Below are 72,089 nucleotides of genomic sequence, written 5' to 3'. Positions count from 1 at the left end.
GAAGAAGACACTTTATGCTTCTTTTAACCCAAACTTGTGTTCTTATAGAATTTTTTAATCTGAAAACATTTTTATTTTCCCTTTATTTGAATTTGTCCCCTTCATTTTTAAAGGACATCTTCACTAGGCATAGAATGCTTAATTTACAGTCCTTTAAAGACTCAAAGGATCTGATATCAGACTTTTATTCCTTTTGAAAGTAGAATATTTTTTTTTCTTTTTTTTCTCTGAATGCATTAATGATGTTTTGTCTTTGATTTTTAGGAATTTTACTGTGAAGTGATCATACTTGGAGTTTCAAGACTCTATTGAGTCTGTGGCTTGAGGGAATTTGTGAGTTTTGGAATATTCTTGGCCTGTACCCTTTTGAGTACTATTGTTTCCATTCATTCTCTTTGTTATCTCTTTATGGGACTCCAATTATCCACATTTTAGATCTTTCAACTATGTCCCATATGTCCCTTATTCTCTTTTCTTTGCTATCCTTTTTAATTTCCGCCCTGCAATTCAGTCTAGATCAGGGTTTCTCAGTCTTGGCATTACAGAGATTTTGGACCAGACGATTTTATTCTGTGGGGACCTATCCTGTGCATTGTAGAATGTGAATCAACACCTCTGGCCTTTATCTAGATGGCAATAGTATCCTCCTAGTCATGGCAAAAATGTCTCCAGACATTGCTCAGTACGTGGGAGTTCAGCTCACTCCAGAGAACCAAGTGGTAGGAACCATTTAGCTTTTCATAGGCAAATTTCAGAGTTAACACTTCATTTATAATTCCAGGTTAAACTGCCTTCTCCTGAGAGTCAGGAGGATGCAGATGATCTCCAGCCACCAGCTTCTCTGGGGGCTCTGTAGAGGGAATGCTCTTCTGGAGAGACCAGACTTCCTGGGAAGAAGATGCTGTTAAGTGGGAGACATCGGAGGATGAGCCCTCAATGTCAGGTCATGGAACTCAACTCCAGGCTCAGCTCAGCCAGCCAGTGATGAGATTTTGATGCAATAACTTGACCTCCCTGGGTGGGCCTGCCTCATCTGCTAGAGAACCAGGGTACTGGTCTAAATATTTTGTGCTAACTGACCTTGCCGTTCTGTAATTCTTTCTTCTTCTGTGTTTATTCTGCATTCTCATCTATTAAATTCTGAATTTTTAATTGTTTTCTTCAGTGCTCCAATTTCTATTTGATTCATTTCTCCGGTGAGGGTACCTACCTTGTATTCTGGTTTTTTTGAACATATCTGTCACATGATTTTAATCTCCTTGTTTGATAACTCCAATATTTGTATCACCTGAAGGTTTTCTGTCATTTATTTCTTCTTTCTATCATGTCTGGTGATTTTTTATTGTATTCTGGAGTTGTGTGTAAAAAATTGGAAAGATGTGAATGATATTCTTTTTCTCCAGAGGATGTTTATGTTTTGCTCTGACAGTGAAAGAGAAGGGACAGATTAACTAGATGTAAACATGTATTACGATGATTGAAGATGGAGTGATGGTTGGTCTATTTACGGCTTTTCCACAGTCCTAGGACAGCACCCACAGTGTCTCAGCTAAAAGTTACATGAATTGATTAGAGTATTTCTAAAAGTTAGTAACTTTTAGGTTTTCTACGCCTTTTCGTTCAGCACTGTCTACATCCCAATTTAAACAATGTTAAAATGTGGAAAGAACAAAAAGTACATCTTAAAAATGAAGGAATGCCATATGAAAAGCACTTATAACAATTCCTGGTGAAGCATAAATGTGAATTATTCTTATCTTGAGAATAGCAGTAACATGATCTAACATATATTTTATTTATTTATTATTTATTTGTTTATTTATTATCTAACATACATTTTAGAGGGCTCTGAAACCCACTAATAAGAAAATGAACAATCTGATTAAAAATGATTTGAACAGAAATCTCATTCAAGAAAATACACAGATGGCAAATAAGCATATGAAAAGATGCTCAACATCATATGCCATTAGAGAGTTGCAAATTAAAATAGTAAGATATCGCTTCACACTTATAAGAATGGCAAAAATCCAAAACATTAATAACATCCAATACTGAAGTTGTGGAGCAATAGGAATTCTCATTCACTGCTGGTGGAAATGAAAAATGGTACAGCCACTTTGGAAGACAACTTGTCACTTTTTACAAAACCAGACATCCTCTTGACAATATGATCACCAATCACACTCCTCGGTATTTACCCAAATGAGTTGGAAAAAAAAAAAAAAAAACCTGCACGCAGATGTTTATAGGAGCTTTATTCATAGTTGCCAGAACTTGGAAGCAACCAAGATGCTCTTCAGTAGGTGAATGGTTAAATAAACTGTGGTACATCCAGATGATGGAATATTACTCAGTGCTAAAAAGAAATTAGCTACCACCCCTTGAAAAGACATGCAGGAAACTTACATGCATATTGCTAAGAAAAAAGCCAGCCTAGAAAGGCTTCATACTATATGATTCCAAATCTATTACATTCTGGAAAAGGAAAACTATGGAGAGTATAAAAATATCAGTGGTTGCCAGGAATTCAAGGAAGGCAGGGATGAATATGCAGAATAGAGAGGATTTTTAGGGCCGTGAAATTATTCTTTATGATGTTATAATTGTGGTTACATATTGTTATACATTTGTCAAAACCCATGGAAAATACAGTACCAAGAATGAACCCTAGTGCGAACTATAAACTTGGGGTGATTATATGTCAGTGTCGGTTCATCAATGGTAGCAAATGCACCTTTCTAGTTGGGGAACATTGATAGTGGGAGAGGCTGTGCATGTATGGGGCATGGAATATATGGGAACTTCCTATACTTCTTGCTCCATTTTCCTATGCACCTAAAATTGCTCTACAAAATAAAGTTATTAAGAGATGTTAAACAAAAAATGAAAACAACAACAATGAACAAACCTCTAGCTGTGACGTAGAGAATAGGTTTAAGGGGTAAGTTTAAGGAGATTAGTGAGGAGGCTTTACAATAATCCAAATAAGAAATCATTAAGTCCTGAACAAGTGATGGTTGTGGGGTGGTATAAAGCTATCAAATTCTTGATGTTTGAAGACACATTAAACAGGATTTCTGATAGACTGGATGAGTTACTAGAGAAAGTGGAATTATAGGTGAATCCAGGGTTTAGGTCTGAGCACTGAAGAATGGAATTGATATTTAATGAAATAAAGAAAGCAGGAGAAGAAGGCTCATTAGGGTGTTGGGTGGTTGGAAGAAGGAAGATCAAGATTTTGACTTAGGATATACTGTTTATTAAACATTAAATTGTAAACATGGAATAGACAATTACATACACGCGTCTAGAGTTCAGGGGACAAGTCTAAGGTAGAGATGTAAATTAAGAAATCATCGTGATCAGATGGTATTTCATGTTATGAGAATGGTTGAGTTTACCAGGAGTAAGTTTAGATAGAGGAGAGGTCGGAGGACATAGCCTTGGTGAACTTCAGTGCTAAAGATTTAGAAAATGGGGAGAAAGCAGAAAAGAAGACTGAGAAGGAATAACTCTTTAGTTTAGGAGGAGAATCAAGAGAAAATAGTGTCCTTTAAGCCAAAAGAAAAAAAGAAAGAAAAAGAGAAAGATGGAGAGATGGAGGGATCGGTGGTATTATATACTGTGGCTAAGTTACATTATGAAACACAGTCTTCTTAAATATTCTTTTTGAAATAATTATTGAATTTCATCACCTGGTGTGTAAGATTTTCATGTTATGGTCATTCATAAGTGGGGAGGAATCATATTCTCTCTTTGCTCAGTCATTCTTTGAAGATTAACTTTGAGAGGCTCTTGAAGTCAGCCGGTCAAAATTATCTAGGTGAGTAGTATAGGGGGTAAAGGTTAAAAAAGTTTTCCATGAGTTGAGAATTAGTAAAGCAAGGTTATGGATATAAGGTAATTTCACATACTATTCTTTATTTTTGTCCATGTTTGAAATATTCTATAACGAAAAGTTAGAAATAATACAGCTGTCTCCCACTCTGTTCCCTGACAGTGGGATTGACATTTGCCTACCCCACACTGACAGTTTCCACCCACGTTAAATCATGAATCCTTTTTTGTCCCCCAATGTATTTTCACAATTTGTTTGTTTGTTTTGTGATTATGGGTGTAGGGTCCTCAGATCCACACTTCCCTCTAGTTTCATAAATCATCCAGTGTGATGTCTGGAGGAAGGACTCAGTGGCCAGGGCTAGTGAAATCTAAAAAAAAAAAAAAAAATTTTTTTTTTGGAGATAATTGAAATCTTTATGATGTTAAGGCAAACCCTTCATGGATGTAGTAATCTCTCCATTTTTTTCAGGTATATTTTATGACTTTTAATGGGATGTTAAAATTTTCTCTTGTCAAAGGTTCAAAATAGCCAAATTTAAAATCAGTGAATCACTGAAGTAGTAATTAATAAAAATTTATTGTGCACATAGCAAAAAGACAGTTTGCAAACCAGAGCACTCAAAGGGGAACATGGAATGAAGCTCTAGGGTATATTGTTATAAAGCAGCTTATATAGTGAGAAAGCAGTGACTGTTTATTCTTCCCAGTGATTGGTTACAATATTACAATTTTCAGGGGTTACCTTGTGTCAACCTTGGGAAACGGTTCAAGTTTTGCTTATCATTTCCAAAAGCACAGGCAAGAAATGATACAGGTCAGGTTAACCTTGCAAAATAAGCTAACTGATGCTTTGGTTGTACTACTCAACTGGTTTTGTCTGATCAGGGAAGTTTTCAGGTTGATCTTTTGTTTCCGATTTCCACAATTCCTCCCTTTTGGTCATTCTTTCAGCAGGCTGAGAGTAAGACCAGCCATGATAGCCTTATTCTCCATTACCACCGATGATGTAGTCAGGCTGAAGAATCAACCATTTGCTGTTTCCATTAATTGAGTCATCAGGCTCAGGGGTCACCTAGTCACCAACTTCATCATTCGTGTGGTGAGTGTTGATTTCATCCGGTTGTCAGATCCTGATGGATACCATGTGGCATGTGAGCGGCTGCCGACAGGCATCTAAAACCTTCCAGGGTATAAATGCACTCGCGAGGTCAATATGAGGACTGTAAGAACAATAGACAAGGATTGAAAATTTGCCCTGGATTCCCAGGAGCCAGCATTTAACCGATCAAATCAATCAACTGAGTTATAATCAGATTCAGGTTTTACATTTCTCAGCCAATTGACGATTGTCAGCTATTGACATAGACACAACGTGTTGTATTAGCAAATGCATATCTTTGTGATCACTTCTGACTGAGTGAATCTGAGGATGTCGTATTTCGGGAGGCAGCCTTGTAGGGGGCTTTCGCCTCCGTTACGCCTCTATGTGTTGTGAGCCATCAGGTAAGTTACTAAGAGGCATTTCTATGGAAACAGAAGAAAAACAAAGATTAATAGTTTGAGCAAATTATAAATTGAGCTTTCTGAGTTTGGAGAGCAGCCAGTTGAGAAGATTTCTAGATGTTGGGTTCTGAGCATCTTCAGAGGGAGGAGGGTAAGCAGTGGCAACCAGACGATTTTCCTGGTTTGCAGTGTGAATGTCTCTGGTGATCTTTCTGAGTGGCCACATAGCAGTAGGAATGAAGACTGTCCACACATGAGCTGTTGTGGTGATTTCTCTGAAGTTTATATCAAATTGTCTAGCTTTAGCGGCGCCTGGGTGGCTCAGTCAGTTAGGCATGAGACTCTTGATTTCTGCTCAGGTCACAATCTCATGAGATCGAGCCCCACCACAGGCTCTGTGCTGAGTGTGGAGGCTGCTTAAGATTCTTTCTTAATCCTTCTGTCCCTCCCTGCTCAAGCTCTCTCTTTCTTTCTCTCTTTAAAAACAAAAACAAAAACAAAACAATTGTCTAGCTTTAGCTTGCATGGCTTCAGGAAAAGAGAAGTTTTAGTTTTATAGTGATTCCATCTCAGTAGAGTGAGAGAAAAATAGAAATGTCAGTTTGAAGAGTTGTAGCCAAATATTGGAGGAAGCTAGAAAAATTCAGGACTCTGTTCAGTTTATAGGTAGGAAAAAAAAAAACCTCAAAGGTAATCAACAGCAGTAGAATCTGAGATCCACAAGTGTATTACTGAAACATAATTTTCTCTCCACAATCATTTCCATTTCCATGACAGGCAACCACAGCATGGCTAATTTGTTTGCAAATTAAGCCTAGTATAAATAAACTTGGCCTGATTATTTATAGAAGTGCAGTAAGAATAGTGGCTGACCATATAGGTTCTTTTGAATCTGCTTTGCTGGAACTTTTCATAAGGAACCTCAGATTGGACTTTGGAAGTCTTTAAAGACTTGTCCAACCCAAGCTAAGGACTTGTCTAATTGTATCTTGTTACAAGGAGAACAGATTCTTAGTGGATTTATGTAAACACATGTATTGTTAACCTTTGTTGTAAAGACACACTTTCCTAATTCACTGTTAAGTTATAGACAGCTTAAAAGAAAGAGGCGTCCCTTAAATCTAGCAAGCAAAATATTAAAGAACCAGCAATGTTTTAAAAATGAAGTCATAAAAATTATCATCTTCGTTAGTTCATTTAATCTCCTGCAATTAATTCTTGTTGATTTGATTTTTTGTTACCAATTTTCTGAATTTGCCAATTTTCCATCAAAGTTTTAGAAATTCTTACCCAGTTCAGTGTGATGATATTAAAGTTATCAGAAATCTGCATTCCAGAGTGCTCTTTTCCATGAATCTCCTTGAAGGTGAGGCATTTTTTCAGGAACATTTTCGCACAAACATTAGACTAAAATAAGAACTCTATAAATGACAAAAGACTTAAAAATTAGCAATGGTTAAATATCAGATGAGAGTTCATTATAATGCAGTTGACAAGGAAATTTGGTTACTTCTATTATACACAATACTTTAAGACAACTGAAGGAATCATGACTGACATTGTATCAGGGCACATCGTATTCCCAGGAACTTCATATATTTCTGGAGCACTTATATTAATAACTTAGATATAAATATTTCCTAAAGAAAGTTTAGCATCACTTCTTATTTAACAGTGTTTCCCATGAAATTTAACATATACAAAATGCTACATAGGTGTACAAAAAAGACACTTAGCTTTGGTAATAGAGAAGACTCAGTTTTCTTAAGTAATCAAAGACCTGATAAAGAGAAAACAGAATCTTTGTTTTCTTGGCAGATTACATTAAAGGTAAAGAAAATCCTTTGTATTCCTATTAAATGCAGTCCAATAGTCTAAGAAAACCTTTTCCTTTTAACAGAGAGAAAACCAAATTCTAGTTTTGTACCAGTGTACTTTTGATATTAAAATTCTTCCTTTTTTCTTTTTAACTTAAATAAATCCATTCTAATCTTAGCTTGATCACACATAAAATTCCTTCTCAAGATTTCTTTTCCATAAACCTTCTATAACTTTCCATATCCATTTTCATTTTGTACTATCTTTCCCCTTTCTTATTTAGAAACAATCCTTTTACTTTAGGACAAAATTACTTTCTGTTTTCTCCCTTACCAAAAATGCATCTTCATTTCTCATCCCTTCTTTTTCCAAAAACATACATCCTACTTTTTATTTATAGTAATTTTCTTTCATCTTTGTCATTCTTCATAGTTTGTTTAAAAAAAAAGCCCTCTTTTTTTGGTTAACAATTTCAATTTTATTAGTTCAAATGCTATTTTCTCGATTTCAAAGCTTACAAAGCTTCTCTAGACAAGACATGATGTAAGGCACTTGTTACAGAATAATTACAGCTTTACTCTGAGAGGATAACATAATTGCCTATGCACTGCATTAAATGAATATAAACTCCTTCTACATAATATTGTTAAAATAAACCATGTGCCTTTTGGAAATTACATTTCGAGATTCACTGGTGTCTATAGATTTGTCCTGACATTGCTCTGCTAGCCTGGGAATGACGGAACAGTCAGGGGCCACAGGATCCCCACATTACTGCTAAAGTGGGTTGCTCTAAGTTGAGGAAAGAGTAAAGATTTGAAAGATGGGACACCTTCTGAATTGATGGTAAAGCTATAAATATCTGCCCACCATCAGAATTTCCCAGGCTTGCAAGTAGAAAGAAATAAGAAATAAGGCAATAAGAAGTGGAGTAAGGTCTTTTATTTTATTTTTTTTTCTTTTTAAAGATTTTATTTATTTATTTGAGAGAGAGAGCATGAGAGGGGGGAGGGTCAGAAGGAGAAGCAGACTCCCTGCCGAGCAGGGAGCCCAATGTGGGACTTGATCCCAGGACTCCAGGATCATGACCTGAGCCAAAGGCAGTCACTTAACCAACTGAGCCACCCAGGCACCTGAAGTGGAGGAAGGTCTTTTAAACAAAGATTGCTGGCTGGTTGCAAACCTGAAAAGCCGAGGTAACAAAGTGTGAGCCTATCAGAAAGTGATCACAGCCTGGATTTGAGGAGTTACAACAGCCGGTGAACAGGACAGCAAGGGTGGTTGTTCTTGAATTATCCTCTTCACCTGCCCCACAGACCCTGTTGTTGCTCACTTTACTGTGGTATAAGCACAGTGGCTTTCAAATATGTTGGATCATTCCACAGCAAGAAGTAGAGTGTATATTATGGCCAGAACATACTTATGCCTAGTAAACAATATAAGTAACTGAAATCAAAGTTGAATAAACGGACACATTTCCTATTTTCAGTATATGCTGTGTTTGCATTCTATTTTGTACTTTAGGAAATAATTATCTTTATTGGTATATAGATAATAAATCCACCTATAAATTATAGATAAAGTTGAAGATATATATTATCCATTTATCTACATACATAGATATACATAGATATAGATACTATGCATATTTTCTATTTAAATAAATGTTCATCAGAAGCCCCCTATAGTTTGAAAAACTAGCCCCCACAGTTTGAAAAACAAGAAGTTACAGTAAATCCTTCCAGAGGAGGAGAAAGCTCTCATGGGAGCTCCTCTGCTTCTCACCTTTTAAAAGGACCCCTGCTGCTTCAGTACCTGCATTCTCTGCCTGCATTCTCTGGGTACTGACTCACAGCTTCTGCTGAGTTAATTGACACTTACTACTCCAAGTGTTCTGACATTTTCTCTTTGCTTCATTTTGCATTCTCAGCTCTTCTTCCCACTTTTTAACCTATTTGTAATCTTTGCTTTCCAGCAAAAACTAGGAAACAGGCAATTGTGAGCTATCATATATTAGCACCCTGTAGTAGACTAGCAAACTTATAAATACATCTCAAAAGTTTTGGAAGTATATTCTTCCGCATTGTAATTTTGTTTCAGTATGGTAGAAAACACATTCATTAAGAGGCCTAGATATTTTATGTCTCTCTGTAAAAATTAAAAAGCCAAAAGTAGATAAATTTATGTTTAGCATTTAATGTTTATCTTATTTGGAAATGCTTTAGATATTCAATGAATCTCCATTATTTAGTTTAGCTTAATACACATTTATCTTATTTTTATTTACTTAAATTACTTGTTTTTAACAATTATGCTTAGGTTGAACATTAAATAGTTGATCATCATTTAAAATCACTTTATTTGTTGACAAATTTTGAAGACATGCCTGCTTTTATTAAACTAACAAATTTAAATTAGTTTTTATTTGTCAGATTATCCCAGATTGTGAACTTGAAAAACATTTGGGTTAATGTGTATATTTCTGAGAATATAATTGACTTATATAAATACTTAATTTCTAAGCCAATAAATAGAGCTCTTTATAAATTAATTTTGGCAATCCCATCCAAAGCTAGAAAAATAGCACATTCCTATAACATACATACACAGACATACATAGCAGATAGACAAACACAAACAGAGATCTTACAGCTTTTGTTTTTAAAATGTTAGCCATGTCTCAGGTACAAAACTCAAAAGAACAGCTGGATCCAAATTGTATTTTTGGCACATGGACTAAGTTAATGTTACCCACTCAGATGAACAAAGTTTTTGCTAAAGACTTTTTATTTACATGCTGTAAAGATCCCTGTAGATCTGTTTTTGGAAGTCATTTTGTGTTTTAGAAGCTTCTGCATACCAAAGAATGGATCCCATTGTCTCTGAGAGGTTTTGGATCCTCTCTTTTAAGGGTGCCTCTTAAGGCTGGCTTATCTGAAATGGTTTCTGGAAAATGAGACCAAAGTGTGGGGTGGACCATGGTGGGGCTTGGTGTAAGCAAGTTAGGTAGTGAGTGTCCATGCTGTGCTGGCTCCCCCAGATGACCCTGTGTTTATGCTGGGGCAAGGGAGGGAAATGCTGCATGCCAAGTGTCTTTGTCTCCAGAAGTTTATACTGTCCCTTCTAGTAGATGCTGTTAGATTAGCAAATGAATCTCTTTCACACATAGACTAGGTGCTTTTCAAACTGATGTTTTCTCACTGGGTCTTAGGGTGAGTGAGACCAGCCCTTTGGGTCCCTTGAATGTTAGCCCTGTTGGTTTACTAAGTTAGACATTTTGGGGGCTTGTCTCTCCTCTGAAGATCCCAAGAGTTGGGGTGCCTGGTGTGGGCACCGACCCCTCACTTCTGCAAGAGAAGTGTGGATTGGTGAGATACCTCTTTGTCCTATGTTACTGAGCCCCAGGGGTGGGGGTTCTGGTGATAGGTGTGGTCTCTGCCTCTCCTACCTGTCTATGTGGGATCTTTTTATCCTTTGTTATGGAGAACAGGTCATCTAGTTTTTAGAGCTTTTTCAAAGGGAAATGATCCATATAATCCCTGAGCTGTAGATTTGGTGTGCCCTTAGTAGGAGGCGAATTCACGATCTTCCTACACCACCATCTTTTCAAAGTCCTCATCATATTATTCTTGGTGTAAACCTACATCATCATTGTGCAGTTGTTTAAATAATACCAGGTTTGTTTATCTAATATTTGCATTAAGATTTTGGCAATTATATTTATAAGTGAAGCAGATGTGGGGTTGTGTTTTGTTTTGTTTTACTTTTTTTTTTTTTGGAGAAGTCTTAAGTTTCAGAAAAAATTGAGCAGAAGATACAGAGTTCCTCTGTACCCCCACCCCCTTTTACCACCTTGAATTTGTGTGATACATTTATTTCAACTGAAATATTCCTTTAATAATAATAATAATGTATATATTTTAAAGTCTGTTTATAGTTTTTTAAAATCTTTTTTTACATTCTGTATTTACTTTTTTTTTTTCTCACCTCATTTACCTAGCCTTTGTATAGGAGGGGTAGGGAGAGACTGAAAAGAGCAGACCACTTCAGACTGTTAGGTGCCAGATTTAATAAGCAAGGGAACTCCCATACAAGGCTTGTCTTGGGCAACCACAAGACAAGTAGATCTCCATACCTGCCAGAATTTAAGAGTTTAAGAATTTAGGTAGTAGCCTTACTTGGGTTCAGTCATGTACACTGTCCAAATGGTCTCAGCAACGGCTTACTCTCCCAAGGCTACACCCTTGGAACAGCTCCTACTGTGGAGACGGTGGGCAGAACTCGCATTCCAGGGACAAAGGGAGCGTGTGAAGACCCTCTGATCACCTGGGTCCAGCTCACTTGGGTCAACCAGCAGTGACGTCCTCTTGGTGACCTCCTCCAACAATCGCGGCGGTTGCTAGTGATCACCAAAGCAATGCATGTGTTCTCCTACATTCTCAGCCTCATTATCTTTTGGGATGAGGACATGTGACTAGTGGTTGGTCCAAACCCAAGAAAGATAAGCAGAGTGTGACTTCCAGATCAAGGAAGCTAAGAGCCAGTGTTTCTCATTCTTCTTCTTCCTCTGCCACAGCTTCCATGGGCCCCTGATCACTGCTTGAGAAGAGTTGCCCTGTGGATTTCACTGACCAACAATTGTGAGGTAAGCAAGAAATAAACATTTATTATGTTATGTCAATGAGATTTAGGATTTGTTTTGTCAGCTATCCCTAATTATCCTGAAAAAGCAATGCTTCTCTCTCTCTCCCTCCCTTTCTCTCTTACTCTCTCTCTCTCAATCTCTCTTTCTCTCCTTGATCGGTCTTCCTGGAGGTTTATCTACGTTAAGAGTCTTTTCAAAAGAAAAATCAGCTTTTGGGTTAGTATAGCACAGTTGATAAAAGCACAGATTATAAATCAGTCTCTGTTCCTTATTAGCTTTGTGATCTTGGGAAAGTTATATAATCTCTCTGTGCACTGCTTTACTCATCAGTAAAATGAGAATGAATAATTTTACCTTCTCTAAGTGTTGCTGTGAGGATTGAGTGAGTCAATATATGTAAAGCACTTAGAACAGCCCTTTGCATACAGTATGTGCTGTTATTGTTATCTGTAATTTCTTCTCTACTTTATTAATTTCTGTCCTTATGTTGATTACATCTTCCTTCTTTGAATTTATTCCCTTTATTCCCTAGTGTTCTGGGGAATACTTAGCTCATTTATTTATAACCTTTATTGCCTTCTGATAAATATTTTTTAGTATATATATATATGCCTCCTATAGTACTGCTTTTGTTGGTTCCTAGAAATTTTGACAGGGCATGCGTTTATGCTCACTCAGCTGCAAATTTATTATTTTCACATATGAATTTCTCTTTAACTCGAGTGCAGTGTAGTTGTATGGTGTTTTGGTTTACAGATATTTGGGCGTTCCATAAACTTTACATTTGGTTTTGATATTTTATTTTACTTGAATAGTAGTTGGGAAATGCTGTAAGATATTGCTTCTTTGCAATTTACTGAGGCCTCTATTGGTACTCGCTACTTGATTGAATTGTATGAATGTTTCATGTGTGCTTGGAAAAGAAAAAGCGTGTTCACTGGGTGTAAAGTGCTTATGTATCTTTTGGTTCATAGTTATTAATTATCATGCATATGAATTTTTAATTTGTTTCCTTAATCTATCTGTTTCTGATATGCAGGCTTTAAAATCTCAAACTACAACTAGTGATTTAGCTATTTCTCCTCATTGTTCATAGGTCGCTGTCAGGGATTATGCATATATTTTTATGTGCTAATATCCTTATGATTATCATATGTTTTGGATCTTTTGTTCCTTTTATCAGCCCACATACAAGGTAAACTTTTATCTATAATTCTTTTTTTTTTTTGCTTTAAATCCTATTTAGTCTGAAATTAATGTTGCTACGCCATGTTTCTTTTGGCCACATTTGCCTGGTATGTTATTTTTCACTTTTTCATTTTAAGTGTGTTCAGTGTGGCACACCAGGCTGCGAATTGATGAGAAGAGAACACATACTTACCTGCCGTAAATGTGTGATTTATAAATTTATAAACTATTTATTTATTTAATAAGAGCATCAGAGCTTAATGAAATGAAGGTGGTAAAGCAACCAAGGACAGAAACTTATCTTTGTGTGACTGCTTCATTGCTTTGTTTCTTTTTTTTGTTTGTTTTTTATTGTTATGTTAATCACCATACATTACATCATTAGTTTTTGATGTAGTGTTCCATGATTCATTGTTTGTGTATAATACCCAGATCCTTACCAATGCAGGGCTGAGGATAGTGTTGTTGAATAATATCTTTACTTACAGATTTCCAGGGTTTTGAAGGTTCCTGCCTTATTCAGCCTGTTTCTTGGAAATAAGTGTGGCTAGAGCTCTTCCTCAGTATTAGTTAGGGTGAATCTATCCTCATATGTGGTTAGAAATAAAAACACAAAAGAATGCAACAGCGATTCGTTATTGTCACTCGCATGTAGGAAACATGGCTGTTCTGCATGCTTCTACTCCAAAAACGATTCAGGGGTCTGGCTGGGACAAGAGCTGTAACACATAGGCTCCTGGGTTGATCATCAGGGAAAGGAGAATTAAAGCATCATATTTTTAAGGACCAGGCTTGAGAGTGACTTATAGCCCTTCTGGCCCATCAACGGTCCAGAACTCAGTCATATGTCCCCAAATTAGCTGTCAGGCAGACTAGGATATGCCTTCTTTCTGTCTGCCCAAGAAGAGGAAATAGGGGGAACAGTTAGCATTGTCCCTATCAAATTATCCAGTTGAAATCTTTTTGTCTTTTGATGGATATATTTAACCTAGTTAAATTCGTTACACATTTTAGTTATTTCTGAATCTCATTTCGTGTTTTCTATTTATAACACTTTCTTACTGTTTTTATCTTCCCTTTTTACTAACTGCCATAGATAAATTTTTTTCTGGTTGTCTGAAGGTCTTACGCTCTACTTGAATTTTGTCAGTTATCCTGAACTTATTGAGGCTTATAGTTATTATTTTTCCCCAACCAACCTCTTAAGTTTGTCAGTTTTTGTCTTCTCTTAAAGTTTCCTCATACAATCTCTGGTCTTTCTTCTGGGTCCTTCTGCATCATCACATCTAGTTATCACTTAGAAACGCACTCTGGGGCGCCTGGGTGGCTCAGTCGTTGGGCGTCTGCCTTCAGCTGGGGTCGTGGTCCCAAGGGTCCTGGGATCGAGCCTCGCGTCGGGCTCCCTGCTCCGCGGGGAAGCCTGCTTCTCCCTCTCTCCCTCTCCCCCTGCTTGTGTTCCCTCTCTCGCTGTGGCTCTCTCTGTCAAATGGATGAATGGAATCTTTGAAAAAAAAAAAGAAATGCACTCTGGATACACTCTGGGGGAGGGTATGTTATTGATTATTGTTTATGTATACAGCAACATTTTTATTAAGTTATTTCTCACATGTTACTGCTCTCTGTCTTAGACTGCTGGAGTATTTACTCTAAGACTTCTTTCAGAGAGGCTCTAGCTCTCTGAAATTTAGTGGTAAAATTTCTGAGGCATTCATTATTAAGAATATTTCTGTTCTTAATATGGGTGGCTCAGTCAGTTAAGCATCTGACTTTGGCTCAAGTCACGATCCCAGGGTCCTGGGATCCAGCCCCACATCGGGCTCCTTGCTCAACAGGGAGTCTGCTTCTCCCTCTCCCTCTGCTGCTCCCCCTGCTTGTGCTCCCTCCCTCTCTCTTTCTCTCTGTCAAATAAATGAATAAAATCTTTGAGAAAAAGAAGATCTCTATTTCAGTCTCCTATGTAAGTGATCATTTAGCTGGTTACAGTATCCTATACTTGCAATTCTTTTCCTTCTTTACTTTGTTGTTATTACTCCATTATTTTTCATCTCAGGTATACATGACCCTTGCCATTTTCTTTCAGGTGATCTTCCTTTTTCATGGAGATCTTTCCTTCTCATTTGGATATACTTTAATTTGTCAACTAGTTACAGCTTTTACTTTTCTAATCTCTACGAACCTATTTAATCTGATTCTTACATATTTCTTTAATTTTGTGATATTCCAAATTATTTATTTATATATTTCCTCCCCTTTATTTTTTTTCTCTGATTTTATAATACTTGTTATGGGACTATGAACACATCTTTTCCTATCCCTTATCTTGATTAACTTTTTAAATTATTCTTTTTCACTTAATGCTATATTTCTGCCTTCTGTGAAAGTCTTAGGCATGATATTTCAGCGCAGTTTTTCACTTTTAATGAGATCTAGTCTATTATTTAGCCTATCTATTCAGCTTTTTATTTCAACAATTCTATCTTTATACTACTTATTTCCAATTAATTCTTTTCTATAATTGCTTATTTCTCCTTGGCATTTCCAATACCCTGACTACTCTCTTTGAACATTTAGTGTGAATACATAGTGAATACGTAAAGCTCTTGTTTCTCTCATGTGCGTTTATTCTACTTCAACTAGAAAAATTGCTCAGTATGTGGCTTTTAGGTTTCTTTTTTTTTTATGGTTGTGATTCACATCTCTGTTTCCCCCCTGTTGTTTCATATTTCATTGGTAATATCTGTTACTGTGGTTGGTGTGACCTGGGGGGGATGTGGTCAAATCACAGGCCCTACTTCCAGGTGTACTGAGGAAGTGGGAATGGTAGGGATAGTGTTTATGAGCAGAGAGCCTTTGGAGTTAGCATCTTGGCTCAGTTACTCTCCATTTTACCACACTAGTCCCAGCCCTTGCTCTGAAGAAAATTTCTTGTTTCTTTTTAATACTGTTTTATCCACTTCAAGAGTCGACTCTCTAGGCTGCCAAAGCAGGGGATGTTTTGCTGTGATGAAGGACAGGAAAAAAACAAAAAAAGAAAGAAAGATGCAGATATTGAGTCAAATTCAAAACATATTGACTGAAAACAAGTGATTTTTTTTTTTTTTTTTTTTTTTTTAGTTCCTGAATCTGCAGGTCAGCAATCTAGTCTGGACAGCTCTTCTGGTCTAAACTGAAAGTGTTCGCTTGTCTGGGCTGGTCTTTCAGAAGGTAACTGTTGCAGCTGTGGGTGCCTGGCAGCTGGCTGGAGAGACTCAACTTGGTTTCACATAACTCCTGTCACCCTAGCAGGCTAGCCTAGGCATGTTCTCATCGGAAAGGAAGAGGTACAAGAGCTAAGGCCGTCCCTATATGCAAACACTCTTGAAACCTCTCTGTATGTCACATTCGTTAATATCCTTTTGCTGACGGCAAGTCACATGGTCATGTGTACCAACAGAGAGTAAGGGCACTGCAGAGTTATGTAGCAAAAGATGTGGATATAAAGAAAGGTGAGAATATGGACTGTGTTTGTTTGCATAAAATTATTATAAACTGAGGTGAAAGCCTTTGATGAGAATAGATGGATATGATGGGCCTTGGGATATATACGCTAAGCATTTTCTTTTTTTTTTTCCCCTCTCTTTAAATTTTTTATTGTTATGTTAATCACCATACATTACATCATTAGTTCTTGATGTAGTGTTCCATGATTCATTGTTTGTGCACAACACCCAGTGCTCCATGCAGAACGTGCCCTCCTTAATACCCATCACCAGGCTAACCCATTCCCCACCCCCCTCCCCTCTAGAACCCTCAGTTTGTTTTTCAGAGACCATCCTCTCTCATGGTTCATCTCCCCCTCCGATTTCCCCCCCCTTCATTCTTCCCCTCCTGCTATCTTCTTTTTTTTTTCTTAACATATATTGCATTATTTGTTTCAGAGGTACAGATCTGTGATTCAACAGTCTTGCACAATTCACAGCACTCACCATAGCACATACCCTCTCCAATGTCCGTCACCCAGCCACCCCATCCCTCCCACCCCCCACCACTCCAGCAACCCTCAGTTTGTTTCCTGAGATTAAGAATGCCTCATATCAGTGAGGTCATATGATACATGTCTTTCTCTGATTGACTTATTTCACTCAGCATAACACTCTCCAGTTCCATCCACGTCGTTGCAAATGGCAAGATCTCATTCCTTTTGATGGCTGCATAATATTCCATTGTGTATATGCTAAGCATTTTCTAGTATAAAAGTGCTATTATCCTTTACCTTTACCATACTTCCCAAACATTCTCACCTCTAGGAACTCCTGTATTTGTAAGCATTCAGGCATTGTTCAACCCTACTTGAATCACAAAAGTTTTTATGCACTTTAGAATTCTCTAGTTCTGGATTGGAAATACTCAGTATTTCTAAATTTTGTCTACAATTCTGGGAATTTAAAATGCTTAACTGTATTTCAATGAAATTTTACTAACAAACACTATAATCTAATACTTGCTATGTTCCAAATTGAGAAATTCTTCAATGTTGCAGATTTTATGAAATATATTCATGTCTTTTTCTATTGAATAGTCCAAATTTAAGTTTTATAAAGGAAGTTTACTTAGCTTGGGTGTTGCCTTTTATAGTAGATAAGCTCTGATGCTGTGATAGATCCTGACTTGTGATCTTACTCAAGATGGAGAAAAACAAATGATGCACGGAGGAATTCCTTTGTCTAGAGGAAAGAGGAGTGTTACTGAGTTATGAAAAAGGAATTATTGTGCTCTCTTTATCTAATTAAGCCAGATTAATTTACTATCAGATTAGCATATACCGGATAGGCAATAATATTGATATTAAAAATGTTGAAGATAGTGAGTCCTCCATCACTGGTGATATTCAAGCAAAAACTTTAATTCTTGTCCAGGATCTTGGAGAAGGGATATAAGAATTAGGCTAGAGTAGAAGATTTTAATTTTTTCCCCCAATTCTGAGTCTACAGTTAATTAAAGTTAGTTTCTTCTCTTTGGATATGACATGATTATGTCCTATTAATGTCCCAGATGCCATACAGTTAAGCTCTGTAGTGGCTCACCTGTGTGTTCATGCAACACTGTAATCCCAGCAGAATTAAGGCACGTGTACTTGTTCGGAGCCAAAAACCAAATTCAAAGATCATGTGTTCTCACTTCAGTGACCTGCATATGGCTTTGAAAAATAAGCACTTTTGTCTCGGTAAATAAAACTTCTCAATAGAGTAGAAAATTTGCCTTCCATTCCACTAAGTTTAATGTGGCATATTGGCACTATTTCTAGAGTGCAATGAATATCATTTACATGGAAGGGGAGAATTGGGCAAGCTTCTTAAAAAATTAGCCTCATTCAGTTGCTTAGTTCAATAATTATTTACTGACAGCCTATCTGGCAGAGAGAGTGGTGGGAACAAGAAAAACAAAGATAAATAACATCTGCTCCTTGTCCTTGAGGATCTTAAAAAACTTATAGGACAGGTAAGTAAAGGATCAGATACTACAATATTGAACAAAGCTGTGTTTAATTATACATGGTGTGCAATGAGAGCGCATAAGGGGACACTTACTTAGCCCAGTGGTCGGGAAGGTTTCTTGGAGGAAATGAACATCTGAGCTGACTGAGGAATCGTGAGCAGGATTACAGACTGTAAGCTGTAGAGAAAACCGAGCCCAATTACCAGTTACCTGTTCTGTAAAAATCTATTTGATGTTATGTGAGAATTGGTCGCATACTGGCCCATAGAGTCTCACCATTTTAAAGAATGAATATCCTGTAGATCACATAATGCAATTAGGTTAGGAGCAATACCAAAGGAGAACTAGAAAACTTTCATGTGTTTGGAAATGAAGAAACCCACTTGCAAATTCCTCATGGTTCAAAGGAGAAATCAAAAAGGGAATTTAAATTCGTTAGAATTGGACAATAGTGAAAATTCTATGTCAAAATCTGTGGATGCACCTCAAACAGTATTTTGAGGAAAACATTTAGCTTTCAATTCTAATATTAGAAATGGGAAAATGCTGAATATAATGATTTAGTATCCTACTAAAGAAGTGAAAAAGTGAGTGAGGAATCAAAATAATGTGAAAGGAGGCAATGATAAAAATTAAAATAGAAAGTATCAAGAGACTTGAAAGGTACTTCCTTGATGCAGTAGGACGAAAAATGCCCATCCCCCACATATATGCTCATCCTAATTCCTGGAATCTGGGACTATTATGCTAAGGGGGAAAACAACAACAACAACAGCGAAACCATAAAACGTTTGCAGATGTGATTAAGAATCTCGAGGTCTTGAGAGCGGGAGACCATGCTGAATTACCCGGTTGTGCCCTAAACATAATCACAGGAGGGTCCTATAGGAAGACAAGAAAGTCAAAGGAAGAAGACAACGTGACAACAGCAGCAGACGGATGTGATGTAGCCACAAACCAAGGGTGATGGTCAATTTTATGTGTCAACTTGGCTTGGCCACAGAATGTGCATACATTGAGCCAAACGTTATTCTGGATGTACCTGTGATGTTGTTTCTGGATGAGATTAATGTTTGAATCTGTAGACTTAGTGAAGCCCATTTACCTACCTAATGTGGGTGGGCCACATCAAATCAGTTGAAGACCTGGCCAGAACAAAAAGGCTGAATAAGAGGGTATTTTTCTTGCCAACAACTTGAGCTGAGACATTGTCTTTTCTGGCCTTTGGACTTGAACTGAAACTGAAAGACGGTCAGCTTTCAGACTGGAACTTACACTCTTGTCTCTCCTGGTGCTTAGGTCTTCAAACTCAAACTCAGACTGAGACTCAGAATGGAACTATACCATGTATCTTCTGGTTGGCTCCTCAGCTTGCCAACCACAGATCTTGGAGTGCTATAGCTTCCATGACTGCATGATGACTACTAATGTATCAGGGATTGTCACAACATCCCTAGAAGCTAGAAGGGGCAAGGAGAAGATTTTCCTCTGGAGCCCCCAGAAGCAATGCAGCCTTGCTGACATCTTGATTTCAGCACAGTGAGAGGCATTTCATACTACTGATTTCCAGAACTGTAAAAGAATACATTTGTGTTCCTTGAAGCTACCAAATTTTGGTAATTTGTTACAGCAGCAATAGGAAACTAATACAACTAATAGAATAGACAAACTTCTGTCAAGATTGGTCAAAATTAAAAGGGAGAAGGAACAAATACACAACAATATGAATGACAAAATATAGGAAATAACTGAAATTCCAGAGACATTAAAATATAATAAGAGGACATTGTGAATGACTTTGTGAAAATAAATTTAAAATACTTGGTGGGGGTGCCTGGGTGGCTTAGTCGTTAAGCGTCTGCCTTCGCTCAGGTCATGATCTGGAATCAAGCCCCATGTCAGGCTCCTTGCTTCGTGGGAAGCCTGTTTTACCCTCTCCCACCCCCCCCCCGCTTCTGTTCCCTCTCTCGCTGTGTCTCTCTTTGTCAAATAAATAAATAAAATCTTTAAAATAAAATAAAATACTTGATGAAATGAAAAAAAAATCCCTGGAAAAATATTATTACTAAAACTGATTCATGGGGCACTTGGATGGTTCAGTCAGTTAAGCAACTGACTCTTGATTTTGGCTCAGGTCATGATCTTGTGGTTTTGATATTGAGCCTTGCATTGGGCTCCACACTGAGCGTGGAGCCTGCTTGAGATTCTCTCCCTCCCTCTCCCTCTGCCCCTCCCCTTGCTCAAGCACACACACTCTCTCTCTCTAAAAAAAAAAAAGGCAACAAGAATAAAACCGATTCATAAAGAAATCAAACACTTAAATAGTGACATAACCATTAAAGTAATTGAACAAATAATGAAGATTTTCCAACAAAGATCTACTGGATGTTCAAGAAAAATATTTAATTTATACAAACTATTCCTGAGCATAGAAAAGAAAACAAGAGAAAAGAAAAGAAAAACAAAAAGAAATGAATAATAGTCAATGCATTTAGTGATATTATCATAACTTTGATACCAAAACCTTCCAAAGGCACTATGAAAAAGGAAAATTATAGGCCAGCTTAACTCTTGAACATAAATGCAAATTATAAATAAAATATTAGTAACTAAATCTAAAAATCCAATAAAAAGGAAATACATCATGATCAAAATGGGTTAGTTCCAAGGAATAAAAGTTGGATTAACATTAGAAAATCAACATAAAGCATACAGGAGGAAAATAATAAATCATAAAAGCAGTTCATTAGCTGTAGAAAAAGCATTAGATGTAATTCAATACTTATTCATTAAAGGCCTTTCGAGAAGTTGATATAGGGTATTCAAAAGAAACAAAGAAAATATCATATATAATGGTGAATAAAGAATTTCCTTTAAATTGGGAATAAGAAAGTTATAGCGATAATCACTCCTTCTATTCATCACTTTCCTGGAAACCCTGACCAATATAGGAAAACCAGAATTTATGAAGATTAAAAAAGAAGAAATAAACCTTTCATTATTCTCTGATAAGATTGGCTCTATAGAAAATGCAAAAGAATATATAGAGGAATTACTACAATTATAAGAGAACTTAGCAAGCTTGCTAGATAGATTGATTATGATTCCATACAAAAGTACTACATAGAAAGTAAATTTTTAAAAAATAATGTTTACAATAGTATCAAAAAAATACAAATAGGAATAAATTTAACAAAAGATATAAAACACATTTAAGGAGAAAATTATGAAACTTTGTTAACAATATTAAAGAAAACCTGAATAAATAAAGTGACATATTCCATCGATGGATTAGAAGACTCAATGTCATAAAGTTGAGAACTCTTTCCAAATCCTTCAATCAATTGAAAACAATTTTTCCCCTTCTTTTAATTTTTTAATTTTTATTTTTTAAAGATTTTATTTATTTGAGAGAGAGAAAGTGAGCAAATGAGAGAGAGAGAGCATGATCAGGGGGAGAGGGGGAAGCAGGCTCCCCAATGAGCAGGGAGCCCGATGTGGGGCTTGATCCCAGGACCCTGGGATCATGACCTGAGTGGAAGGAAGACACTTAACCAACTGAGCCACCTAGGTACCCCTCCCCCTTCTTTTTAAGTAGGCTCCATGCACAGTGCAGAGCCCAACATGGGGCCTGAACTCACAAGCCTGAGTTCAAGACCTAAGCTGAGACCAAGAATCTGATGCTCAACCGACTGAGCCATGAAGGTGCCCTGGGAACAATTCTAATCATTAATGTGTGGGATTTTTTTTTTTAAAGTATTTGTAGTACTCAAAGGGTCTATCCAACAAGAAGATCTAACAATTTTAAATATCTATGCCCCTAACATGGGAGCAGTCAATTATATAAGCTAGTTAATAACAAAATCAAAGAAACACATGGACAATACAGTAATAGTAGGGGACTTTAACATGTCCCTCACTCAAATGGACAGATCATCTAAGCAAAAGATCAACAAGGAAATAAAGGCTTTAAATGACACACTGGATCAGATGGACTTCACAGATATATTCAGAACATTCCATCCCAAAGCAACAGAATACACATTCTCCTCTAGTGCCCATGGAACATTCTCCAGAATAGATCACATCCTATGTCACAAATCAGGTCTCAACCAGTACCAAAAGACTGGGATCATTCCCTGCATATTTTCAGACCACAATGCTTTGAAACTAGAACTCAATTACAAGAGGAAAGTTGGAAAGAACTCAAATACATGGAGGCTAAAAAGCATCCTACTAAAGAATGAATGAGTCAACCAGGAAATAAAAGAAGAATTAAAAAAATTCATGGAAACAAATGAAAATAAAAACACAACTGTTCAAAATCTTTGGGATGCAGCAAAGGCGGTCCTAAGAGGAAAGTATATAGCAAGAGAAGCCTTTTTCAAGAAACAAGAAAAGTCTCAAATACACAACCTAACCCTACACCTAAAGGAGCTGGAGAAAGAACAGCAAATAAGGCCTAAACCCAGAGGAGAAGAGAAATAATAAAGATCAGAGCAGAAATCAATAAAATAGAAACCAAAAGAACAGTAGAACAGATCAACGAAACTAGGAGCTGGTTCTTTGAAAGAATTAACAAGATTGATAACCCCCTGGCCAGACTTATCAAAAAGAAAAGAGAAAGGACCCAAATAAATAAAATCATGAATGAAAGAGGAGAGATCACAACCAACACCAAAGAAATACAAACAATTATAAGAACATATTATGAGCAACTCTATGCCAGCAAATTAGATAATCTGGAAGAAATGGATGCATTCCTAGAGATGTATCAACTACCAAAACTGAACCAGGAAGAAATAGAAAACATGAACAGAGCCATAACCAATAAGGAAATTGAAGCAGTCATCAAAAATCTCCCAACAAACAAGAGCCCAGGGCCAGATGGTTTCCCAGGGGAATTCTGCCAAACATTTAAAGAAGAATTAATACCTATTCTCCTGAAGCTGTTTCAAAAAATAGAAATGGAAGGAAAACATCCAAACTCATTTTATGAGACCAACATTACCTTGATCCCAAAACCAGACAAAGACCCCATCAAAAAGGAGAACTACAGACCAATATCCCTGATGAACATGGATGCAAAAATTCTCACCAAAATACTAGCCAATAGGATCCAACAGTACATTAAAAGGATTATTTACCAAGACCAAGTGGGATTTATTCCTGGGCTGTAAGGTTGGTTCAACATCCACAAATCAATCAATGTGATACATTACATTAATAAAAGAAAGAACAAGAACTGTATGATCCTTCCAATAGATGCAGAAAGAGCATTTGACAAAGTACAGCATCCTTTCTTGATTAAAACTCTTCACAGCGTATGGATAGAGGGTACATACCTCAGTATCATAAAAGCCAGCTATGAAAAACCCACAGTGAATATCATACTCAATGGGGAAAAACTGAGAGCTTTTCCCCTAAGGTCAGGAACACGGCAAGGAGGTCCACTATCACCACTGCCGTTCAACATAGTACTAGAACTCCTAGCCTCAGCAGTCAGACAACAAAAAATAAAGGCATTCGAATCAGCAGAGAAGAAGTCAAACTCTCACTCTTTGCAGATGATATGATACTTTATGTGGAAAACCCAAAAGACTCCACCCCAAAACTGCTAGAACTCATACAGGAATTCAGTCAAGTGGCAGGATATAAAATCAATGCACAGAAATCAGTGGCATTCCTATACACTACCAACAAGACAGAAGAGAGACAAATTAAGGAGTCGATCCCATTTACAATTGCACCCAAAACCATAAGATACCTAGGAATAAATTTAACCAAAGAGGCAAAGGATCTGTACTCAGAAAACTATAAAATACTCATGAAAGAAATTGAGGAAGACACAAAGAAATGGAAAAACGTTCCATGCTCATGGACTGGAAGAACAAACATTGTGAACATATCTATGCTACCTAGAGCGAATCTACATATTCAATGCAATTGCTATCAAAATACCATCAGCTTTTTTCAAAGAAATGGAACAAATAATCCTCAAATTTGTATGGAACCAGAAGAGACCCCGAATAGCCAGAGGAATGTTGAAAAAGAAAAACAAAGCCAGTGGCATCACAATTCCGGACTTCAAAGCTATAATCATCAAGACAGTATGGTACTGGCACAACAACAGACACATAGACCAATGGAACAAAATAGAGAGCCCAGAAATGGACCCTCAACTCTATGGTCAACTAATCTTTGATAAAGCAGGAAAGAATGTCCAATGGAAAAAAGACAGTCTCTTCAACAAATGGTGTTGGGAAAATTGGACAGCCACATGCAGAAGAATGAAACTGGACCATTTCCTTATACCACACACAAAAATAGACTCAAAATGGTTGAAAGACCTCAATGTGAGACAGGAATCCATCAGAATCCTAAAAGAGAACACAGGCAGCAACCTCTTCGACCTCAGCCACGGCAACTTCTTCCTAGAGACACTGCCAAAGGCAAGGGAAGCAAGGGCAAAAATGAACTATTGGGACTTCATCAAGAAAAAAGCTTTTGCACAGCAAAGGAAATAAGTCAATCAGGAAAAGACAAGTATCATATGGTCTCACTGATATGAGGAATTTGAAAAACAAGACAGAGGATCATAGGGGAAGGGAGGGAAAAATGAAACAAGATGAAACCAAAGAGGGAGACAAAGCATAAGAGACTCTTAATCTCAGGAAACAAACTGAGAGTTGCTGGAATGTAGGGGGGTGGGAGGGATGGGGTGGCTGGGTGATGGACACTGGAGAGGGTAGGTACACTGGTGAGTGCTGTGAATTGTGTAAGACTGATGAATCACAGACCTGTACCCCTGAAACAGATAATACATTATATGTTAATAAAAATATTTTTTTAAGTATTTGTAGGGACACCTGGTTTTTTATTTACTACATTTGTCAATTTATTAAATAAATGAAGTCTTTAAAAAATAATAAATAAATAAATAAATAAATAAATAAATAAATAAATAAATAAATAGTGTGTATCTGAAACCCTGCCCCTTCCCCAAGAGTCAACTGCCTGATTAGCATGTTGAAGGGAATAAATGTAAGTTTTACACCCTGTGAGTGTGTGTGTGTGTGAGTGTGTATACATTTGTGCATGTGTGTGTGTCTAGTAATTTCTTTTGGTATCACCTATCCTTTGACATTCTAAAACTTGAGTTAATATTGAGAACAAGACAAATTTAAAAAAATTAAAACCCTAAATATGATTAGTTTATTCTAAAATTTGGGAAGCTCAAAGGGCAAAGAATAGTTAGAATACTCTTTTTTAAAGAATAAGAATTTGCCCTTTCAGACAAAAATAATTATAAAAGTATAAAATTGTAATAAAGGGCACCTGGGTGGCTCAGTTGGTTAAGCGACTGCCTTCGGCTCAGGTCATGATCCCAGAGTCCCGGGATTGAGTCCCACATCAGGCTCCCTGCTGAGCAGGAAGTCTGCTTCTCCCTCTGACCCTACCCCCTCTTGGGCTCTCTCTCTCTCTCTCTCTCTCAAATAAATAAATAAAATCTTTTAAAAAAATAAAATAAAATAAAATTGTAATAAATAATGCAGTGCAGTGATAGACAATTTGGCAAATGAAACAGAATCAAGAAGCCAGAAAGTGAAACATGTAATTGTCAACCTTATTTATAAAACAATCGGCCTTGTGGCTCCCCATAGAAATGATGGACAAGGTAATTTATACATTGATAATGCTCTAATAACCAATTAACCATAGGGAGATGATGGAATATTAATTTTTACCTCACATGGATAAGATTATATCCCATAAGATTAAAAATTTGAATAGGAAAGTCAAAATTTTATAACTTTTAGAAGGCAATAGAGGAGAATAGCTTTCTGACCTTACATTGGGAAGAATTTCTTAAAGAAGACATAAAAAGCAGGTCATAATTTGAAAGACAAATCAAATGAATGATATTTTAAAAGAGCATCTGTTTATCAAAATGCACCATAAAAATGATGAAAGACAAACCACAAAATGTAATAATTAGGGCTCAAAATATATAAAGAACTCCTCCTAATTAAAAAGATCGCCTTAGGAAAACGGGCGAAAGACTTGCCTATCACTTTCCAGAAGAAGCAACCTGAATGGTGAACAAACATAAAAGATGTTCCACTCATCAGGGTTTATGTCACTAATCAGATCCACTAGACTGGCAAAAATTAAAAAGTCTGGTGATATGAAGTGATGATAAGCATAGTAGAGCAGTAAGAACATTCATCCACTGCCAGAGGAAATGTATACTGGCATAAACATGTTGGAAAACTCTAATGGTATCTAATAAACCCAAGCATCCCATATCAAGGGGACCATCAAATTCATTCATAGGTATATCCCCCAGAGAAACATTTTCACGTGGACACCATTGGACACAGACAATAATTTGTAGCAGGAATGTCATCAATAGCAGAAATTCTGGAAGTATTCCAAATCTATCAGTAATAGAGTAAATAAATAAACTGAAATGTATTTTTAAAAAACTGGTTGCTGTACAGTGGTGGAAAGGGATGTATTTTAGCTATCAGGAACAAAATGGATGACACTCTGGAGCATACTAGGGCATGACTCCATGCAACGTGCACAACTAAGTCACTTTGTTATTTAAGGATTTACAACTTTGGATAAGAGCACAGGAATTACAAACACAGCATTTAGGGTTTTGATTACTTTTGTGACAGAGTGAAAGGAATGGGACATGGAATCAGCACAAGGAAACTTCAAAGTTCCAGGCACTCTTCTCTGCCTAAGCCAATTGGTGGGTCATGGATGTTTTATTGCTGCTCTTTGTACTTTACACTTTAATAAACTTCTTTATAAACATTGCATAAGCATTGCCTTGAATATGGCCAAAAATTACTACATTTTTAAAAAGTGTAGATGTGTGCCGGGAGTTGCTTGGGCCTGTGGGCAGAGAGAACAGCATCTGCCAAGGCACAGAGTTGGCAAACAGCCCGATGCTTGGGGGAGGGATATAAGCCGTGAGGTATTAAAGGAGCATGTGTAATGAGTGAGGTGTGGATGGGTGCAGACAAATTCGAGGAGGTGGATGTGAGTCAGAGAGGGACTCACAAGCAAGTACAGAGCTTCTACCCTCTGCTGCCCATGATCAAAAATGTGTGACAGGATTTTCAATGGAGAATGACAGTCACAGTGCATTGTACATAAATTACCATTGCAGTGGCGGGGTGCAAAGCCGTGGCTCCCAAGGGCTGGCTGCATAAGAAGATCACAAAGGGAGGCCTTTAAAAGGACAGGGCCTGAGCTCCACCTCCAGATATTCTGATATAATTAGTTGAAAATGGGTCTGGGCTCAAATGTGACCAGGTGAAGAAGAGGAAGAAGGCAGGCTTCCAGAGTGGCTTCCAACGATTTTTGCCACCAGTATTCAGGCTCATGTGAAAAACCCTCCCTTTGGATGTGGACTGGACCCAATGACTTGCTTCTAATGAATAAAATGTAGCAAAGGGGATGGAATGTCACTTCTGAGGTTTTATTCCAAAAGACTGTGACTTCTGTTGTGTTAGCGTGCTCTCTTTCTCTCTCCCATTTTGATTGCTCACTCTGCTGAAGCCAGCCGCTGTTGCGAGCAGCCATCTATGGAGAGGTGCACATGGCTAGGTGCTAAGGGACGCTTCTGGCCAATGGCCCATGAGGAACTGGATTCTGCCAACCACCAGGTGAGTGAGCTTGGACTCGACCCTCCCCCAGGCAAGCCCTGTGATGACTACAGCCTCCGTGGATACCCTGGTTGCAACCTATGGGAGACCCTGAATCAGAGGTCCCGGTTAAGCCACATTCTAATTCCTGACCAGAGAGACTATGAGACAAATGTTGTTACTTTGAGCCATTACCTTTTGGGGTAATGTGTTATGCAGCCGTACATAATTGATAGAGTGAAGATGATTGAGGTAGGCAGGATAATGGGCCCCTAAGGATGCCCAAGTCTTCCTTTCTGGAACTTCTGAATATGCTATGTCACATGGCAAGGCAGCATCTAGTTTGCTAATGATCTAACCTTGGGATGGGGATATTATCCCACTGGGCCCAGGGTAATCACAAGGCTCCTTAAAAGGGAAGGATGAGGGCAGGGGAGGCAATGTCGGAGTGATGCAGTGACGCATTGCCAGCTTTGAAAATGGAAGGGGACCACAAGCCAAGGAATGTGGGTGGCTTCTAGAAGATGGAGAAGGTAAGGAAACATAATCTCCCCTAGGGCTTTCAGAAGAAACCCAGTCCTGCTGACACCTTTATTTTAACCCAGTGAAACCCATTTGGTCTTCCGACTTCCAGAGCTATAAGATGGTACATTCGTGTTGTTTCAAGCTACCAAGTTTATGGTAATTTGTTACAGTAAGAAATTAATGTAGTGATGCTAATTCTAATGCTAATCATAAGAATGGTAACTTCAACACTTAGTCAATACTTATTAAGTGCCTGGAATTGGGTTATACAGCTTGACACGTGTTGGTATATAACGGAATGCCCAAATGACTCTGAGGTCGGCACTTTTTCATCCTTATTTTAGAGATGAGATCAGGGTTCAGAAAGATCAATTGGCTTGCCCAGGTTACATACTTAGTAAGTAAAATTCATGTTTAAAAAAAGCCAAAACGTCCCCCCCGCCCCTGCAACATTTTGCCATAGACTTTCGAATGGATTGGACCTGGGAGGGAAGAGGGATGGAATGCAGAAAACAAGTTTCTATCCAGTTTTTACCCATGCAGAAAGATATGGTAGTAATCACACCAGAACTGCTTTTTGTAAATGAGTCTCGCTGCTTTCATAATAGGCATGTGGGAGGTCATGCACTTAAGTTGATAATGCTGCCATTGCCAAAAGTACTTTTTTAAATGCCTCACTCAGTAATCATCATCGGCCCCTGCAGCACATCACTGGGAGTCTTTTCACGTGAGAAATCATTCATCCTGTAAAAGTCGTTTTAATTCTCAGAAATAGCCAAGATTCTTTCTGAGCTAAATCAAGGAAGGTGGTTATTTGTCATGAATGCCTGGGAAAGTAATAATAGCTAAAATGTGTTGATTGCTGATAGTGGTCAGGGCTTTACTTTTTTTTTTTTTTTTGAGAGAGAGAGCACAGGGCCGGGGTGGGGGGCGGGGTTTGCAGAGGGAGAGGGAGAGAGAGAATCCCAAGCAGGGTCCATACTCAGCACGGAGCCTGACGTGGGGCTTGATCTCACGACCATGAGATGGTGGCCTGAGCTGAAATCAAGAGTCAGAGGCTCAACTGACGGAACCACTCAGGCACCCCTACAGTTTTTTGGAGTAAGTCTACATGGAAGGTACATCCTTGTTATCCTGCAAAGATGAGGCGACTGACCCTTAAGGAGAATAAGCAACTTGCCCACAGTCCGAGCTAAGTGGTCAAACACACATGTAACACTGAGGCCAGTAGGCTCCAGGTCCTGCACTTACAACTGTTGTGTGTGCCGCCTTCCAGGGATTCCCTTCTGAGCTTCCCATGCTCAGTGCTGCTGTGATGTAGGTAGTGTGGTTCTATACTTATTTTAGAGAAGATCGGCTATCATTAGCTTCAATGCAACTTTGATCAAATAGGCTAGATCAGCTTTCTCAAAGGCTCCCCAAAAACCCTAGCTCCATGGGATCACAAACAAGAAGCCTTGTGGGTATATGATGTTTTGCACTGATTCCATAACAAACTTTCTTTTCTTCCAAATTTTAACATGCTCTAAGATTAAAATGCACCTTACTATTACTGTCATCTAGGTGGCAGTTTTGATGTGCTTGTTTTTCTTACACAAATATATCAACACTTGCACAATAGGTGTCTGTGGCTGGATAAAAATCATGGAGAAAATAATGAAGCATGCTTAGAACAACAGCATATTCTTGGCAGCACAGATAACAATTTAGTGTGGAAACCATGCATATCAATTATTTTGAGATAAAAGGTGACTCACAAGAGTTGCGATCTGTTTTAGAAGTTTTTGAAGTTCCTTGAATGACTTATTTCATTACAGAGATATATCCAAGAATAATATATAATAAAATAAATGTCAAAATAATGCTAAAAGAGTTATGTCAATAAGTATAAAATAAAGATTCCTCTAAGTGTTAAGAAAGTATCCAGTCCCAGCTTAATTGGAAAATTGTTTTCTACGTAACTTTTACATAAATTAATGGTGCATCTTAAAATAGATGGTGTCTTAGATTTGATGAAATTAACTTGGAGAAGCACTGGTCTACAGAGTTAAATAAGCTTATTACAGGGCTTTTCAGAGATTTGGATCTGCTAATGCTCATCAAATAAGGGGTGAACGTAGGTAGATTTTTCTTAAATGTATTTGACCATGGAAGGATGTCTCATGGGGCATCTATACAGACAACTAAGCAAGGAAATACATTTTGGAAAGAGCCGAGCTAGTTAGTATAATTTGATAGAAATGAAAAACAATCAAATTTTTTGTATAACTTGCAAATATTCTCTGAGGATAACTCCGAGAGGAAAATCTAAAATAGTTCAAGTGACTAGAACATAACTGAGACATGTATTCTTTTTTTCATAGTGATTATTTGAAGAACAATGTTCATTTGAACGGGTAAGTTTTATGATTCCAGTCCAAGTTAGTGACACTCCTTCCTTCCCCTTTCTGCCCCCTCCCCCACCCTGAGTTGAGCACCCATCATTTTACAGGAGCAAATATTTGTTGTGGGCATTTTCCCACTAGGCTGCAGCTCCTCTAAGAGGGGAATTGTCATCTTTCATCCTAAACACCAAGTGCATGATGAGATGCACCAAGCTGAATGAGCATGAGTCTGTATGAAAGCTTGCTTGAAGGAAGAAGGAAGAGGGAAATCCATGATATCATGATATAGATAATGTGTTTTAATTATTTTTCCTGTAACAATTACTGTAACATTAACTTGTTTGTGATATAATGATCTCTTCCTGTTTCTGAAAGATGGAATAGGGAATTGGGCATTAAATATTTCTCTTCATTCCTAACAGGAACTTAAATGCCTTCACACTATGAATTTCTCTTAATTGTCCCCAAACCTGAGGCTTATGTGTCAGGCTTATTAAGTGGCCTCAGACAGATCGTAACAAATTGAATTTCATACTAACTGACCCATGCAGTTAGCACACAGTATTTGGGAATCCCAGTGATGGGGGAGAGATGAGAAAGCTCCCGAAGCATCTGAGCCAGGGAAGGGCTAGAGTGGCTCAGTTCATGTTTTCTGGGGCATTTCCAGTTACACACATTATCCCCACTGAATTCTTTTAAATGTCATAAAACCTATTGCCCTTGCTGGAATAAGAAGGAACACATCAGTCTTATTAAGTAGATATAGCTCCCAATTAAAACTCTGATATATTGATTCATTCATTTACTGATCTATCATTTACTGATCTTCTGAGGTCCTCTGTCATGCTTGTTCACAGTCCTTGCAGAGAACTGACCACCTGTTCTCCAAGGTCAACACTCACCTATATATGCTCTCTGCACCTCTGTTTTGCTTACAACCTTAATATTATTTCGACTTCTTTATCATCCTCTCCTGGTTGCCTAGGTTAGAAACATGGGCACTTTTTAAAAAAAACTTCCCTCTTTTTCACACCATAATCCAGCACATTGAAGTGCATGAATATGCATCTACGCACCCACGTCCACAATCTGTCAGGAAATCCTGTTAAATCCTAAACTTCTCAAATATATCTTTATCTTTAGTCCCCGTGCCATGCTGTGTTTGGGGTTTGCTCATCTTTTGCCTAGATTACTCCAACAACCTCCTAACTTGCCTCTGGACTCCAACCCATTCTGTATCATGCAGGCAGAGTAATCCCCCCCCAACCCCCGCAAAATGGATCTGAACTTTTCACTCCCCAGCTTAAAAATCTTTAATGGCTATTTTTTTTTCTGTTTTTCAAAATAAAATAGAAAATTTCCAGGTTCCATTTAGAATGTGAAAAGTGAGAAAGAGCATAGATCTCACTGTTACAACGGAAAAAAAAATCTGAATAATTTGCAAAATCACAACTTTTGCACTGTACCAAAAAGATGAGGTTTCAGGACAACCAACTAGTACTTTGAAATCTTAGGAAAGATAAATCTCTCCAAGGAGAAATGTAATATAAGTACTTGCCACCGAAGCCATCTGCCATGCAAGCCAGAAATAATTCAGTTACAAATTTTAACAAATTGCTGAAGGCTGAGTGTGGACCACCATAAAGTATAGTGGCCCCAGGAGCCACTCAAACAAAGAGAATCTGTATCCCACTTGCAGGCTCTTCTCCATAGATCTCCATCAGGTCCTCACAAGGAAGTCTTAAGTTCCGGATGAGAGTGTAGATGAAGCAACCTTTGTGATACAGCCTTGGAAGAGGGGATCAGCAGCTGTGGAGGGAAAGGCACAGAGCCCTTCCTGGATTATTCTCCTCTCCTTCCTCTATGGAAAACCCTTCAAGCATTGAGGCAAGGAGACCAACGCCTGTTGCCCTGAGGACACAGGTCAAGACCCATTGCAATTAAGGGAAGGGGAGAGAAGAACACAAAACCAAACAAAACCAAAATAAAACTCCTTTGGAAGAGGCAGGAGTATACCTGAAGCTAGACCATTAAAGACCCCCTACTTCTTCGGAGGGGTAGATTCACTACCTATTCCTCCCCAAGTGATAGATAAGGTACAAAGAGACCCCTGAGACCCAGGATCAGAACGCCTGCCTAAGAAGGAGGCTGAACCACAGTGAACCACACTCAAATCCATACCCTCCCCTCCAAACACACACATACACCACACACATACTGGGCTAGTATTAGAGAAGGTCAAGAGCCCCAGGAGGGGTGTCTTAAGGTGTAGAAGGAAAGGAAAGGCATAAAGCTAAAGGTGAAGCAATCACTGAGAAAAAATCCTCTGATAAACCAGCCCCCATCCTAAGCACAAAGTATTATTAGAGGAATGTGAAGCTGATACTGGATATAACCAGAGCAAGACTAAAATCCAAATCCAGCTCACATTTTGGCTAGATTGACTCAATATTCCTACACTAAAACCTAGCAAACAGTTTACCTATTTCCAGGCATAAAATTATTTGCCTCACTTGCTACTGTACTACATAAAATGTTCTGTTTCCAACCACAAATTGCAACACACAAAGAAACAAAAGAAGAAATAAACATCTTTTTTAAAGAAACAAATGAATCAACAGATGTATATAGAATTAGATATATACACAGATGTTGAAAATGTTGGAGGAAAATCTGTAACCTTTGGTTTGTTAATGAGTTTTTAGATGAGATGCCAAATGTGCAAGTCATAAATAAAAAACAAAAAAGGATAAATTAGACTGTAAAAATTTAAAACTTATGCTCTGTGGAAGACACTATTAAGAGAATGAAAAGACAAATCACAGACTGGATGAAAATGTTTTCAAATCACACAGCTGATAAAGGACATGGATCTAGAATATATAAATATCTCTTAATACTTAACAAGAAGACAGACAACTCAGTTACAAAATGGGCAAAGATACACTTCTCCGAGGAAGATATTGGATAGCAAAAAAGCAAATGAAGAGACACTGAGTATCGTTAGTCATTAGAGATGGAAATCCAAAGCACAATGAGATACCACCACCAATACATACCTATGAGAATGGCTAAGGGGAGAGAACCGACAATTATCGATGTTGGTGAGATGGAAGAGTAAAAGATAAAATAGTACAGCCATTTGAGAAAACAATTTGTCATACAGGTATAATCCAATAATCTCACTTTTAGGTATTTACTCGAGTGAATTGAAAACTTAATGTCCATGCAGTATCCCGTAAACAAATGTTCATAGCAGCTTTATTTATTATCAATAGGAAATAGAAACAACCAAAGTGTTCTTCAACAGGTGAATGGGTAGAATATGGATAAAAATTCTGGTACCTCCATACAATGGAAGATATTTGGCAGTAAAAAGGAAAGAACTGTCGATTCACATTATCCTACCAGAGACCCTGTAACAACCATTCACACACTTCTATTTGTCTATTTTATTTTTTATGTGTTAACGATACTAAATGTATTTTGAATATAAGCTTGAACACTTTCCCTTCAATGTGACACATCTGTAGATAGTGTTTAAGTGTAATTCTAATATATATTTTTTTCATTTTCAAGGTGCCAGTGGTGTCCATATATAGCCAGAATTACAATGTCTAGGTCCTCCTTGGGTCTCAAGTCTGTCATGGCTATCAGATTACTGGGGCATATATGCATAGTGGTAAGAGCTCCATTAACTATAACATAGTTATATATGTTATAGTTAACTATATATATTTATTTTGTTATATAGTTAACTATAATATAGTTATTTTGAAGTCAGATAGCGCCGGGGTCAAATTGTGGCTTTGTCATTTACTGGCTATGTAACTTTAGGCAAATTATTTAACATTTTGTAGTCTCAAGTTTGGTTGATAATAGTTGGTTCTCAAACTGGCCCCATTAGGTGAGGGGGCAAGGGGAGACAGAAGAAAGAGGGAGGCCACTCCAGATTGGTAGGTGGCAGGTTTGATAAGCGAGGAACATTTACATATAAGGCTAGTCTTGGGCGGCTGCAAGACAAGGAATTCTCTGCATCTGCCTGGACAGAATCTGAGCAGTTATATAGGGACCTGAAGAGGTTCAGCCATATATACTGGCAGGAGGGTCTCCACAACACATTGCTCTCTCAGGCTTGCATCCTTGAAAATGGTTGCCACTGTGGGAACAGTGGGCAGAACGTACATTCCAAGGACAAGGGACGGGGGTGAGGACTCTCCAATTGCCCAGGTCCAGCTTGGGGGTCAATTGGCAGTCACGTCCTCTCGATGACCTCCTTCAACAATAATATATTGTAAGAGTTAAATGAAATAACACATGAAAAGTGAGTAGCTCCAAGAGCCATAAGTGGTGAGTGTACAGTGATTGGAAGTTATAGTAGCTACGCAGACTAGCAGGTGCTTTGGCTCCAAATCCCTAAGGGGACCCCTCATTCTGGAGAATCAGGGAAGATCCCCCATGACTGCAATGATACACTCTGCCTAGATGAGAAACAAGATGAACTTGCTTCCACTACACCTCATTCTCTCTGAGACATACCTTCATTGTTATTTGCTTTTATAATACATGGAGTGGGGAGGTCTTGATTAGAGCGCACAGAGCAAAGATCAAAACAAATACAGGGTAAGCACCCACTTCCTGCCACAGCAGACACAATATTCAAAATGAATAATCAAATCACAGAATCAAATATTACCACCTGCCACAACTTATGATAAAATAATAACTTCCTTATTCAATATAATTTTCAAGTAAAATATATAGTGCCCCAAAGCCTAGTAAATTACAATCTAGGGTCACATTAGAATTACTAGTTATAAACTATGGCAAAAAGTAATGTTTTCTGAGGACTGTGGTAGTGCAAGTGTCGACAAACCTTTCTGTGAAGGGCCAGATAGTAAACAGCTCCGGTTTACTCAATTTAGATTGTAACATGAAAACAGCCATAGATAATGTGTAAATAAGCGAGTGTGCCTGTATTCCAATAAATCTTTATTTACAAAAACAGGTGGTGGATGGGATTTTGGCTCACGGGCTATAGTTTACTGGCTCCTGGTGTAGAGATCAGGAAAAGAAGAAAATCCCCTGGATTTAACTTCACTACGGCTATTGTCAACCCTAGCCAATTGCCTTGCAAATTTAAAGCTCAATCAGGAGAATTTTCCCCTTGAGACATTAATTATGACACCCTGCATTTCATAGGCTAGGTACAGAATATTCTCGGTCTTGGAAAGTGCCATCTGAAACACTAATTCATTATTTAAAATGGGGAAATTTGTGGGTTTGCAGAGCGACACATAAATTCTCTGGGTCTTTTCCTAAAATGCTTTTCTTCCACATAGTTTCAAATGCAGTATGCTAATTTCTCCTTTCAGTTTCCTTTGACCTCTGCATTTCAGTCACCCCAATGCCAAATTGAGGACAGCTTCTGTCTTGGGACGCAGCCTGCGCTCCCTTGTTCTGTCAGTTAGTCAACCGATCTTGGTCATGCAACGTGTGTCATGATTTAGGCAGTGTGGGGTGGCTGTGGCACTGAGCTGGTATCTACTTTGATATCAGGCAACTTAGTTCACATCATCAGCTCGATGGGTACAGCAAGAAAGAATTTGAAGTCCCCTGGAGAAGTCAGATCATGTCACTTAGGAACAACATTCTTCTATTTAAATGTGCTATTCCGGTAGAGTAATAAAGAGCTGGGTCAAAACAAAAGTACCTGGATCACACAAGTCAAACAGAAGAGAAGAAACACAAGATGGTGAATGGCAGGGTGGGAAATAATCCGAAAATGACCCCAAGCAATTCCTCCTGTTCCTTGTTCAAGTGTATCAAAAGGTGGAGTCTGATTCCCCTCCCCTTAAATCTGGATTGGTCTTCATGACCTGCTGAGCAATAGAACTTGGCACAAGTGATGTATTCATCCTTTTGGGGCTAGATTATAAGAAACTTTGCAGCTTCTGCCTGGATCTCTCAGAGCATTAGCTCTTGGGACACTCTCTCTTGGGTACCTGACACCTTACATAGGAAGACTTGACCACTCTATTGGGAGAGAGGCCTCATGGAAGACACGGAGGGACCAGTCTTGTGAGTGAGCCCTCTTACACATCCAGCCCACTTGAGTGTACACAGGTAATGGAAGTGTCTGATAATTAGCTTTTTTTTTAATTATAATGTAAGCACCTGACATTAAGCTTTTGCTTGCTGAGGCATCCATTTCAAAGACATGCATCGCCAATAAACACATTACCAGCTACACAACTCGATAAAGAGCCAGGCTGCCCCACTCATGAAGTTCCCCACATTAGAAAGCCCTGGATGACCTAGACAACTGACCGCTTGAGTGACCCTATTTCCCCTCCCATGCTTTAATTCCTGCTCTTCTGTTTTAAACTCACCAACAAAGAGAGAACCTGTAAAACCCTAGTCACCCCACCCGCAACCCCAGTAAAGGCAGAATTCAGGTCTGTGCTCTTTCTGTCTCTGCCTTCGACCTTGCTGTGTGGCCCGGGCATGCTGTGTACCCTTCAGGACTTGTGAGTAATAAACCTTATTATTTACTTATTTTTTTTCTTCAAAATCCCCTGATGGTTGTTGCGAGGTGTGTCTTGCAATCATAATAAGAACCACACGGGCTGGTCCAGCCGCAACGTTGGCTCTGGTCAGGGAAACATCTGTGAGGCTCACCACAAGTAGTTGGGCCCAGGTCAGTCCCTAGGCATTCCTAGCCAATAGCATCACTATCCAGAGACTGAGAGACAACAAGCGCATGGCTCTATTCTCAGCCACTATCTGCTGCAGTCACAGGAGACATCCGAGTAGGGACCACGGGCTGAGCCCCAGTCAACCCCCAGGCTCACGAAAGATAATAATAAGTGTTGGAAGCCACTAAATTTGGAGATGGCTTATTCTGTAGCATATGGCTCGTTATGATAACTGAGGTAGCCAGGAAAAGTAATTAAATCCCCCTTTCTGGGAAACATAGGCAACTGATTGATACGTATGCCTCACACGGAGAGGACACTAGACTCCAAACTTACCAGGGGGGTTGTGGCTTTTTAGAAGATGGACAGTGAACTTTTGACATGACAAATAACCGGAAGTGGGAAACCAAGCTAGTCGGATACCGCCAGTGGGGAGCAAAGATGACAGTTTGGGGTGAAATTTTTAGCTGGCTTCTTTCTTGAATCAGCTCCTGCAGGGATGTCCTGGGAATCTGGGAGGCTGTGCTTGGAAGCAAGTGTACCCCAAGGTCACCATGCCTAGGGAAGTTCCCTTCTTTTGTGTGTGTCCTAAACTAAATGTCTCAAGTTCAACAATAAACTTTGAGGTATAAGAGGAAGTTCTCTCAGAACAAAAACTACAATAAAACAGCTAATAATGACTCCCGTGGGTGCTGCAGCTCTAGGTTGCAGATCACATGGGACTTTTATGCAGTGGGGGTATGGAAGGTGGAAACAGACTATGAAAAGTCATTTAGTAGGAGTCAATGTTTGTGGAGAAAGTATAGCCTCTAGTGAGTTGGATTTGGGAAGTCAAGTACCTTCTTTATTCATTCCCTTTCTACTTCCTGTGTTCAGATTCTTGGTCCTTTTATCTATTGTTCTCTTAATGGGTTTTGTTGTTGTTTGTATGTGTTTCAAAATTTGTGTAAGCCATTTATGTACTTAAGATAGGTTTCCCTCACTGTCATATGTAACTATAAATCCTATTTACTATTTCTTTAATTGGCTTTATTTTTTTGGACATATTGAAGTATACCATTCAAAAAATTAATCTCTCTGTTCTTATGCATTCTTCCTTTGCTTTTAAAATTTTTAAAAGTTCCCCGCTCTGCTGCATCCTATAGGTTAGAATAGCCATTGACGTGTTTTTTGCCTTTTTTTTAGATTATAAAATATTTAATTAAGTAAAAATCATTTTATCATATTAATATTGCTGTTTCTGGCAAAGCTAAAGCAAATTTTTCATTAATAAAGAAATGATCAATTGGGCATTTCCAATTGTTTTAAGGCTGACTGAATATGTTACTTAAAACAACTAAAAGAATACATTTGATGAGAGATGTGTTGATTTTATGACTGCATGTAAGTCCATATAAAATGAGAAAATGTTCTAATGATCTATTTATTCCTCATTCTTACTGGTTTGGAAGTTCTTCCCAAGTTACTAAATTCTGCAGTATTGTGTTGTGCAAAGCTTGTAGCACCAGAATGCTAATTCTGCAGAATGTTAATTAATATTGCATGATAAAAGGGTTTTGTGGTAAAACACATTTGGGAAATATTGTTTTGAACAAAATTGGATCGATTTTTTACTCAAGGACTTCTCAGAGTATCTAATGTATGTTATGAGTTTCTAGGAGTGTGCTGTAACATAGTAAAAGCAGCATTAACTAAGCTTACTTACCCTTGCTGCTGGAGCATCTTGCAGGACACCTGTGAACTGGAACATACTTTGGGTAATGCTGATGTGTTGAAAAAGCTCCTGAACTGAATGTTAGGAAATCTTGAACAAGGCTCTCAGCCAAAGCAAAGCAGTTCCCTCATCTGTGTAATAAGCCCTGGACTCTCATGATAATTAGAAATCTGTAAAGTGTCTCCAGCAGTTCTGTCCAGCTGTGGGTTCTTTGTGTCAGAGTTGCCCAAGGAAATCACAGGCACTCTTTCAGCACCTGCTCTCAGTGTGGTCCCCTCTACAACTGAAAATGCTGAAGGAATTTTAGGTGACCTGTAACATCTTGTCTACCTTTGACATTCTTGGTCAAAAGCTCAACACTTGGAATTTTATTACAGAAATAAGTTGTAATATCTGGTCTACATAATGTTATTTGATTATGGAATTTTGTCTATGACACATCTGGGAAGTTTGAATTGAACAAGGGAAAACTCAGAGCAGGGTCTCCTATATGTCGGGTCACCATACCTCGCGGTTTGTCCCAAATATTTCTCCTTTATTCTCAGTGCCCTGGCATAATCATTAATAGCATCCCCTTTCATTTTAAAGGCTAAATGATTTAAATGATAACTTATATGCTCATTTTGTCTCTACTCAAAGTCCAACCACTCCCTGGCTCCTGACGATTTTTAAAAAAGGTAAGAGTTGTTGTGTTAATGTCAACTAAGTAGAAGTACTCTTTTAATAAAGGAGGTTTTATGTACTATCTTAGGTGATTCTCACAAAACTCTATGAAGTTGGCACTAATACTGTCTCCATTTATGGACAGAGAAACCATCATATAACTCGTTTAGTAAGTGATGGAGATTTGAACTCCAAAAATCTGATTTCAGAGCTCCCTCTTAAATATATACTACAGTATTCTTTCCAGCCTCTAATACCAGTGATTATAGCTCTAAAACATGTGGTCTACTATTTCGGTCAAACTATTATTTCTTTGTTGAAATATCCCACCCCTTTCCTTTCCTCCTTTATCTGTAAGTCCTATTCATTCTGTAAGTCTTTGCTTATAATGGTCTTCACCGCATAACCTTCTGCTTCTACTCTGGCTCATAATGACACAGAATCAGTTAGAAGTGCACTGGCAGTTAATGTCTCTGTCCACATTTCAATGTATTGTCAGATATCCCCTCTGAGGGTCATAAAGGATTCCACAGTTGTACACCTATTCCCAACCCAGCTGGAAGTTTTTGCAGGCCTGGGATCTATACTTTCCCAAGTGTCTGCTAAGGTGTAATGCTATCATACCCAAAACCATCTTAACCCTCCTTTCCCACAAAGAAGGAAAATGCAAAAAAATAATGAAAAAAATCCACAGCTTCAAAATGTCTGTGTGTTTTTGGCTATCGATTCAATATCAATGAGTCAGAATTATCTAGCTTTGACTTTGTTCCTTGGTGACAGCAGACAATCATTTTCTTCAAGCCCTGGTTTCCTCATCTGTGGATGATTATCTCTGTGATAACACATGCTTCACCTGGTTTAAAGGATTTTATGTGGATCTAAAGCAATAACTTGCGGAGAAGTGCTTTGTAAATTGTAATATGCTATTCAAATATATGGAGTTGATTATTGACAATGATAAAGTATCTTGGATCTGTAGGCATTTCTTTCTGATTTGGGAGGAGAGAAATTTGTAAGCAACAATTTTCTGAAGTCTTCATCCAGTTTGAAATCTACTATTGCCCAGTTTGTTCTAATGAATTTACTGGAAAGGCAGGATCTAGGAAAGCCATAATCAACAAGCAGCTTTCAGGACAGCCTCCAGGAGGCTGGAGGAGGTACTTGGTGCCAGGGGCCGATGCTCACCTCTTCCATTATAATGCAAATAAGCTTTCTAGAGAAGCTGATTTGTTTGAGGAGGCTTGTCAGCAGGCAACAAAATCTTCTGCATTGTAGAAACAGGCATGCAAGGCTTCCCAGGGTTACTAAGATGTTCAGGCATCTTTCTATGATTCATCCTTTGCTATTTCCAACCACTTGGCTCCCCTATTTCCCATGATGAGCTCCTAAACTGTCCCAGGTGGATTGCTGAGCTACCATCCAATAACACCTGGAGGCAGGAAATTAATTTTCTGATGTTCCGACTTCAACCTTCTTTTATCGCACCTTATGTTTGTCTGATATTTTCCCTCACTAACCCCAATTCCAAATATATATTTCCTTCAATAGCCTCCCATCCTGGGGAAGGCTGTCGGGCAAAAGAGGTCGTCTATCAGTGCTTGAAACATGGTGTCAGGGCCAGTTGGCAAAAGAAAGAACCTAGAAGAAATGGCTGTGAAGTGGATGGTGTTTCTTCCCCTCAGTGCCTCTCTAGCGGCTTGTGATAAGAACAACAAATAAACTTGGTGTGGTAAACACGTAATAGGTCAACTTGGCCATTGTTTTCTCTCTTTCACGTTCCCCTGGTTAGTGGGAGCTTTCCCCCATAGAGACCATTTCTGAGTCTCTTTGAACTTTGTTGGGAAGATTATTTTTCATGCTGGCAACCATCTTAATTTTTTGTTTTTCCTGCAAGCAATTCATCCTGCAGACATAGCCTGCCATTTCTCTCCTTCTTGTGTCTGGTTTTATGTACAAAATAAAGTAAGAGTTCCCATTACTCAGAATGGGAAAGAGATAGGAACTCACATTTGTTGAGCCCTCATAATTTACTAGGCATTGTAATCTGAGCTTGCATTTTTTTTAAAGAAAGTCATTTATTCTGACAATCACCACTACTGAAATATCCATTTCTATACCTATATGACAGTGATATTATATTATTAATCACACACAGAGACACAGGTACACAGTTATATAAAAATGCACATAGCATCATGAGCTACAGTAGAATTCTTTGTGTGTGTGTGTGTGTGTGTGTGTGTGTGTAAGCACTTTGAAATTAACAAGTTTATTACAATAGCGTACAGGTATGTGCTTGCGTATTTTATCTCATGCAGTTCTTATAGCAACTCAGTGAAATAGACATTATTATCCCTACTTTAAGATATCCAATTCTCAGAGGTCCAAAATAGACATAGGGCCTGAATCTAGGTGTGCCTTGACACAAATGCCCTTTTTTTAAATGTCAGCTGAGAGTAATGGAAGATTCTGGCTCTTTAAACTTTCTGATTGAAAGAGCCAGAAAAGTATTTTGATTATAAACCATTCTTTTTTTCTTTTTAAGAAAGAGAGAGAGAGAGAGCACAGGCATGTGGAAGGGAAGGGCAGAGGGAGAGGGAGACAGAGAATCTTTTTTTTTTTTAAAGATTTTATTTATTTATTTGACAGATAGAGACAGCAAGAGAGGGAATACAAGCAGGGGGAGTGGGAGAGGGAGAAGCAGGCTTCCCACTCCGGAGCTCAATGTGGGGCTCGATGCAGGGCTCGATCCCAGGACCCTGGGATCATGACCTGAGCCGAAGGCAGATGCTTAACGACTGAGCCACACATGCACCCCGTGGAGAGAGAGAATCTTGAGCAGGGTCCCCCCTCTCCTCAGCATGGAGTCCATTGTGCAGCTCGATCTCACGGCCCTGAGATCATGACCTGAGCCAAAATCAAGAGCTAGACACTTAACTGACTGAGCCACCCAGGCACCCCTATTATAAACCATTCTTGATAATACTATTTCTAAAAAGACACAGTTATTTGGTAGGTAATGAATGCTTTTTGACTTAAAAATAATTAAACTCTACTTTGAAATAATTTTAGATTCATATGCAATTGTAAGAAATAATACAGAGATATGATTTACTCTTTACCCATTTTCCTTTAATGGTAACAGCTTTCCAAACTACAGTTGACCCTTGACCGGCACAGGGGTTAGGGGTGTCGACCCCCAGCACAGTCGAAAATCCACCTATAACTTTTGACTCCCCCAAAACTAAACTACTAATAGCCTACTGTTGACCATAAGCCTTATGATAACATAAACAGTTGATTACCACACATTTGTATGTTACATGTATTATATGCTGTGTTCTTACAATAAAGTAAGCTAAAGAAAAGGAAATGTGATTTTAAAAAATCATAAGGAAGAGAAAATACATTGACAGTACTGGATTGTATCAATAGAAAAAAGTTTGCATATAAGTGGACCAGAGCAGCTCAAACACATGTGTTGTAGTTCAAGGGGTCAACCGTACAATAAAATATCAAACCAGTATATTGACACTGCTGCAGCCAAGATATAGAATATTTTCATCATCATAAGCATTCCTAACGTTTCCCTTTTATAGTCACATTCACTCCTCTCCAGCCACCACCCCCAACTTAACAACTAGCAACCACTAATCTGTTCTCTATTTCTATAATTTTGTCATTTCAAGAGTGTTGTATAAATGGAATCACACGGTATGTAAACTTAGTGGATTGGCTTTTTTACACTCAGCATAATTCTCTGGAGATTCACCCAGGTTTTTGCATATATCAATAGTTTGTGGCTTTTTATTGCTGAATGGTATTCCATGGTATGGATATACTACAGATGGTCCAACCATTCATACACTGATGGATTGTTTCTAATTTTTGCCTGTTTTGAATAAGACTGCTGTGAACATTTTTGTACAGGTTTTTCAGGTTTGTTTGGTTTTTTTTTTGTATGTGTGTGCTTTTCTTTGGGATAAATGCAATTGCTGGATCACATGGTAGGTGCATATTTAGTTTTTAACTGTCAAACTGTTTTCCAGAATGGCTATACCATTCTACATTCCCACTTGCAATGTATGAGTGGTTCAGTTTTCCTGTATCCTTGCCAGCATTTAGGGCTGTCACTATTTTTTTTTTTAATTTAGTCGTTTAGGTAGATATGTAGTAAAAGCTCATTGTGGTTTTAATTTGAATTTTCCTAATGACTAATGACATTGAACATGTTTTCATGTGCTTATTTTTCATCTGTACTGTATATTTTATTCATTAAAATGTCTCTATGTCTTTGCCCATATTTGAATTGGATGATTGCTTTTTTCTATTGAATTTTGATATATTATTGATATTAGTCCTTTGTCAGATATGTGGTTTGCAAATGTTTTCTCCCACTCCAGAGCTTACCTTTTTCATCCTCTTAATAGTATCTTTTGCAGAGCAAAAGTTTTAATTTTCATAAAATCCAATGTATTAATTTTTTTCATTTTATGCATTATGTTTTTGTTGTCGAGTCTAAGAACCTTTGCTTAGCCTTAAATTCTGCAGCTTTTCCCACATTGAATTTCTTTTGCATCTCTATCAAAAATCAGTTAGATTTGTCTGTGTGGGTCTATTTCCAGTTCTGTCTGGGTCTGTTCTTCTCTGTTGATCTGTATGTCTCTCTTTCCACCAATACCACAGTCTTGATGGTAGACAGGTAGACAGACTCCTCCCATATTTTTCCCCAAAATTAGTTTAGCTGTTCTAGCTTCTTTGCCTTTTCATATATATTTTCCCCACGACATTTCTGTGATCATATTTTTCTGATTTTCTTTTCTTTTCAAAAAATATTATTTTTTTTTCTTTTCTAAGAATATTATATAAAAACCACCATATTCCCCTTAGACTTTCCACTAGTAACCTGTTAACCGAGACATATTTGTTTTTTTCTTATTCTTCTCAGCCAATTCTATTTTTTTCAACTCTGTTTTATAGGTACTTCCATCAATCTTTATTTCTGGCAATAAAATATCCTAAACTGAACTCATTAGTTCTCCATTTAGGACTTTGTATATTCAGGATCTAGGGAGGATATTGTATTTTATAACTTCAACCATGTCAATAAGTAGATTCTAGGGGAAGGAGTTAAGATGGCGAAGAAGTAGGGGGACCCTGGGCTTTCCTGATCTCCAGAACACAGCTGCATTGAGGTCAGATCACTTGGAACACCCAGGAAATTGATCTGAGGATTGGAAGAAGGATTTTCAGGGTTGGAGAGAGAGTGTAGGTGCAAGGTGCATGGAAGTGAATTGGGGGAGAGAAAAGTTCCTCTGCTGTGGAGGGGAGGGAACCCTTGCCATGGGGAGAGAACCCTTGCCATGGGGAGAGAAAAGGGAGAGAGGAAGAGAGGAGTTGAGAATATCTCTTGGACCACAGACTGGAGAGCTGGGGAACTGAGTGATTCCGGCTTTTGCAAACAGTGAGTGGAGCTCAAGCCCAGAGATTTTGGAAGTGCTCAACTTTCACTGGACAGGAGATGTAACATACACTCCTGGAGAGAAGGAGGCTGGGGGCGGGGGGTACGGGGGAACACGCACAGAGTGCTGTGGGGATCTCTGGGGTTGCACTGGGAAAGATCGTTTCCCTTCTCAGTACTTATGGAAGAGGGTATATTGCCTCTCCAAGTACAAAAGACCCTACAGGCACCAGCAAATAGCCTTTAGTTGGCAGTGAACAAAGGTGCTGGATCACCTGGTCACTGCTTTTTGTGGTGCTACAGCACAGAATCCGCACCCTGGGCAGGTCGGGAACTGTTCTTCTGGGACAAAGGACACTAGTCAGAGCGCAGTGAGTCTCTAATCTGGTGGGGAGGGAGAGGATCGGAACAGTGTCGGCTCCTTTAAGTTTTAGAGTTTTGAACCCCGGCCTCTACCAAAGATAAAACACGGGAGAGCTGGGCGCTGGGCATGCTCATGGTCCTCACTTTTCTGTGAGGGCTTCTTGAACAACGGGCAGCGTGAGATCCCCTGTCCTGGGACAAAAGAGCAGCCTGTCGCCATTTTATCTCCGCCACCAATATAGTGGGACATCAGAGAGCAATACAGCGGGCCCTCAGGTGGGGTGGGAGCTGCTGACATCAAACTCCGCCCCCTGGGCTTGGCAAGTGCTGGTTTTACTGGGGCAGGAGTGACTCTGAGCCAGGGTAGCAGGCCTTTCCCCCAGAAGAGCAACACTGGAGACCTGCCACATGCACCGTCTACTGATCATACAGTGCTTCACAGCATCCCCTTCAGTTCTGGTGGAAATAAGACCAGGCTGTATTTTTCTTTTAATTCTTTTTTTTTCTTTTTCCTTTGCAATCAGGCTTACAGTTTTTTGTGTGTGTTTCTTTAGTTTGCTTTTCCATTTCCTTTTCTCTTCACTTTTTGGGGGATCAGGCTTCTTTTTTTTTTTTTTCCCTTTCTTTTTATTTTTTTTCCTTTCTTTTTCATTGGAATTAGGCTTATAGTTTCTTTTTTTTAAGATTTATTTATTTATTTTAGAGAAAGAGAGAGTGAGCATGAGTGGGAGGGGCAAAGGGAGGGGGAGAGATAATCTCAAGCCGACTTCAGTGCGGAGCTTGACCGTCAGATCACAACCTGAGCCAAAACCAAGAGTTACACATTTAACCGACTGCTTCACCCAGGCACGCCCCCCACCGTCCCTTTTTAAAGATTTTTTTATTTATTTGAGAGGGCGGGGAGAGAGAGTTCTTTGTTGTTACTTTTTTTTTCTTTTTTTTTCTTTTTGGAGCAGCTTCTTTTTTTTTTTTTCCTTTTTCTTTCTTTCTTTTTTTTCCAGGCTTTTTTCAATAAACAAATCAAAGCACACCTGGATAAAGGTCCAAGCACTCCCTACTGCAAGAAAGGAGGAACTCTGCTGAGGACTGACCTGTGGGAAAGATCAGACAAAATGCAACAGCAGAGTGCATACGGCTTACACCAGAAACACTTCCTGAAGTGCCAGACGCTGGACAGTGTATGACTCTTTTTAACATAGCATTATTCTGAGGTACAGGAAACATAACAAGCTTTCATAGTCTACAAAAGATAGAAACTTAGCCAAAATGATGAGACGGAGGAATTCTTCCCGAAAAAAGGTCACAAAGATATCACAGCCAAAGACTTGCTGAAAACAGATATAAGCAATATATCTGAACAAGAATTTAGATCAATGGTCATAAGACTATTAGCTGGACTTGAAAAAAGCATAGAAGACAGCAGAGAAACCCTTATTACAGAGGTAAAAGACATAAAAACTAGTCAGGCTGAAATAAAAATGCTATAACTGAGATGTAAGACAGACTGGACATAGTCACTACGAGGACTGAAGAAGCAGAGGGGAAGATAGGTGATATATGGAAAATAATGAAGCTAAAAGAAGAGGGAAAGAAAACTATTAGATCACAAAGGTAGACTTAGGGAACTCAGAGATTCCATAAATTGAAATAATATCTGTATCAGAGGAGTCTCAGAAAAAGAAGAGTGGGCAAGTAGGGGCCGAAGGTTTATTTGAACAAATTATAGCTGAGAACTTCCCTAATCTGGGAAAGGAAACAGGCATTCAATTCCAAGGGGCACAGAGAACTCCCCTCAAAATCAACAAAAATAGGTCAACACCACAACATATCCTAGTGAAACTTGCAAAATACAAAGATAAAGAGAGAATTCTGAAAGCAGCTAGGGAAAGAAAGTCCTTAACCTGCAAGGGCAGACGCATAAGGCTGGCAGCAGACCTGTTCACAGAGATCAGGCAGGCCAGAAGAGCGGCATGATATATTCATCTCGCTAAATGGGAAAAATATGCACCCAAGAATACTTTATCCAGCAAGGCTGTCATTCAGAATGGAAGAGGTAAAGAGTTTCTAAGACAAATAAAAACTAAAGGAGTTCATGAACACTAAACCAACTCTGCAAGAAATGTTAAAGGGGACCCTTTGAGTAGGAAAGAGAGACCAAAAGTAACAAAGCCTAGAAAGGAACAGAGATAATCTACAGGAACAACTTTACAGGTAATACAATGGCACTAAATTCATATCTCTCAGTAATTACTCTGGATGTAAATAAATAAATAAATAAATAAAAGACATAGGGTATTAGGATGGGTAAAAAAACAAGACCCATAGATATGCTGCTTCCAAGAGACTCGTTTTAGACCCAAAGACACCTCCAGATTGAAAGCAAGGGGGTGGAGAACCATTTATCATGCTAATGGACACCAAAGGAACCTGGAGTAGCCATATTTATATCAGACAAACTAGACTTTAAACTAAAGACTGTAATAAGAAATGAAGAGGGACACTATATCATAATAAAGGGGTCTATCCAACAAGAAGATCTAACTATTGTGAATATTTATGCCCCTAACTTGGGAGCAGAGAAATATATGTCAATTAATAACAAACTTAAAGAAACACATTGATAATAATACAGTTATGGTAAGGGACTTTAATGCCCCACTCACAGCAATGGACAGATCATCTAAGCAGAAGATCAACAAGGAAACAAGGGCTTTAAATGACTCGCTGGACCAGAGGGACTTAACAGATATATACAGAGCACTTCATCCTAAAACAGCAGAATACACATTCTTTTTGCGTGGACATGAAATATTCTCCAGAATAGATCATATACTGGGTCACAAATTAAGCCTCAACTGGTACAAAAAGATTGAGATCATTCCCTCCCTATTTTCAGACCACAATGCTATGAAACTTGAAGTCAACCATAAGAAAAAATTTGGAAGGACCACAAATACATGGAGGTTAAAGAACATCCTACTAAAGAATGAATGGGTCAACCAAGAAATTAAAGAAGAGTAAAAAAACCACATGGAAGCAATTGAAAATGAAACCCTACTGTCTAAAACCTTTGGGATGCAGCAAAGGCAGTGGTAAGACGGAATTAGTAGCAATACAGACCTTCCTCAAGAAGCAAGAAAAGTCTCAAATCCACAACCTAACCCTACACCTAAAGGAGCTGGAAAAAGAACAGCAAATAAAGCCTAAATCCAGGAGGAAAAGGTAAATTATAAAGATCAGAGCAGAAATCAATGACACAGAAATAAAAAACAATTAGCACAGATCAACAAAATGAGGAGCTGGTTCTTCGAAAGAATTAACAAGATTGATAAACCCCTAGCCAGACTAATAAGAAAGGAAAAAGAAAGGACCCTTGAAGCACCTGGGTGGCACAGTCAGTTAAACATCTGACTCTTGGTTTTGACTCAGGTTGTGATCTTAAGGTCCTGGGATCGAGCCCCTTGCCGGCTCCACACTCAGCACAGAGTCTGCTTGAGATTCTCTCCGTCTCCCTCTGCCCCTCCCATTCATGCTCTCTTGCTCGCTCTCTAAAATAAATAAATAAATAAATAAATAAATAAATAAATAAATAAATAAATAAATCTTTTTTTAAATTAAAAAAAATTTAAAAGACCCAAATAAAATCATGAATGAAAGAGGAGAGATCACAACCAACACCACAGAAATGCAAACAATTGTAAGAGAATATAAGAGCAATTGTGTGCCAACAAATTAGGCAATCTGGAATAAATGGATAAATTTCTAGAAACACAAACTACCAAAACTGAAGCAGGAAGAAATAGAAAATCCAAACAGACCCATTACCAGCAAAGAAGTTGAATCAGTAGTAAGAAACCTCTCAAAACACAAGAGTCCAAGGCCAGATGGCTTCCCAGGGGAATTCAACCAAACATTTAAAGAAGAATTAATACCTATTCTTCTGAAACTGTTCCAAAAAAATAGAAATGGAAGGAAAACTTCCAAACTCATTGTATGAGGCCAATACTACCTTGATCCCCAAACCAGACAAAGACCCCACTAAAAAAAGAATTACAGATCAATATCCTTGATAAACATGGATGCAAAAATTCTCACCAAGGTACTAGCTAATAGGATCCAACAGTACATTAAAAGGATTATTCACCACAACTAAGTGGGATTTATTCCTGGGCTGCCGAGGTGTTTCAACATCTACAAATCAATCAATGTGATACACCACATTAATAAAAGAAAGGATAAGAACCATATGATCCTCTCAATAGATGCAGAAAAAGCATTTGACCAAATACAGTATCCTTTCTTAATAAAAAACACTCAACAAAGTAGGGATAGAGGAAACATACTTCAACATCATAAAGGCCATATACACAAGATCCACAGCTAATATTGTCCTCAATAGCGAAAGACAGAGCTTTTCTCCCAAGATGAGGAACACAACAGGGATGTCCACTCTTGCCACTGTTGTTCAACACAGTACTGGAAGTCCTAGCCTCAGCAATCAGACAACAAAAAGAAATAAAAAGCATCCAAATAAGCAAAGAAGTCAAAACTTTCACTCTTCGCAGACAACATGATACTCTATGGAGAAAATCTGGAAGATTCCACCAAAAAATTGCTAGAACTGATACAGGAATTCAGCAAAGTAGCAAGATATAAAATCAATGCACAGAAGTCTGTTGCATTTCTATACACCAACAATGAAGAAGCAGAAAGAGAAATCAAAGAACTGATCCTGTTTACAATTGCACCCAAAACCATAAGATACCTAGGAATAAACCTAACCAAAGAGGTAAAAGATCTCTACTCTGAAAACTATAAAAATATGCAAAAACATTCCATGCTCATGGATTGGAAGAACAAATATTGTTAAAATGTCTATACTGCCCAAAGCAGTCTACACATTCAACGCAATCCCTGTCAAAATAACACCGGTATTTTTCACAGAGCTGGGACAAACAATTCTGAAATTTGTATGGAACCAGAAAAGGCCCCAAATAGCCAAAGGAAAGTTGAAAAAGAAAACCACAGCTGGAAGCATCACAATTCCAGACTTCAAGCTGTATTACAAAGCTGTGATCATCAAGAAAGTACTGTACTGGCATAAAAACAGACATATAGATCAATGGAACAGAATAGAGAACCCAGAAATGGACCCTCAACTCTATGGTCAACTAATCTTCAACAAAGCAGGAAAGAATATCCAATGAAAAAACAGCCACATTCAGAAGAACGAAACTGGACCACTTTCTTACACCATACACAAAAATAAATACAAAATGGGTGAAAGACCTAAATGTGAGATAGAAATCCATCAAAATCCTAGAGAATAACACAGGCAGCAACCTCTTTGACCTCAGCTGCAGCAACTTCTTGCTAGACACAGCCCCAGAGGCAAGGGAAACAAAAGCAAAAATGAACTATTGGGACTTCATCAGGGTAAAATGCACTTTTGCACAGCAAAGGAAATAATCAACAAAACTAAAGGCAACCAACAGAATGAGAGAAGATATTTGCAAATGACTTATCAGATAAGGGGCTAGTATCCAAATCTACAAAGAACTCATCAAACTCAGTGCCCAAAAAATAAAAACTCTAGTCAAGAAATGGGCAGAAGACATGAATAGACATTTCTCCAAAGAAGACATACAAATGGCTAACAGACACATGAAAAAATGCTCCACATCCCTTGGCACCAGGGAAATACAAATCAAAAACACAGTGAGATACCACCTCATACTGGTCAGAATGGTTAAAACTAACAAGTCAGGAAACAACAGGTATTTGTGAGGATGCAGAGAAAGGGGAACACTCTTACACTGTTGGTGGGAGAGCAAACTGGTGCAGCCACTCTAGAAAACAGTATGGAGCGTCCTCAAAAAGTTAAAAATAGATCTACCCTATGACCCAGCAATTGCACTACTAGGTGTTTATCCAAATGATACCCAAATAGTGATTTGAAGGGACACATGCACCTGATGTTTATAGCAGCAATCTCCATAATAGCCAAACTATGGAAAGAGCCCAAATGTCCATCCATGGATGAATGAATAAAGAAGATGTGGAATATACACACACACACACACACACACACACACACACACACACACACACACACACAATGGAATATTACTTAGCCATCAAAAAGAATGAAATCTTGCATTTGCAATGACCTGGATGGATCTAGAGTGTATTATGCTAAGTGGAATAAGTCAGAGAAAGACAAATACTGTATGATTTCACTTATATATGGAATTTAAGAAATAATATATATGAACATAAGGGAAGGGAAGGAAAAATAAAATAAGATAAAAACAGAGAGGGAAATAAACCATAATAGACTCTTAACTGTAGGGAACAAACTGAGAGTTGCTAGAAGGGAGAGGGGTGGGGAGATGGGGTAACTGGGTGATGGGTATTAAGGAGCATTGGTTGTTATACACAACTGATGAATCACTAAATTCTACCCTTGAAACTAGTAATACACTATATGTTAACTAAATTGAATTTAAATTAAAAAAACAGAAAAAAATAGATTTTAGGCACCATGCTATAAACTGTGGGCTATAAAAGATGTGTGGTATACTATATAAGATATAGTATATACAGTGTATATAAAAAGGTATTATTTTTAGTGCAATGTGATCAGTATGATTTCATTTTGTTTTTGTCTTTGAATTAGTTTTGGATTCATTTATTTGGACAGAGCCTACACAGAAGAACTTAAGACATCGAAAAACTGTAAGACAAGCAAGTTTAACATTTATGAGAAGGGACTAAAAGGCACTCTGGAACCACAATTTATAGGCTTTATTAAGAAAATAATTTTCTTCAGCTTCTTGATTCTACCTTTGGTAGTTCTCAGTTAGAATCATATAAACTGAAGCTAGTGAATAGGTAAATATGGCCAAAAATATAGTGAACAAAAAGTACACAGAGTGTGATAATCAGTGATTTCAGCTACCTGGGATATTCTTTTCCAGTGATTGTTTTATGTCATCAGTTTGATTCCATGAACTTGGCGTTAGCTATTGCACTTCCATGGACCAATTGTTTCTGGTGGTTCTCCAGAGACACTTAAAGTCTCTAACTGTTACAAATTTAGCAATTCTGAGAAGATCCTGTCCATGTTTTCAGAGGCTTGGGGCTAATAGTAACAGCGATGTTTCAGAGTAAGGGGCAAAGCCATGTGTAATTCACAAGTAAAGTGTGCACCATACCTGTCTACATAAGTTGTCATGCCACATGTAAGAACACAAAGTTTAGGTTTGTTATTGTTGTTTGTATGTTTTTTAGCCACAGTGAGTGATATGACTTTTGACAATAGAGTGCTTTATCTCATTCAGAAAATAAACATTGGTATGAAACATATATTTGTGATGGTATGAATGTAGCAGGAAGCAAATGTATAAAATCTTTTAGATCAGTTCCATTCCACATCTAATCTTTACAGTTCTTAGTTACAGGTATAACATAGATCGGCCACATCTTCTAGTAAATTTTCCCCATCAATGTTTTATATTGTGGACAATTTTCCTCTGTTGTGACATATGTCTTGGTAGATTTTGGCAAGTATACATTTGAGGTTTCATTTAATGTTAGAAAGCAGCCATCTTGGCTTTGCTAGATATAATTCTTATGGATCTTAAAACCCATTTGCTTCCAGTATTTCTTTTAGTATTTGGTTCAAAATTTTTGTCTCTAGTAGAATCCTTTAACTTTAACATGGAATTGTCTTTGTATTATAAGAGGTTCACATGTAAGGACTGTATTTAGGGAAGCATACTAGCATGCTGGTATGCTAAAGCATTTTATGTAACTTTAATGGTATCTCTTTTAGTATGATCCTCCACCTTTAGGGTAACAATTTTTCATTTTATGTAATTTTAATGTTCTCTCTTTTACCATGAGCCTCCACCTTAAGAATAGCAATTTTGGGGGGAGGAAGGATGTTTCTTAACTAGTCAAACTCTTTCAAAATTATATCAGAGAATATATTTACCCTTTTACTTTTAACAATTTGATGTGTTCTAGAAAGAACCATTGTTCAGTTATTTGAATCAATTTGGTTTCCAGTAAGGGATTAGATTCTACAAGAGACTAGTTGCTGCATATCTAACTTGCTATTATCCCTTTTCATTTTTAAGATAAGATCTAGTAATAAAAATATATTAAGTCAACTTAAGGGAATGTCCAAAAGACTTGTTCTGGCCACAGATACTTCTTGAACCATGGAAACACAATCAAGACATTTTCGTTCATTAGGTAAATGTAGGAGAGTTTTTAGATTAAGAGACAGTTTTTAGACTGAGAATTTTTAGATTGAGAGTTGGCCAAGAATGTGTATTTATGAATAATTCTGGGTTCCCTAACCATGCAGAGGCTAGAAATGGACTGTGTGATCAAAACACAAGTGTGTACCTTATCATAAGTAGGTAGTTGCCTAGGAAAAAAAATGTTGGTGGTTATCATTAGGAACAGGGGAGTGTGTTGCGTGTGATATCATCAGATTTAAAGGTGATACTGGTGCTAAATCTAAAGATACTTTGAATAGTTTAGCTGTGTCCGCAATTGTTGAGGCAAAGAGAAGCCTTGGTTCCTGGATCAAGGCATATCAGTGGGTCTTTGAAGTATAACACGTGACTGAGTTAATAGCTCTAGAATATGGACTACCATATCAATAAATACAAAAAAGAATTTTACGATAATCTGAGAAAAATTGATTGGGGTTCTTATGTGCTCTGTGCTAATTATTCTATCTCAGTACATGAGGTTTTTCGCCATAAAAACTCTGGAATTAAAGCTAACTATTTATTTCTTCAGTCACACATAATATAGAAATATTAATCATACCCAGGATATTTTCCTAAGACTTCTAATGATAATTATTCTGTAATACATTTTATACAGAAGTTCCATTTGTAAGGTAAATTCTATCTATTAAACTGAAGTTTGTTTAGATTTCTAACTTGTTTACTTGCTAAGAGTCTTTGGAAATGTTCAGTTACATGTTGAAGATACTCTGAATTGGGAATTACCCATTTTATTTTATTTTTTTCTGATGAAGCCCCCTAATTCAGGTCTGAGCTTATTTATGGAAAGCCAAGCTTCTCTTTTCTTAAACTGTTGTGTCTACCCCAAATTCTGTTTGGGAGTTTTAAAGACTATTTTTTTGAAGACTGCTCTTCATTCGCCTTTGTTTGGCTTACAGTCTTTATTTTTTATGCAATCTAATTCTAAGAGAAAGCCTTCTGAAATTGCTTTTATGTAGCATATCTTTGTTTATTTATGCCTTGTCAGGGCCATTTAAAAAATTAGCATAACAGGGCTATTTAAATTCCCTCCTGGTCTTTCCCTCCTTGGTACTTTTAGCAATCTTTCCTGTCTAAAGAACTAACAATTGAATGAAGAAAGGACAGCTAAGACCATCCAGGTTAATAACTATCTAGTAAAATCCTGAATTCTATTGCAGATTCTGGTCAAACCTCTAGGCTTAGGAGAAATTTTAATCGTAACCCTCAACTTTTCTCTAGACCCGGGTTTAAATGTAGCTTTTATATGTTGCCTTCTGATGTAGGAATTACAAGAGATTTTATGCAGTGTGATTGTTCCTTTCCTGAGAACACCACTCCCCCAACAGGGAGCAGAGATAGAAGGCAGTGGAGGGTGAGATATGATTAACAAGGAGAAGTTATAGATTTCAAAAGGTTGAACAGGAGTGAGCAAGGGAGCCTTTGTAAGAGGCTTTCTTAAAGTCAGGATTTTGTTTATTTGAAGTCAGCATACAAGCTGAAAAAAGCTGACCACTGATGATTGATTTTCTTGCTTACTATTTTTTTCTGAAGTGCCTCTACATTTTGACATGTAAAAAGTTCCACATAATAGCTATTGTTATTCAAAGTAAAAATAATTTTGTCATTCACCAAGATAAGCCCCAAAATTAGTGCTGAGAGAATTTATAGGGAACCAGTTGTTTTGCCCAGAACAGGTCATGGCTTTGCTACAGATCAACTTATGACAGACAGGAAAAAGGCCACTGTAGTTGGCCAAGAATGTGTATTTGTGAATAATTCTGGGTTCCCTAACCATGCAGAGGCTAGAAATGGACTGTGTGATCAAAACATAAGTGTGTACCTTGGAAGATGAAATAAACAAAAATAAACAAAATGACCTATTTTCATGAATTGGCAAGATGGATTGGAGACTGATCAAGCCTATGTCTTCATCTGTTACTTATGGAGCACACACTTGTACGTGCAACAGAAAGAAGACAATCTAAGACAAAAGAACCCCAACCATTTGTTCACAAAACACATACATGCACACACAATATATATATATATATATATATGTATATATATATATATATATGTATATATATATATATACATGCAACAGAAAGCAGACAATCCAGGACTAAAGAACCCCAGCCATGTATCCATATGTTCATAAAACGCATACATGCACACACACTATAAATATGGTGTACTTTGAAATCAAAAGGTGTCCGAATTCAACTCAAAATGTATTATATAAAACATTCCTGTTTCCTGCAAATCCTATGATAACAAAATGAAGTAATTAGTGAGAACCCAATGTAACAATGTACATTGTTGAGGTGCTAAGGGGATTTGCACAAGAAAACTGAAGAATATTCCTCTTGATCCAGTGGTTCTGTGGAAAGCTTACAGTAATCTTGATGGTACCTCCAGAATTGCCTAAAGACAATATCACTACTCAATATCTGAAACGAAAACACAGAGCTCAATTTATTGCTTATTTAAGTAAAGGAGACCTATGTTCATCAAGCATGGTCTGTCCAAGCAAAGCAGTCTTCTGGCCTTACATGGTGTTTTGGGGAGAACAATGTTCAGGCACTGGTGGACTTCCAGCAGGATTGAGCAGATTAAAATCAGTTCTAAAAACATGATTACTTAGATAAGATTGCTGTTGAATAATATACATGGGAAGTTTGTGTGTCCACTTGATTGACTTTCAAAAACAAAAAACTATTCCTAGCTGGTTGGTTTTAGAAAGCTTGTTCACTGAAGTGAATTGTTGATTGATTAAATGAGTATAAAACCAGTTGTAATGATTGTTTTTACCATGGCTGTAGAACTGTATTTGATTAATTAAGCAAGGATAAAATCTGTTTGATGACTACTTTTTACCATGGCTACCGAACATTCAGGCTTTTCCCAAAAGTGTTCAAATTATTATTTTTTAAAATTTTCATCATAGTTAATGTTAGGGAACAATTATAAACAACAGGCAGTTAGTATAAAAAGCAGTCAGTCAAGGGACACTCATGATGATCAAAACCTGGAGTCAAAGACTCATCAGAAGCCCTTCCCACTACTGAAGCCTCACCCGTACGAGTTGTGATTCAGGCAGACCAGTGTGGAGCCTGGAGAGCTCTGTTCTTTTAAGGTTTCCCATGTGATTCTGATGGAAATCCTTGTTCTCTGGATTTACAAGAGATATTTTAAGATGATTTAGTCCTATACTGCTGCTTTACAGGTGAGATCAGTGGGATCAAGAAAATTGTCTAACCTAGCTAATTATTGACACAAACGAGACTAAAACCCTAACTCCTTACTTCACGTCTTGTGACCTTAATTTTGATTTCTGAATGCAAGTGTGGATATTCAAACCCAGAGTTTGGTCAGAATAGCTCTAAGTCTTTTTGGGTTTGTTCCCCAATTATGCTTCTGGATTGTTTTGGTTAAAGTGTTCCTTGAAGATAAGAACTTTGGTTTGTTTATTTATTTATTTACTTATTTATTGTTCATTTCTTAATACCTAGGACAGGGATTGGCACATAGTGAATATATATTCTGAATGACTAGAAGAATACACAAATTAATGAATGACTAGTCTTGCAATGTATGACCATGGCTCTAAAGTAGCTTCTAGGTCCTGGTTCTCTCCTTTGGCCCCTTACTTTCCTCATCTATAAAGCGAAGGTGTAATCGTGGTTGATCCTAAGGATTTTTCCAAATGTGGCATTCTAATGAAGATGGAATCTGTGAAGTTTTTAGTGTGGTGTGTCTGGAAACATTAGTCAGAATGAGAAACTTCTATATCAGAGGAAAGAATTGTATCAGATATAGGAAGTAGTAATAAAATGCATTAAAATATATAAAGTTATAAAATTATAATCCACAGTTGGATAAGGTAAGAGATCTGAGGAATGATATGAGGGCTTGTAAAACTTTTAACTTTATATTGAGATATTGAAAATAAAAAGATACACTACTGGAACTTACAGTGAATGTGGCCTGATTGGTGATAGAGCCCGTGTACATTTGATAGAAAGGAAGGACACTTCACTGTTGCCACGTCTTGTAGCCTTAGGAGTAGGGTGAGTCAAGAGCACTTCAGGAGTTCCCTCCAAGCGTAGACAAGTCCCAGCAAAGATGAACCAGGACAGACATTATGCCTGGTTGCCTAGGTAACAGATCCCCTTGCTGTTATATTACAAGAACAGTCATGGACAAATGAAGAAAACAATAATCAAGGGGACAAGAAATGTGGTTTGGATAAAATCCACCTGTGAAATAGGTTGGAGGAGGTATTTGGGAGGGTTTGTGCTGCAAAAAATGAGATCACAACTGGAGCAAAATTGAGTTTGGTTTACAGGATGGCACTGCATCGCATGTTCAAGAATATCTAATATGAGATATCCCAAGCTTTTTTCCTGCTGGAGTGGTCATCGACAGTGCCAGTAGATCGAGTTCATTAAGTCAGGTTGTCCCAACTGTTCTGTCTGCTGACAGAATTCTGTATAATTTTCAGAATTTTCTCATTTCTGTTCTCCAAGTGATTGCAGTGAACACGTGGAATAAAACTGATTTGGCATTCTTGTTCTCCCTGCCCAATGGTTGGGGACTGCTTGTTATGGACATTCTCTTAATTTGTAGGAAAATAGATTGAAGGGAAGATGGGGCAGCATCTCAGCCATTCTCAAAGCGATGGCCTTGTGAACATTGTTTCAGGCTCTAGAGAGAATCTATCTTTCAGCTCTGTGTTTTGGCCTTTCTTGGACCAGAAATGGCAGATGGTCAGTTTAAGGAGATGGGCTGCAGACACGACCTCTGGAGAAATGAGAGTCAAAATGGATGCTGTCCAAATGGTGGTTGTCTGATTTGCCAAGAAACAAAACAGGTCTTCTAACACCAACATCCTGGATTTTTGATGGAGTGGCTGTGAGCCCATAATAAAGGCAGAGCTGGGTTCAAATTTTGCCTTTGCTTCTTGCTAATTAGCTCACACTAAGGGGGTTTCTTATACATTTCAAACCGTAATTTCTTCATTGGTAAAGCAAGAGTACTAGTACCCACATTAAAGATTCTTACAAACAATTATGTTAGTTATAAACAAATAAGTGAATTGATAGATGAAAAAAAGCACAGTATATAACACATTTTAAGTAGTTATTAAATATCAGCTGTCACTGACATTCTTGGTCCATTTCCATAATAACCTAGATTTAGGTGACAAGTTTCCTTTTTTGTTATCTTGCATTACTTACTGAGATGAGCTGAACACCATATTGAAAAATTCCATTGGTAAATGGAATTTCTCTTTAATTATTTTTATCCTCCACTACTCCTGAATCTCTTGTTATCCTTTATACATGTGAGGTTCAGAAACTACCAAAAACACATTGCCACCTGAGAGCCTGTGTCCCTGTGTGTTTTATTCCCTATTATGTATTATTCCCCAGGCATTGGGGTGGTTGTGTTTTACCCATGTGCTTCCTTTCCACGATCAGCCAAATACCTGCTTAAATGTTGTCCTAACAAAGAGGACTGCCAGACTGACCAATATATCTAAAATATGTTCCTCTCCAACCAAGGTGCCTTCTAGGTCCTGACTCTTTTTTATTTGCTTCATAGCACTTTCCCTTAATAAAATTATATATTTCTTTCCTAGCTAATTGCTTATTTCCACCAAAATATAAATGAGAACAAGTTCTTTTTCTTAGTCTTGCTCACTGCTATATATCCACAGCCTAGAATCTCATCTAGCACATTCCACACACACACAAACACACACACACGCCCACACACATGATGGACGGATGAATGGACAGATGGATAAAACTGCAAGTTAATGGTCATAGGTTTGTTCTAAGTTTAAAATCCAAATTCAACCACTATAAACAGTACTGTAATGAAAAGTCCTGTAAATGCTGCTTTGTGTATTTATGTAGACATTTTTCTGGAGAAAGCACTTAGGAATGAATTGCTAGGTCATGGGATAGGTCCATCTTCAACTCTGTCGGATATTGTCAAATTGTTCTTCAACATAGTCATATCTAGTATCTATTTATACCCCCCTTGTGTAACAGTTCCTATATATTCTTATTCTTGTCAGCCTGTTGTATTATGGAATTTTAAAATTTGCCAACCTAATGGTGTGTGTGTGTGTGTACAAATGAAATGATATATCATTGTTATTTTAAATATGTGCTTCCATGATAACTACTGAAGAAATCACCCTAAATTCTCTAGTACTCTGTGCAATGATTTATAGCGTTACCACAGTGGTATCTGAGGGACTGAAAATTTTTTACCTTCTCTACCCAGAGACGGGATTTTTAATGAAATGCTTACTCCTCACTTTTAGTTGAATTTTTATTTGTAGTCTCTGTCCTTTGCCTAAGTTATAATGGGAAAAATCAAACAAGCACTAGGTGCTTTTAAATTCTCGGTCTAGCAGTCCTTGGCTTGGGCAAGGCACTTAGCTTCTCTGGAAGTGAGATTAACCAACACTTCTGTCCTCCCTCCCTTGCAAGATTGGTATGAGAATTAACTGAGAATCAGTTGAGATAATTGTCAAAAGAATCTCAATTATTATTATATCTCTTCTGCTGACCACTGAAACTCCCCCAGGAAAGCCTTCCACCCTGCGGCTAAAAGGCACCCAGAGAGAGCACATGCAATCCTTTTTAAAGAGTTCAGGGTGGAATTCAAGCTAATCTTGCCCTATGACTTTTTTTTTTCCTTAGCCAGTAAATGGTTCAACTCCACACAGCCTATTGAGCCAGAGGGAGGCCTATTCAACAAGGAATTTACTCCTCCGATAAGGAACACTCCTCCAGCACCTTTGGGTCTGCCCCTCCCATATTAAAGGATCGCCTACGGTCTTCGGTTCCCATGTGACAGTGCCTGCCTCCCAGGATTTCCCAAGGCTCTGGAACAAAGAGCCCTCAGTTAGGTCTCCAGGCTCAGGGAAGGGCTAATTTTAAGTGAGATTTTCAAGTGATGGAAGTTTGTCTTTATGTTTTCACCCTCTTGTTCCTTTTTCATATGCAAGGGCACCATTTGTTCCCACTGCGTTCACACACACGCGCGCGCGCGCACACACACGTACACGAACGCACACACACGCACACACGCGTGCACACACATGCGCTCACACACACGTACACACACGCACACACGCGCGCTCACACACACGTAGACGAACACACGCACACACGTACACGATCACACACGTACACACAAACACGTGTGCACACACACGTACACGAACAGGCGCGCGCACACATACACACGCGAACACACGCACACACGCACGCGCGCACACACGCACGCACACACGTACACGAACACATGCACACCCCCAATAGTGTTAAATTAAACTTCTCTGTGCTCCTTCCTCCTGACAGAGCTCCTGGGGATTTTCATTTTTGCAAGGATCAAAGCTTTAATCCCTCTAGATTAAGTCCCAGGAATTCCTGAGTCTCACTCAGTTCGTAAATGGAGGATGTGACTGGGGCACAAGAGGGGCCCGGACCAGGAGGGGACCTTGGTCAGAGGTGGCAGGTGAAGGTCTGAGTGGAAGCCAGAGTCTATGTACAGTCTCAGAAGGGAGGCAGTTAGAATGAAATCCTAATTTCATTAGCAGGAAACACGGTGTTTTGGGAGGTTGGAACACGATTTTTAGTCACACACACTTTGAAGTGGAAAGCAATTTGAACGAACGAGGTGTTTTTTTTTCCTTTCCCTTCTTCTTCTTTAAAGAAAGATGTTTGAGGGGGGAAAGAACCCCAACACGGTGCTATAGAGCCCACTTTATGAAAAGGGGCCATCATGACATCGCATTGTAATGCAACCTGTGTATTTAGGGGGTTTTCCTGATGTGTTCACACTGCCTTTCTCTGACAGAAGAGCCCTGTGAAACAAAGCAAGAAAGTGCCTCACTGTGGTATTTTCTTTCTAGAGCAATGCCTTAAAAGCTTCATGCACAAGCCCGTGTTCACATGTCCCACAATGTCCCTCACCACATAAACTAGCCAGTGTGCCTGTGTGGTACAGAGAGCCTTCTATACTTGACTTCATTTCGTCATGTGTATTACTCTGTGAGGAAAGTGTGAAAATGCCTGTCATATTACGGAAGAACTGAGGTTCAGAAAAATTAAGTGGCTGGTGCCAGGTTTCACTGCTGGACTAACAGGATGGTTGATTTTATGTGTCAATCTGGCTGGGCCATGGCCCCTAGATATTCGGTCCAACATTACCCTGGCTGCTTTTGTGAGGGTGTTTTGGGGTGAGATTACCATTTTAATTGGTGGATTTTAAGTAAAGTAAATTAGCCTCTGTCGTGTGGGTGGGCCTCATCTGATCAGCTGAAGATTTGAATAGAAAAAATACTGGCTTCTCCTGAGCAAGAGGGAATTCTGCCAGCAGAAGGCCTTTGGACTTGAACTTCTACACGAGCTCTTCCTTGGGTCTTCAGCCTGTGGGTCCCCTGTACACATTTTGGACTCAGCAGCCTTCATAATTACATGAGCCAATTCCTTAAAATAAACTCCTCATATATATATATATGTATATGTATATATATACATACATATATATATTCTATTAGTTCTATTTCTCTGGAGAATCCTGACAAATGCAACTAGTCTAGGATTACAATACAGCTCTCTCAGTGTCTCTCTCTTTCATGTAGCCTCTCAAGTCCACAGTTAGGCAGCCACAGTATACAATCTTCAACTGGTCACAATGGAGAAAGATAACTTTAAAATGAAGTTCACTGTGCAATCAAGGTTTTAGATATTGTCTGAAATCACGCTCACTAGTGAATGGAGTAACACGGAGAGCACAGGGCTAGAGTAAGGACGCTGGGATTTTAGCCTAAATCCAGCACTCACTTGCTCAGTGACCTTGAGCAAGCTACTCACCATCTCTGGAGATGATGCTTGTAGCTTGGAGATTGATGTGAATTTTCATGATCTATCACTGGACAACAAACCACTCCAAAACCTAGTGCGTTAAAATGACAAAAAAAAAAAAAAATCATTTGTTTGCTCACAATTCTGCAATTTAAGGAGGGATTGGTGCAGATGGCTTTTTTCTGCTTCACATAGAACATCTTAGGCTAAAACCCCCAAGATGGTTCCTTCACTCCCATGCCTGCTGGCTGCTGTGATAGTCACTGAAACATCTGTTTTTCTTCACTTAATCTTTCCACAGGACCAGCTGAGTTCCCTTCACTGCATGGCAGTGTCTTACATTTTGTCTGACTCACGGTGAAAGAAGCTTCCAGGCCCTTAAAACCTAGAGCAAGTCTTGGCACAGCATCTCTTCTGTCTCATTCTATTGGTCAAGGTCTGTCACACAGATTAGCATAGAACCAATGACAGGGTATGACACAGGGGCTTAAATAGCTTGAGACATGTCCCACTGGGAGCTGCAAAAGTAACAGTCTGTCACAATGAGAACTAAATAAGAGGATGTTAACAGAGAAGTCATTTAAGAATAAAGGGGATCTCACAATAAACTGACTTACAGGGTGAAGCTCAGGACCAGGTATAAAAAAGGCAGAATGGATTCAAATAAAAAATAAGGCTTAGTTTCATGGTTCTTTGCCCTCCACAAAACATAAGCACAGACATCTGTGGCAGACTCAGGTCGCCTCTGTGGACCAGGAAGAGAAGAGAAGGAATTATTTTTCTTCTATTAAAGTGAGGTTCAGAGAAAATAAGTAACTTACACAATGTCGCACGGTTGTGGTAACGCAGGTAGGTGGTCAATGTCAGTTATGTGCTGGCAAACCAACTCACCAAAGGGAAAAAAAAAAAGAAAGAAGAGCAGGGAAAGGGTAAGGAGAAGGTGAAAAAGAAGAGGAGGAAGAGGAAGAAGAAGAGGAGGAGGGAGGAGAAGAAAAAGTCAAATTGTAACATTTAATCATTTCTGTGGTGTAAATACTCCCAACATAGCTGACTCTAAGCCAACGTGGGAAGAGATGCACATAATCAGCTCCTGTGGGCCAGTAATTCCGGTCTAGCACACCACTAAGCTGGGGGAAGCAAACCATGGTTGCTCAGAAAGTCAAGGTTCTGAAGTCAAAACTTCTGAGAAAAGACATATTTATGAAATTTCAATGATCCAAAGCAACTAGCCCTGAGACTCCAAATGGTAAACATTTTGCCTCCCCATGTTGCAGAAGAGGAGAATCATCTCGTATTCTGTTTGAAGCAGGGTATTTCCCTGTATAAAGTAAAATAGGAAACAAAGAAATAAATAGATAAAATGAAATATACAATTTGTCCTTGGTTACCTCTCACCTTCTTTTGGAGCCTCCACCAAGAAGAAGTATACTCCTGAAATGTCTCCTCCATCTGTGACAGCATGCCTGAGCCTGTAGAGTTTTGGTCTTTCCACTCCTCTCCCAAATGAAATACTTATAAAGGAATTTAATCATTGGTAATGGCTTAATTTATTAAGATTCCAGAGTATTAGGCAGACCCAAGTTTATTGATGACTCACTCCAAAACGCATTTGTAAGTCATTTGTAAGTCAGTTGTTCGGAACTTAGTGCACATTATCCCATATAAATTACGATATAAACGTCCTTACACAAAAGTCTATTTTACTAAGATCAATGAACCCTTACAGATTTCCACTAAAAGGCAGAAAATGATAACTATTGTAAAAATCAATACATTGCATAGACAACCAAATTGAATGAGATATTTTGAAATGATTTCTTTTTTGTTGTTCTTTCTACAGGTAAATTAGGTTTAATGAGAGGAGATTAGGAGTGTCACTGGATGTTTTGTGAAGATGAGAGAGTTCTTGACACCAATAGTTTTATGGGTAGATGGTCATAATATTGCTTTTCACCAGTTTCAATTAAGTGTATTTTTAATGCTATGCTTCATGCATTCTAATCACTACTAGTGTTGTGTTTGGGGAAATCACAAGTGAAACAAAGAATTTTGAGATAGGGAAATGGAAGGAGACTGAAAGAGGAGATATTATCTTGAAGAACTAGTTCATGAGTATGTTCTGTACATCACTAGTCCCACAGATTGCTCCATGATCAATTAAGTTTGGAAACCGAATACTAGGCCCTTATTTGGATAGTCACATTGCATGTTAACATAGAAGTCATTTAAGAATAAAGGGGATCTCATAATAAACTGACTTAACCTGTAATTTCTTAAACTTATTAGACAGCAGGTTACTTTGCTTAAATAATATTTATTAACAGCCAGCAAAACTGGTAAATTCTAGTGCAGTGTTTTTCCAACCACAGTTGGATCCAATAGTGGTTCATGAAATCTATTTGAGTGGGCTGTGTAAGCATTAAAAAAGAGAATAGAATAAAAAATTTCAGAATGCATTGCCAAGTATGTATTGTTCCAGACAAAACTGTGAGGTGCACCTTGTTTTAGGAATGTGTGCGTATATGTGTGTATTAGATAACCATGAAAAATGTATTTCTTATTGTGAGTTAAAACTCTTTTTAGCACACTTTTTCTTAACAAAATTGAAAAATTGGAACAAAGGATGTCAGTTTATTCACTGTTACTTTATTGGGATATTAGATCAATAGAACACAATATATTTAACATACATGTATGTTAAAAAAAATGAATGTCCATGATTCTAGTATACAAGTGAGAACATTACCGATACCATTTTAACTAAGAGCACCTCTTACTCTTTTATTCCATTTTTGGCTTCCCTATAAAAGGTAACCAAAGAAGACATACAAATGGCTAACAGACACATGAAAAAACGTTCATCATTAGCCATCAGGGAAATTCAAATCAAAACCACACTGAGATACCACCTTACACCAGTTAGAATGGCAAAAATTGACAAGACAAGAAACAACAAATGTTGGAGAGGTTGTGGAGAAAGGGGAGCCAACCCTCTTACACTGTTGGTGGGAATGCAAGTTGGTACAGCCACTATGGGAAACAGGTTCCTCAAAAAATTAAAAATAGAGCTACCCTATGACCCAGCAATTGCACTCCTGGGTGTTTACCCCAAAGACACAGATGTAATGAAAAGAAGGGCCATATGCACCCCAATGTTCATAGCAGCAATGTCCACAATAGCCAAATTATGAAAAGAGCTGAAATGCCCTTCAACAGATGAATGGGTAAAGAAGATGTGGTCCATATATACAAGGGAATATTACTCATTCATCAGAGAGGATGAATACCCAACTTTTAAAACATCAACATGGATGGGACTGGAGGAGATGATGCTAAGTGAAATAAGTCAAGCAGAGAAAGTCAATTATCATATGGTTTCACTTGTTTGTGGAACATAAGAAATAGCAGGGAGGATATTAGGAGAAGGAAGGGAAAAATGAAGGAGGGGAATCGGAGGGAGAGACGAACCATGAGAGACGATGGACTCTGAGAAACAAACTGAGGGTTCTAGAGGGGAGGGGGGTGGGGGGATGGGTTAGCCCGGTGATGGGTATTAAGGAGGGCACGAACTGCATGGAGCACTGGGTATTACACGAAAACAATGAATCATGCATCACTACATCAAAAACTAATGATGTATTGTATGGTGACTAACATAACATAATAAAATTTAAAAAAAAAATGAAGGAAAAAAAAGGTAACCACCATCCTGAAGTTTACATTGAATCCCTTTGTCTTTTATCCCCAATAATTTTTTTCATCAAATATGGGAGTATTCTTACTTAGTTTTTTTAAAAAGATTTTATTTTCTTTATTTGACAGGGAGAGAGGAGGAGAGAGGGAACACAAGCAGGGGGAGTGGGAGAGGGAGAAGCAGGCTTCCCGCGGAGCAGAGAGCCTGATGCAGGGCTCAATCCCAGGACCCTGGGATCATGACCTGAGTCGAAGGCAGACACTTAATGAGGGAGCTACCCAGGTGCCCCTATTTAGTTTTGTTTATTTTGCACATTAAAAAAAGCATCATACTAAATATAGTCTTCTATAAGAAGACTAAATATAGTCTTCTGAGATTGGGTTTTTTGTTTTTGGGGTTTCTTTACTTAATATTCTGTTTCTCAAATCCATCTATGTTGGTTTGTGTAGCTGTGGTGCATTTATCCACTATGGTATCTTCTTTATTGCAAACATTTCTGAAAATGTCTCCTAGTGAACATAGGAAAGTTTCTCTGGGCTATTATATAGCAGGAATTTCTCTATGCTCTATCCCTAGAATTGGAATTTTTGGATCATAAAATATAATTTTCAACTTCACAATGTAATATGACCTTATTTTTCTGAAAGATTTTTGGCAATATACACTCTCACTAATATCTCAGCTGTTCCACATCATCAACATTTCATCTTGTCAGACTTGTTAATTTTTGCCAATCTACTGCACATAAAATGATATTATTGTTAATTATTATTAACTATTACTGTGAATTTCCATTTCTATCATTACTATAACAGAATAAGTATATTTTCACATATTTATTTTCTGTGGACTTGTATTTTCTGAATTGCATTTTTATGCCTGCATTTTTCTACTGGGTTGTTTCTTAGTGCTTTGAGAATTTTTTTATACATAATGGTTACTAATCACTTGTTGAACCTATGAGATTTAATATTTTATCCTTGTATTTTCACATTCTTTGTAGTGTCCTTTGTTGAACAGAAATTCTTAATTTTAATATAGTCACATTTATCAATATTCTTTGGATGACACCTTTCATGTCTTTTGTAAAGGAATCTTACACCGATCCTGAAGACATAAAATATCTTTTTATATTTTTTCCTAAAAGTTTTAAAGTTTTGTTTCCAAATTTAGTCAATCTGGGATTAGGTTTTGTTTATAGTATGAGTGTTCCAATTTTATTTTATTTGCCTAAGAAAAATCTTTTTCCTTGGCACAATTATTAAACTGTCCCTCTGGTGTCCGGGGATTTACAGTTACACTTGTATCATATGTAAACTTTCATATATATATGGGCCTGTGTATCAGTCAGGATTAGGATTATCGTATAAGTCATACTATATTTTGGAAACACTCATACTAAAGAAATACTTGTTGTTTACTTTAAAATTCAACTGGGTGTTCTATATTTTTATTTAATATGCCATTTTTATTAAATATGGCAACCCTAGTCAGAACTCACTCAGGAAACTGAAACCCTATCAGTGTTTTCCAACAGCTTTAGAGTGGTAGCTTTTATCTAGGGGTGTACACATTTACTGTGTGAGGAGAATTTTTTAAGATACAGACTCCAAGAGTCAAGATGTCCATCGACAGATGAATGGATAAAGAAGAGGTGGTATATATACACAATGGAATATTATGCAGCCATCAAAAGGAATGAGATCTTGCCATTTGCAACGACGTGGATGGAACTGGAGGGTGTTATGCTGAGGGAAATAAGTCAGTCAGAGAAAGATATGTATCAGATGACCTCACTGATATGAGGAATTCTTAATCTCAGGAAACAAACTGAGGGTTGCTGGAGTGGTGGGGGTGTGGGAGGGATGGGGTGGCTGGGTGATAGACATTGGGGAGGGTATGTGCTATGGTGAGCGCTGTGAATTGTGCAAGACTGTTGAATCACAGATCTGTACCTCTGAAACAATTAATGCAATATATGTTAAGAAAAAAAAAAGAAGAAGAAGATAGCAGGAGGGGAATAATGAAGGGGAGTAAGTCGGAGGGGGAGACGAACCATGAGAGACGATGGACTCTGAAAAACAAACTGAGGGTTCTAGAGGGGAGGGGGGTGGGGGGATAGGTTAGCCTGGTGATGGGTATTAAAGAGGGCACGTTCTGCGTGGAGCACTGGGTGTTATGCACAAACAATGAATCATGGAACACAACATCAAAAGCTAACGATATAATGTATGGTGATTAACATAACAATAAAAAATTTAAAAAAAAGATACAGACTCCAAAGGAGCTCTACCTCTGATCTATTGAAACAAAATCTCTGAAGAGAGGCCGTGGGCACCTTAGGTCTTTTAAGGCAGTCCTTTAAGCCGAATCTCATGTGTCCTTCTTGTTAAGAACCACCATCTCAGGGGCATTTTAAGAAATCCTTCAAAATGAGTTTTACTTTAGTTAACTCAAACTAACAAGTTTTGTGTGCAAAATAAATTGGTCCCTCAAATGTTTGAGGTAGGATTTAAGTTCACGAAACAATCAGTGCAAAATGATAACTTGATACACATTCTAGTGTTAGATTCTATAGCACCAGGTCTAAAAAGAAAAAAACCATATGTGCTTAAATTAGCCAGGAAAGGCTTTCTGGAAAATATATGGTTTGAGCTGACTCTTGAGGGACATCTAAGACTAAAGCTTTCATTTTCTAATTAAATGAGACAGAAAACGGGTAGATTTAGGCCAAAGAGGGCCCCAATCACAGTAATTTCGAGATTTTAGCCTAACAAAGGGTCACAGAAGTACTGGGAAATCTAGAAAAAATGCTTAGGATTGGCTTCCTAATCCTAGAGTTTTCAGGACCTAGAACTAGAGATTCAAATTTAAGTATATGGATTAGAACAAGGTCAGGCATAGCAGGTGGGGATTAAATAGTGTGAGGAGTAAATAGATTAATAAAATCAATAATTTCTGTGATCATCATTTTATCATCTACCAATAACAAATGCACAAGTTTTCCTGTTCTATCAAGGCAGATGTCACATTCCCTGATGCTATAGAATCTAACTATGAGAAATGAGATCCTCTGTCTTGGGCACATGTGACTTCTCGTATCTTATAGTTCTAGCCTGAATGTGGACAGAAGAACAAATACCCTGTTCAGAAGGGTCCTTCCCTCCTGAAACCATGGGCTTTGGCTTCATCTTTGTTCCACCCATTTTGACTACTCTGTTCCCAATGTTATCCTTAATAAAAATCTGTTGGACCTGATTGAACAAATATTCCTAAAGCTCTTAAGCATAGTTACATGATGTCATAAGCAGAGTCCCTTATCCTAAACCAACAAAAGTATAGACTCTCTTTGTCTTCCTTAGACTTCAACCATTGTTATTTCTACCCACCTTTTCTCTAGTTCATGTGTAATATTTGGTTGTAATGGTAGAAGAAGGTTTTAAGCAATTACTGGCGTGTTCTGGTCCATTTGCATTTTTGGAAAAAAAAAAGAAAATGTAATTATATTTAAAAGACCACAAATAGAAATTTTGAAAGGACTTGATGAAGGCAGAAGAGAAGAGGGAGCTTAAAAATGAAGGTCCATCTGATTCCATCTTTGCTGTAATTATGACCAATAAAAAGCTTCGTGAATGGAAACTATGAGAGAAAAATAATGCATGGATGTTTTAAGATTATTATCCTTATATCCTTAAAAAAGGATTAAATTGCGGTGTAGTTAGCAAAAAGATCAGAGCCTATCTTTGGATATGGGGGCACGAAACTCAAAACAAAAATAAATTGCACGAAAAATACCTATTTGCACATAAAATTGAAATGAATATTCCTCAGGGTTTGTTCCAAATTGCACTCATTTAAACTGTAATTAGAGAGAAGACTAGCCAATGTGTGGATAATACTAACAATACTGGTGAGATGATTAGCCATTGGGATACCCAGCCAAAGATTGCTCTTCTGATAATTAGCTTCAGGATAGAAAGTCTAATATTTGCCAAGACCAAGTATATGTTGACAAAGATCCCCATATGGGCTGGCAGATATGTGCTTAGGATATAAAAGAGATTAGGGACTAAAGAATTAGGCTGTGAATTGGGAGATCTGGATGACATTTTCAAGCATATTACTCATTCTGATGGCCAGTTCTTGACACTTGCAACATACCCAGGGCATCCACAAAGGTGCATGCTTGGATCTTCATCCAAGACCTTGCCATTTCATTACAAGAAGTGCAGTTACTTGACAGCCTCTAGCTGTTAGTGCCTTTAACATCTGCCTCAGCTTTCAAGTCAAGGCCTGGGTATTCTTGGGCAGTTTCCAGCCAAGGACTGAGTATGACAGGGACATTTGGTCCAGGCCATTTTTACCCAACGTGGGGTGCCTCCAATAGGCAGATTCTGCTCCAAAGCTCCCCAGTGAGGTGGCAAAGTCTGCTTCAGGCAGAAGTTCTCACTTACTAACCATGGGCTTTTTTTTTTTTTAAGATTTTATTTATTTATTTGACAGAAAGATACACAGTGAGAGAGGGAACACAAGCAGGGGGAGTAGTAGAGGGAGAAGCAGGCTCCCCGCAGAGCAGGGACCCCGATGTGGGGCTCAATCCCAGGACCCTGGGACCCTGGGACCATGACCTGAGCTGAAGGCAGATGCTTAACGACTGAGCCACCCAGGTGCCCCAACCATGGACTTTAATGTATTAAAAGCTCATCATTAAACACAAGGCCATCCAGGTTTTCCTCTATGCTCTATCTTGTAGAAGTTTTATATATTTTTTGAAGTTTTATATTTTTTAAATTTATCTGTAAGCCTATGATTCACTTTGAGTTAATTTTTGTGAAAAATATAAGATCAGTGTCTAGATTCTTTTTTTTTTTTTTTTTGCATATGGATTTACAGTTGTTCCAGCACTATCTGATGAAAGGACCATTGTTTCTCCATTGAAATGCCTTTGCTCCTTTGTCAAAGACCAGTTGACTATATTTGTGTGGGTATATGTCTGGGTTCTTTATTCTCTTCCATTGATCTATTTGTCTATTCTTTCATCAATATCACACTGTTCTGATTCCTGTAGCTTTACAGTAAGAATTTAAGTTGGGTAGTGTCAGTTCTCCAAACTTGTTCTTCTTCTCCAATATTGCGTTGGTTTTTGAGGTTTATACTTTCCATTTAAGCTTTAGAATTATTTTGTCAATACCCAGAAAGCAATTTGATGTAGTTTTGATTGGGATTTCATTGAATCAAGCTGGGAATAATTGACTTTTCATGATA

Source organism: Zalophus californianus, chromosome 4 (assembly GCF_009762305.2).
Source record: "Zalophus californianus isolate mZalCal1 chromosome 4, mZalCal1.pri.v2, whole genome shotgun sequence".
NCBI lineage: Eukaryota > Metazoa > Chordata > Mammalia > Carnivora > Otariidae > Zalophus > Zalophus californianus.
The sequence above is the reverse complement of the archived record's forward strand: the minus strand, read 5'-3'. Positions refer to the sequence as shown.